This window comes from Aptenodytes patagonicus, chromosome 1 (genome assembly GCF_965638725.1).
Source record: "Aptenodytes patagonicus chromosome 1, bAptPat1.pri.cur, whole genome shotgun sequence".
In the NCBI taxonomy this organism is placed as follows: Eukaryota; Metazoa; Chordata; class Aves; order Sphenisciformes; family Spheniscidae; genus Aptenodytes; species Aptenodytes patagonicus.
The window spans coordinates 29,694,667-29,766,755 of NC_134949.1; the positions used below are offsets into that span (position 1 = coordinate 29,694,667).

Consider the following 72,089-nt stretch of genomic DNA (forward strand, 5'->3'; position numbering starts at 1 on the left):
TTGGTGTGGCCAACTTTAGGGACATAAGATTGAGGGTCAGATGAGGCACAGCAGGCACTGATGGCATGGTGGAGAGTACTGGAGAGCTTCTGCATGTACTGCCCTCAGGAGATGACCATACCATGTTCACGTGTTTCATGTTGTGTTCCTAGGCCAGAACTAGTGACTTTGCCTTCCTATCATGAAGGTGGGCAATTGCAACAGTCTGTTCTCCAGATGAATTCTAGAGACCACTTAAAAGATCCAACTCATCTAAAGCAGTTCTTGCTTTTTATGTGGGAATGGCTGGCATGAACACACACTCTTTGTGCCATGCATCTTTGTTTCGGCATAGTATTTAAAATCAAGTATCTTACTGACCACTTCTGTCAGCTCTTTTCTTTTGGGGAAGAAATAACTGAATATTTCTTATGGAAAGTCCTTGCCATGGGAATTGTCACCTCCTCTGTAGCTCAGATTTGTAGCTTAGATAAAAGTCACATTTACTTACTTTAGGTTTTCCTTAGCCTGGGCAAACAGCCAAAGAAGAAAGAAAGATAGCACTAGGGTGGTTTGGTTTGTGCCAGTTTTTGATAGTGGTTATTCTAGAGTCTTGATAACTGCAAAAGTCATAAATGGCGCAATGGTCAGTGTGATAATAAAAAAACAAAATTGAAAGCCTATTTTTAGAGACTGCTTGGAGTTCACTTCAGGACAAAAAAAAGCTGGAAATCACTCTACAGCAACAAATGTTATGTGATTGCACCCGTTACATAAAAGCTTTTAAGTGTAAATCTCTTTAAAGACTTTCCATATGGGGAAAATGTCAGCTGGGAGGACCTGGGTAAGTATCATGGACCCTGTGGAATGTAGTCATGGACTTTGTTTGGTGAGCTGGACAGCTTCCCAGCTATCAGCAATTCCACTGTGGCCTGAGACAAGAAATGAAAGACAGAAGTCTCTGTATTTGGTATAAGCCAAATGTAACCTGAACCATTGGAGCAATAAGGGGGTCTTTACAGGGGGGATTTCTGTGGCTCCCAGACAAATAACAGGCTTGAGATTCACCCAGAAGTTTTACCTCCGAGGTTCTCACCCTCCAGGTCAGCCAAGCTTTTTTAAATTGATCTGACAGATAGGCTTGAATATCTGCCTCTTCCAACAGCAGATGGGCAGTCAAAGGCTGTTGGGCAACCAGTCCTCTGGCAGCAAAGAAGGATATACAAATTCTGGCTCAGAAATTCTTAGATAAAGTATAGGCTTCAGTAATTATCACTGAAGAGGCTGGAGGAACTAAAAGCCAGGACCATAATTCAGGCCAATTTTAAAGAGATGTCAGATCTCCAAAGAATCAATGATGTGTTTCATTTTTATTCCTTTTCACTGAAGTAATCTGCATATTTTGCACTGTGCCTGCATGCTCCCTTACTAGCATTTTGATATGGTAACCAGGTACAATTCTATCTGATGCTCAAATCTTCTTACCAATGGTCTCTAAGGACCTATGAAGAATGAGGTATTAGGATATAATATATGGGACACTTTTCATAATAAACACAGAAATCCTCCACTTTCAAGGTGGGAAATAACACAGCTAAGAAAACAATTTTATATGCAGTACACACAAAGTTTTGGCTATCATAGATCAGCATATACCAGTGAAGCCAATGGAGCTACTCCAGTTAGCAGTCGTTAAGGAATGTATTGCTCTTAAATTGAATATTTATTTTTTAAGCATTACATGCATTTTACATCATGGTCCAGCAACCTGTGTATCTCCTGCCACTGATATGGCCCCATGTGCCATCTAGTGGAAAAGGTCAACCTTAAAAGATACTCTCAACCTGAGCTAGGAGGGTTTACCGTGGAAAATAAAAAGGAAAAAAAAACCTAAGGAAAAAGGGAGTCTTTCTATCTGAAGAGCAGCACATTGCCAAGTGCAGATATATGATAAGTCAGTGGAGAAGGATAATATTTGACAATTTGGAATTAATAGGAAAATTATTTCCAGTATAAATAAACACCTCTGATTCTTTAACTGCATAGAGAACAATACTGTCTGAGGGACAGAAGAACTTGTTATTCTGATTCTAGTGATTAGTCTTGATTCCATAAATGTAATTTGGAGAAGGACAAGGATGCAAAGATAAAAGATAAAAATAGAAAAGAAAAGTATGGGTGGAACTCAGAATTTGAATGATCTTGAAGGAAGTAGTAAAAGCAGTTCTTAGAAACAATGTCAATTTTCCTATTGTCTGAAATGCAAATGTAAAAGAAAGCAGTGAAATATAAATATAGCAAATTACGCTAACAATTATTTCATGTTTAAAAATAATTGGGTTTCATGTTTTTCATCTTTCTTCCATTTTGTTGTTTCTCTCCAACTAGTCTGCTCCAGAGATCTATTGTCTTTCTTTTTTTCTCATTGTTGTAGAATACAGCTCCTACATCTTCCTTCTTTCTTCAGAGTCTTTCCTCTCTTCTGGAGTTGCTTACAGCTGTTCTTCCCGATCTGCTCTCCCTGTCTTAGTCTCACTTTTTATAGTTTAGAGTAAGACTGTGACTGCAGAACTAGTTTAACTGTATCACCTACCAAGTAATTCCTACAGAAATCATCTTCAGAGACACTTTTCTGAACCAACTTTCTCTCGACACTTAAGTTGTAGCAGCATTTCATACTGTACTAGAAACACGTGGGATACTAGTAAGTACAGGCAAGTCAGGTAAGTCCTCTCCATGGAGCCAGGACATTGCAGCAGTGCCCTTAGCATCGCGCGCTGGGAGGAAAGTTTTACCTCCAGCTAAAGCTTTTGTTCTGAGACCAGGCAGGCAAAAATTTGTTGCTGCTTAAAGCAGAGTGAACTAAGATCCCCCACGAATGAAATGTGTCAAAGTTCAGCACGTTCTCTATGCCCTTGCATGCTTGGGTCTTAGATATAAGCTATTGGCACAGAGGAATATGTTTGTGGAGGTAGTGGAATTTCCCCATAAATGATACATATTTTTCCCCTCCTACTTAACAGTCTCAAGCCATTTGAATGATTCAGAGAAAAAAAGAGAAAAAAGGACTAAGAAACCAAATGTGGGCCCTGATTCTGTTCCCACTTTTAACACGCGTGTGTATTCACTACATGTGTTACTGCTGCAACTTCAGTAGAAAGGTCTGTTTCATTACTTTTAACATGCTACAAAAGTTGACCTGGAGAATGTAGGTAAAGACAGGAAAAAGTGATTGTTAGCAAATTCTATCTTAGCAAACATATAGAGAATTTGGTGAGATAAAGGATGTGTACTCCCCAGTCTAACAGCATATCCCTGTCAAGTAAGTCTCAGCATCACTGACAGCCTCAGAGGCGTGGGAACGTCTCAAAGAAAATATTCCCCAAAATCTTTCACAGTGGAAAGTGTCAGCTGAAAGACGGGACTTGCTGACTTCCCTCCTCTTGTTTCTCTCTTAATGGATCTCTTCTCCGGTTAGATGAAGACATATCTATATGTCTTCATACACTAGCATCAAACAGACATTTGCAGAACAACCTAGTATTACCGTTCTTAGCCTTCTGATCCAAGACAGGGGTTTAATCAACAAAGAGTATCATAACATGAATTATTTTTTCTGGAAGAAATAACACTACTGGAAAGTGTAGAATTTAAATTATTCTAATTGCTTTGCTGAAGCAGTTCTATATATTCTCTGGCCCTGCCACTCACTGCTTTAAAGGCACAGTTCTCTAATGAGTGTACTTCAAATATGTGAAATGTGTATAGATACTGCAAACATAATCCTGAGCTGTGGAGATTCAGTGAGTATCTGTATGCTGGTATCCACTAGAAGAGCTGAATGATGAGGAAGGGGGACTATGCAGTTAACTTCTCCAAGAGCATGTAGCACATTAGCTGGTGCTAATCAGGGAGCTAGACCTTCCTTCTTGCTCTCAATAAACTGTTCATGAGTATGTTTTCCACTTGTGTATATATAGATATCTCGCACTTGTAGAGCTTTTCCAGGTTATTCCAAAAGTGCGTTCCCAAGAAAACATGCCCATAAAATATGGTGTATTCCTTTCCCCTTATAAAATATTGGTACGTCATGCTAATTTCTAATCCTAAAATCAGGGAAAACATAATACTACAACTGCCAATTCTCATGAGAATGGGAAAGATGCTAGCCCACCCTGGGACCAAGAAAAAACATGACATAAATCAGAAATATAACTAGATTAATTTAGGGTAGAGTAATTAAAAGATAAAGTGCATGAATATTAGGTTATAAAATTATTGGCATGAATTTATTAAAACACACTTCAGCAGTCAGAGCAGAATAAAAGCTAATTTGCAACTGGTTGTAATGGGCTTGGAATCAGCTTTAGTATTAGAAGAAAGTTCAAATACAGTGGGAAGGAAATGTAATACAATAAAGCAGTGACTCAGGGGGCTGATTGGGATAATGAAATGCATTTCAATGAATTCTGATGGGCAAAGTATTATTACAGCAGAGCTTCTAAACAAGAGAGGAATAGATGAAATTTGCAACAACGATACTATACTGTCACAGTGACTTTTATTGCTATAGAAATTATTTCAAAGTGTGAAAGGTACTGTACTTCGTGTTCTAATAACGAATTTAAAGTAACTATCTCTATTTTACTGAGCTTTGGTGTTTATCAGCATCCAAAGTATAGACTCTGTGTCTACTCCTTGACAGAACTGCTAATGCTCTATTCATCTTGTCAGCTGTGAGTCTCCTCTGCATGCTAAGACCTCAGAGCAGACATTCTGCACATCTATTAATATGAAATCCAGGGAGGCTGTGGAAGTTTGCTTTTTTGCCTGCTCTGTGGGGGCCTCCTGTGGCCTGAATTAGATGGCTCCTTCTCGTACGGCAAGGCAAAAATAACTCTTGACTTACAATTTGTGAAAACATCATGGCTAATGCCAAGATCAGTGGTTTGCTCCTTGTGTGTTTTGAAACATTGCAAGTCACATTTTATGAACTTCTTATTTACGTATTATTCGCTTTATGCGAATATATGCTTTCTTGTTGAAATGTTCATCATTTTATAACCCCAAAGTTGACTTGCCTCAAAATAGTAACTAAAAACTCCAGATTTTAAACTTGTACAACTTTTTGATAGATTACTTCATCAAACTTCATCAACTGTGTAATCAAAACTTATTAGGAACTGAGGAACATGCAGCAATTATGTAATTTCTTTATTTTCCCAATGCTGCGTTGATAATGTTACAACATTCCCTTTATCTTAGATACTTTTAGTTTGAAAGGAAAACTGTGAATCTTTTCAGTTTTTGGAATATTGGTTAATAATGGCTGTGAATGGTGCTGAAGAAAAGAGGGTAGGTGAGAAGACGATATGTAATGTATCCTTTAAATATATTTGAGATAGCGCTAAAATAATTTTGCATCTAATAAGGCATAAGATTTCGTCAATGGCTTAATTAATAGCAAACAGTATCTCTTTTCCCACCATCTTTTTTTCTCCTTAGACTGTATGTTCTAGATGGGATTATGCATGTCTCTTACAGGGTTATGCTTTGTTAGCACACAATATGTTTCAGGCATTACCACAGTATAAGGATATGTTTCCATATTACTATCCTGGCTGAAGCAGATCTGATTTAAGATGTGTCTTTGCCAGTTTCCCACTCACCGGCAATTATTTCTGGCTGTTCTCCAAGAGGTTATGACACACACACACACACACACACCTTATTTGTGCCAATTACACTGCTTGTGTGATCTGGGAAATTATATAATTTTCAAAAAAATACAGCCTTTTACTATTTTTTGAAAAAGATGCATGCATAGATCTGGTGCATGATGCAGTCACACTGTTGAAGGGGCACAACCAAGGACTAGTGATGTCTTGCAGGAGATGAGGAATGAGCACCTCAAAGGCGAGGGGGAAACTCTTAAATCACATCTGTTGCCGAAAGTGAGTTCTCACTCATTAGTCCTAGTCTGTTTGCAGTTCATAAATGTGTATCTTTCATAGGTTATTAAATATCTTGCCCCACAACATGATTAATAACACCTAATGACAGCTCATATTTTACCTGGGCAACCTGTGAAACATGCTGAGTTCATGCCCTCTGTAGGATATTTTCATCATATGTCTCCTTATTCTTTCTCACATCTGTTGAGGGCATATAATAGAAAGGGAACATGAGCACTGGAGAAAGAGCACATGAGCTTCACAGCAGGGACCATTCCAACTGCCAACAAAATAAATCATATTACAGGAGGTAAACGTGAAGCCAATGAAAATACCACTTGGGATGCTACTATGAGTAAAGAGCTGTTTGCATGCATCCTGTTCACAGGCATTTCCATGTTGGGCAACCACATCGAGGGAAAAACAAGCAGCATAATAACAGATGTGACAGACCACAAAATGCTACACGCTATATCAAACTAGCCCAGAGCCCATAACTGAGGTTAGTCAATAATAGGCAGTGCCTTCCCCATGTGGAGTGAAGAAGACGACGAAAAAAAAAACCATCTTGTTCCTGCCCAAGAAATATCATTCGTATTGTGTGTGGATGTGTGAGAGCAAGGGTCATCCATTTCTCAGCTACAATCAGCCTTTGGAAAGTAGCAGACACACAGCAGGTAGCAGGTTTCAGCAATCACCATGCATCATGTGGGACTGGCTGTCAGTGGAGCGCAGGAAAGCAGAAGAAACAAGCATACAGGAGGGTCAGTTTGCTGCCTCACTGTCTTTAGTTTCCCTCTCCCACCCCCAAAGCCTTCTGTCCTGCCTGTTCAAGCACTACACAGTGAATGTGCGAGAGCAAACCAGTGCAGTTCAAACGAATTCAATAAACACAACTGGCCTAACAAATGGTGGATGTTGAGCAATCTAACAGTCCTCTAAGGCAAAGCTTCACAACCAAAATAGGCTTTTGTCTTGTACGTGTACTTGATATATACTCTAAGCAAGTAGGAGCTTGCTGTGTATTGGAAGGCAGTGTCTCTAGTGCTCACAAAAGCAGAATTGTCTGGATTCAGTCTTTCATCTGTGATAAACAGGTCTGCATTCTGTACTGTGCTCTGGGTTAATATATTTCTCTATGCTAACTGCAGAGGAGCGATAGTTGTGAATGCAGGCTACCAATAACTCAGATAAAGCAGTTCTGCAGACGTACAGATGGAGAAGTCACAGCAAGAAGCTCCACTGATATTACCTTAGTGCCCACCGGTGCCAACCATGGGCCGGGGACCCCCTCTGCCAGAAGTCATCCCAGCTAGTGTTGGGTACCACCAGTTGCATAATACTGCTGTGTATTTGTCTCTATACACTCTCCAGTAGTATACGGACAGGGGCCAAAGGGATTTTAAGGGGGCTAATGTGGGGATCTCTCCCCTCACTAACTCCTCCACAATGTAGGATGTCACGATCTCTCCCTAGCAATCTCCCCATGGGAGATCTGCCTCTTCACACCTCCCTGCCTTGTTCTTTACCCTGTGGGACTCCATGATGCCCCTTTACCCCACATCTGATCCAGCATTTACTGAAGAAAAGTTTCACCAGAGGTGGAACCTAATCTTTCTTCCTCCCCGCTCTTTTCCCACTATTAGAGATGCCCTCTAGATACCATCACCTCACTCTAAGACGAGGAATAGGGAGTAGAAGATGTAGGAGCATGAGAGAGTGAGGTGAAGAGGGACAGAGCAGTCCACAGAGTGTTGCGGATACGGTAGTGCTATTGGCACCTTTAATTTCAGTATTGTCGGTGTCACTGTCATTTAGAGCTGCAGCAATACCATAATAACAGTATATTGCCTGTCATTAGTACAAACAGGGCAAAAACCAGCTTTGCAATACAAAACCTAAGTTTGGGTTATGAGTAACACTCCACACTAAGTAACACTCCACAGCCATAGAGACATGTGGTCTGTTCCTTATAAATCAAGTTGTACTTTATGTAAGATTCACGCTTGATTCTTTCTAAGAACGCACAGAGGTAGAGCCTTTCCAATAAGAAGGAAATGCATTCTGTCAACAGAGAGAGATGTAAACTAGGGGAAATTTTTTTAATAGTTGAGTTACTAAAAGCATTCAGCATCACCTATTCTATGGACGCTTGGGGAAACACTTCTAAAACTTTTAGAGCACCCTGTAAGTTCATCTTTTTCTCAGGCCGTGAAGAAGAGCCCTCTTGCCCGACTACTGCTAAATCCTGGCAGGCTTACACTGCAGCTGAATGTCTGTCCCTGTGAAAGAGCGTGGAGTTCCTACGAGTCACCGGATTCTCAAGGTACTTAACCCGCAGCCCCTGCCGGCGCCCGGCTGTCGGAGGAGCCCGTTTGCAGGCGCCGTCGGTGCGGCTCCGCGCCGGCTCCTGCAGAGGGCGCCGGAAGACAGCCGCAGAGGCGGCGCAGGGCGGCGGGGCGCGGCGGATCCCCCGCGGCGGCTCCCCCCGCCCCGGCGGCTCCCTCCCCCGCCTCGGCGGCTCCCCCCCGCCCCGGCGGCTCCCCCCCGCTCCGGGCAGCTCTCCCTCCCGGCGGCTGCCCCCCGGCAGCTCCCCGCCGCCGCTCGGGTCTCGGGGTGCCGGCACCTCCCGCTTACGTGATGCTGTGCGGGACCGACATGGTGATGTAAGCTGTCGGGCTTGAGGTAGCAGCAGCTGTGAACGCCTCGGGTGAAATTCCAGCGAGGACTACAATGCGGCCTCCCTGGCTGCTTCCTACGCTTCAGAAAAGTGTAAGAATGTGTTAAATGGGTGGTGAAAGTCACCCTGCACACAGCTGAATCTTTCTCTAGCTAAAAAGGCAGACATACAATTGTGGTGTCAATCACTGGGAGTGCTTTTCTTGAAAGTTGAAAGCCGCATGTTAAAGGAAACAAAAGAGTGATGCACTTGTAAAATGATGTAATAGAACATCATGCGATTTTTTTTTTTTTTACTTTAAGCTTCTGAAAACCTTCAAAACTAATTACTTTCTGCAAAGGCACAGGCCGAACAGTAACTATATGCACTCAGCAAAGACCCCTTCATATATGTCAGAACTATTTATATATACAAATACATGTCAGAACAATACTGACTATATGACTACTGCCAGAACTTCATATATGTCAGAACTATGACTCAACCTGTCAGAACTATTACCAAAAAACCACCCAACACCAGAGAAAAACGCCACCATAGCAAGCACATGCCTCCCAAATCCTATTACCTTCTTTTTTTTTTTTTTTTTAATGACATGGACTGTTCTTCTTTCCCAGCTGCTGGTCAAAGAAACCAGGCAGAAGGGGTTTCAATTTAACATCTCAGCCAAAAGCTGGCACCTAACCAACAGTCTGATTCAGCAAAGTGCTAAAGTGAAAGCTTCAATGCTTTCCAAAAACAGGAGGAGCTTAAGCAAATGCCTAAAGTTAAATATGTCTGTAAGGGCTTTGCTGCATTTGAGACCACGGATGCACAGAAATGTCAGCCCTGGGCTTGCACCTCCATCTTGACAAGAGGGTTTTGGTCTGAGAAGAGCAGTACCGACTGAGCTCGGTACTTTACAGACCAGATCTGATAGGAATACTGCACGCTTGCATAAATGAACATCCTGTAGGTTTCTTGTCAGGGGTATGACAGTAACACCACAAGTGAAAGAAGTTTTCCTCCTACGTATTAAAAATTTTAAAGGAACAGTTTTGAATATGAGAAAGGACACCAGGAGAACCTGAGATTCCCTACTTCATCTTTGAGAGTCAAAATGTGTCTTTAATATCATAGAATCGTAGAATCATAGAATAGTTTGGGTTGGAAGGGCCCTTTAAAGCTCATCTAGTCCAACCCTCTCTGCAATGAGCAGGGACATCTTCAACTAGAGCAGGTTGCTCAGAGCCCCATCCAGCCTGACCTTGAATGTTTCCAGGGATGGGGCATCTACCACCTCTCTGGGCAACTTGTTTCAGTGCTTCACCACCCTCAGCGTAAAAACTTTCTTCCTTATATCTAGTCTAAATCTACCCTCTTTTAGTTTAGAACCATTACTCCTTGGTAATTACAACAGGCCCTGCTAAAAAGTTTGCCGCCATCTTTCTTACAAGCCCCCTTTAAGTATTGAAAGGCTGCAATAAGATCTCCCTTGGAGCCTTCTCTCCAGGCTGAATAACCCCAACTTTCTCAGCCTGTCTTCATAGGAGAGGTGTTCCAGCCCCCTGATCATTTTTGTGACCCTCTTCTGGACCTGCTCCAACAGGTCCGTGTCTTTCCTGTGCTGAGGGCTCCAGAGCTGGATGCAGTACTCCAGGTAGGGTCTCACCAGAGCAGAGTGGAGGGGCAGAATCACCTCCCTTGACCTGCTGGCCACGCTTCTTTTGATGCAGCCCAGGATACGATTGGCCTTCTGGGCTGCGAGCACACATTGCTGGCTCATGTCCAGCTTTTCATCCACCAGTACCCCCAAGTTCTTCTCGGCAGGGCTGTTCTCAATCCCTTCATCCCCCAGCCTGTATTGATACCAGGGGTTGCCCTGACCCAGGTGCAGGACCTTGCACTTGGCCTTGTTAAACCTCATGAGGTTCACATGGGCCCCCTCCTTGAGCTTGTCCAGGTCCCTCTGGATGGCATCCCATCCTTCAGGTGTGTCAACCACACCACTCAGCTTGGTGTCATCTGCAAACTTGCTGAGGGTTTGCACTCGATCCCACTGTCTATGTCATTGATGAAGATATTAAACAGTACTGGTCCCAGTACGGACCCCTGCGGGACGCCACTCATCACCAATCTCCATCTGGACATTGAGCCATTGACCACTACCCTCTGGATGTGACCAACCAACCAGTTCCTCATCCACTGGACAGTCCACCCATCAAATCCATACCTCTCCAATTTAGAGAGAAGGATGTTGTGGGGGACCGTGTCAAAGGCCTTACAGAGGTCCAGATAGATGACATCCATAGCTCTTCCCTTGTCCACTGATGCAGTCACTCCATCATAGAAGGCCACTAGGTTGGTCAGGCAGGACTTGCCCTTGGTGAAGCCATGCTGGCTGTCTCAAATCACCTCCCTGTCCTCCATGTGCCTTAGCATAGCTTCCAGGAGGATCTGTTCCATGATCTTCCCAGGCACAGAGGTGAGACTGACTGGCCTGTAGTTCCCCGGGTCTTCCTTTTTTCCCTTTTTAAAAATGGGGATTATTTTTCCCCTTTTCCAGTCAGTGGGAACTTCACTGGACTGCCATGACTTATCAAATACGATGGACAGTGGCTTAGCAACTTCATTCGCCACTTCCCTCAGGACCCGTGGATGGATCTCATCAGGTCCCATGGACTTGCGCACGTTCCTTAGATGGTCTTGAATATGTTTTGGTGTTGTCCTTGATCATTATGTGATTATGTAGTTTGCTTACTATAGAGGCAGGATGAAAAACTGGCAGCTTTCTGAAATGAATTTTCTATGAAAAATTGTTGTTAGACACAATTCTGACAGGTTTTCAGCATCATCCCATTTTTCTGAAACAAGAAAAAGAATTCTCTGCTTTAAAAGGTGTGCATCAGATTCAGGGAAGGAGAACTAGAGAATGAACCAGACATTCATTTGATGCAGGTCAACAGATATGAACTACACAGATATAAACATTCAGTGGAATTGCACAAGCTAAGGATGGAGCTTGGCCTCTTCAGGAAAGATGAACAAGTACTGTTAGGTGTACCACGGTCACCGCCCTAGCCCATCATTCTTCCTCTAAAATTGAAACCACTAAATGCTTTGTGTATGAGAGAGGGATTTGCTGGGGGAGGAAACATTTCTTTCTCTCTAGCAGCAAATGACACCCTTGAAAAACTGGGTAATTAATCAAGCCTGTATAGCTCTGATACTGTATCATAGTAAAATTGATCGATCGCAGGGCGTACTCCGATGGAGACTGGTAGGAGAAATTAATTACTGACCTGCACATATTAGGAAGTTTCGGTGTAGTGTGTTTGGCGGTGTATTGGGGAAGCCTGTCACACATCACCTAGTGAAAAATGAAAAAAAATAGCCCCATAGGACAAAAAACATTATATCTATAGACAAATAAATTGAATTATAGAGAGGATCAAGATCTAAAATAAGACCTTTTTTCTTGGCTGTAGAGAGTGATGTAGGATATAGCAATTTGTTTAAATAAGGCGTGACACTTCTTCGGACCTAGCTCTTAATAACTGAGAAGCATAAATCATCAATATTTCCTCATCTTCCAGTAATTAATGGCATTCTAGAAAGCAGGTCTCGGAGAAACATTTCCTGGAAAAATGTAGTGATTTTTTTTTATTAAAAATTTGGTGGGCTGAGAATAGAGATTTGAAAAACTGTTATGAAGAACGAAAGTGAGTAGCAACAGGGTGAAGAAAATTTTTAGCACCATAATTGTCCTAAAATTAAGAGAGGTAAGATATAAAGAAAAACAGAGACAATACTGTAGACATAAGATGAACTGCAAGAGATTCACCACGAAGAAAAAGGAGCTTTTCAGGTAACAAGCATCAAAAACATATACAGGTTTAGCAATCAGCATCAACAGCGTGAATTTGTACTGTGGGAACATACAGTAAAAATAACACTAGCATAAGGTATTCTCCTACTGCCAGATCTGCTAAGCAAATAGGAACTTCATTTTGCACCAGCTGCAGCTTCCAAGTGGTCTACAAATGTGACATATGGTCTACAATACATAGATTGGTGCTCTAATACTATGGCTGCCCCCCACTGTACCTAAGCATGTAGGACATATGTTAGACTGCATTACTTAATTGTGCATTATCTTGCATCTGTAGGCATTAATTTACAAAACTCCGATACATTTTTTTAATTTAAAGCATGAAATTTTCTGAATTTTCTGGGCAATCACATTTGGATTCCAATTTAACATCGTGCTGAGTCAAATCTTAGTTGCAGGCCTTATGTTGTTTTTAATGCACTGAGCATGCAAACCCATATGCAGGTTTCTTTGCTTTGGCTACTGTGTTATACTGGGATCTGTTCTGGGATGAGGTGGCAATGTCTCACTGAAATTAATAGAGGATTTCTAGGGGACTATACATACTCATACTAAGGTCTAGACAAGAAGGAGAAACAATATAACAGTGAAGAAGTCATGTCAACATGCACCACCAATAGGCAATACTAAGGTTAGGGTGGCTCATACATCAGACTAATGTTTAGTGGGATACATTGATAGTTACATAATAAATACAGATTTGGTGAAAAGTTCTTTAAATCGGCAAAATTAGAAAGGAAGAATTGTTTTCTGACTATAGCATTCCACAGTTCTATATATTGCTCATAGTTTTGCTGTTTGGTGAACTCTTCATACTGAGATTTTTTTAGGGTAGTAGGATAATTGCAGTCATGCCTGTATTTATTGATTCTGTCTTTTAAAATATTAGTGGATTATTCATCATTATGTAATTGTCCCTTCTGCTATAACATGTACTGGCAAAATGTTTGATTGTGTTTTCAGTGTACTTTTGTCCCAAAGATTTAAAATTTCCTGGGATATTGGATATTAATTTGTTCCACATACTGAAAAATTTGACTATTTAAATTTTTTAAAGGCGTCTTCATTGTACTCCACAGAGTTAAAGTGTTCAAGGCTACATACTCCTTATTTTTTTGTATTTTGGATCCAGGGAAAGTTAGTCTGTGTCCCAGTGAGTTCCATAAATTCCTGATGGACAATCACATTCAGCAGGGGCCTCTTTGAGTCTCGGTGACTTCATAGTTCCCACTGTGATCACATAATCTCCTAGTAGGCAAAGGATCGGACTCAACAGAGGAAAACTTCTTGAAAAATAGCTTATCTTTTAAACTTCTTTACTATAGAAAAGTAATGGCTATATTAGCATTCTCTAACATGTCTTTAAATGTGAGATTATTAGTATAATAATGTAAAAGTCCTCAGAATAGCTCCATCTTGTTTGGCTATTCCTGCTGCAGAAAATCCAGTCTATGTTGGATGAACCCTGAAAGAAAAGTCCATCTCTCCTCTCTCTCATTCACATTTTTACAGGGTTCATGAATTTCTCTTCCATTTTTATGCTGAAGCTCATCTGTTATTTGAAGAGAAAAAGGGGAATAGCGAATCTCAAAGCACTGAACAAGAAAGTATATTTCCATTTACTCAGGTTATGTGATGTTTAGATTGCTATGGGGTATTGGGAGAGCCAGGTTATCTGTTCTAAAAAAAAATCCAATCGTCCTTAAAATTTTAATTGCCGTGAGATTAGGTTTTGACAAAACTTTATGTCCATTTTTCATTGTAACATGCTATTGTGCAACATGACAACACTGGAATAATCTAGCACATAAGAACTAAAAATGGACAACAGTTTGTATGAATTTGCATCTAAACCTGCTACCTCTTCACATATTGATCTTAATTAATGGAGCCTGATAGGGTATTTTTATCTTCACAGCTAGTTGTCTCTTGAATTGATAGGAAGTAACACCTTAACCCATAGGTTTGCAGGAGTTTAGATGTAGCCTGAAGGAAATTTCACTGCCTTCTTTTTATAGTCTATCCTAAACTGAAGCTGTTGTTTGGGAATGCATGTGGGGAGGAAACTGCTGGCAGAGACAGAGCACCAGCCTGTGCTTTAATCTGATCCAGTAAACAAGTGCTTATAAACCTATGAAATTATATTTGGTCATCTAATAGCATGACATGAGCAAAAGTCAAAAAAAGGAGAGTTTTCATTTTTGACACAGAAATTATTTTGGCCTACAATAAAGTAATTTGTCTAAGGCCATCTAGACAATCAGGAGCAGAAGGAAGGAGGTCTAGCTTGTTCTTCCATTATTAGACTTCTTTTTAGCCTTGTATAACTTCCCAAGATTCAACAGGACTCTCATTTTCTAGTTGGCTGTTGAAGAAAATGGGGAGCAGCTAAATAGTAATTTAGCAACATTTTGTAGTGCATGGAGCCATATGGAGACAATGTAATTCATACCTAAGAAAGCATGTACTTTCTGGTCATCAATATGAGAACTTCATTTGGTTCATGACTTGTGGGTCATGAGGTTGGACAGTTGGACAGTACACTGTCAAAAAGCATTTTTATCTTTAACCCCTTAGTGTGATTTTTGTCTCGTTCTTAATGAAAGCTTTTGTATTTGTGTATTTATCTGCCTGTCTGTCTCAGGCCACAGTTGAGTAAGTTGAAATACAGCTCTTGGACTGGTGTTTCCAGTTGGAAGTTTTACAGGAGCAATGACAGAAGGCTTAGTTCTTGTTAGGAAGTACAGTGGCTCAGCAGCACAGGTCATTTGAGGATGCTGATGCAGAAACACGGGATTAAATCGAGTTGATATTTCCCCTTAATATCTTATCAGAATAATCTTCTTATCCCATATCATTAAATCACATAAGAACTTAAGATGACAGCTAAACACAATTAGAATTTCCTAAAGGATACAGCAGGGCATCAGAGTATGGCTTTAAATACATGTACAGGAATCATGTTCCTGTTCAAAAGGATTCTTTTCTCCAAGCGTCCTGCAGGGATTAAGCAATTCATACTAGAAAGCCATTGGTCTAACTCTCCCCTGTGCAACCAGGAGTCTTACTCAATGGTCTAGGACAACTCAAAGTCACTACAGTTGAGGCCACAACATTGAAATATTGTGGACATAACATACAAAATTTAAAACTGGGAAAGAGAGATAATTTTCTAACACAAGTAAAACTGACTGACTTCATGTAAAATGTGTGACTAAGGGAAGGGAGGGGAACTGCTTGGCTTTTCCAGCCTTCTCCTTTAATAAGTGTGCACTACTCTTTACTATATTTGCATTAGCCATTTTTGGAAAGAAGGGGACTGAAACTTTCTCCTATCCATTAAAATAAACAATATTATTATCCTGGATAGGGTACAAAGTTCTGTTAAAAAGGAGATCCTCAAGGACATTCATAGGCTTAACAAGGTAATTTCCATGTTTAATTGTAAAGGTTGTTCAATTAGCAGCCAGGGATATGCCTAGGCCACCAGCAGCAGTGTAACAGGTATTTTAGTGTTTCGTTTCTCATTTTTCAAACTGTGACTGTGTTTCTTTATATTAATGGGTTTGGACCAGACACAATAGTGTTGCATTGCTTTCTCAGTTTGCCAGATAATGCCAAACGTTATACATGAACATCAGTCTAAATGAAACACATATATTTGCTGTGTGCATGTTGGTGATGATACCTATTTCATGTCTTAAAACTTGGGATATATTGATTCTTCTTGTTATAATTTTAGCAGTTTTAATTCTGCTGATGGTTACCTGAATAAAAATGATAAAAATATTTTAAACTTTTGAAGCAATCTTCAATAATGGGAAATGATTTCCAGAGAAAAGTAAAGGACAAATAATTGGAGTAAAAAGCAGAAATTCCTCTATTGATTTTTTACTAGTTTAGGTTTATCACAATCTTAATCCCTTTGGTGTTCTGCTAATTTATTTCTAATCTCTCCTGCCACTTCACTCTCCTTCTCTCTGAGAGTCAGATCCAATAAAAAACCCTGCATCTCTAAAGAAGTATTTAGGTAGGATGGAGGTATCTAAGGCCAAAAGTTCAATCTAAAATCCCCCTTTACTCAGCTGCCACCTAATGATGGAGGCACACCATCTCACTCAAGGTCTCACTGGAAAACTTTCCAGGAAAACCCTATTTTATGCAGTACTTACATATTTCAGAACCCACCAGCTAATGAGGATTCATTCAGTTGCCTCTTCAATCCCACTTCACCCAGGAGAGTACCAAAGCATCAGGCAATATCTTAATTTGGGTAGTGGCAAAGGAGCAGAAAAGAGAGCAAGGAGGAGTGTGACTTGGTATCGCAGGGCTCCGAGCATTCTGCAGGGATCCTGGGTTCTGTTCAGGGACCACAGCTGCATTTTATGCAATGCCTGTTTAAAGGAATTTCTCAGTAAGTCTTCTGCTGATTTGAATTTATTCTGCTTTTATTTTTTTCCCCATCCTGGGGAAGTAGGAGCTTAGCATTGGCTAAGCAGAAATTATGGCAGCCTTGGAGCTCATGAGAACAGTTTTCAGGAGTCTTTAATTGAGAATTAACATTTTTTATTTTTAAAATCTTCATTTCTATTTTTTCACAATAAATTTCAAAAAGAAAAAGGAAAGGGAAGTGTGCTTATTTAGATTTAATTGCTTCTGAGGCCTGGTCTACAGACCGGCTTGATCTTCTGTGGTGGATATTTTCTGCAGATCGTGATCCATATGTGTGAACACAGAAGAATTAGCTAGCCAACAAAATAGGTACCAGCGGGAAGATGTGGGATGTGAAATTATGGGGAGCTGATTGAATAGTCTAGCCATAGAAATGTCCCCATCACTGAGATCTGCCAGGGACTTGGGGTCCATATGGAGCTCTTCAGCCACTGATCCTGGACCACCCCAGGGTCCACACCTAGCGTCTCTTATGGTGACAGAGCCTGCATTTGCAGCCTGTTTTTACCGTGGAAAGCTCTCTCCATAGTACACAGAGATTGTGCCATTAGCAGATTACTCATTCCCTCAAAGGTAGAAACCACTTTTCCCTCCAAGCCTCCCGCAGCTCTGAGTTAGGGGAGCGAGGATGAGGTTTATTTATAATGAACCTCTCTCCTGGTGCAGCTCTGACGCTCATCCGTCAAACACTCATGACAACTTGTTAGTGCTCTGTCCACCCAGAAGGTAAATTCATCCTCATCAGCAAGCCCTAAATGCCTGCCCCGGCCTAGTGGGTGTTGCCCAGACACTCTATCAGCTTCTGCTGCCTTTTCCTCTGGTTTATCAAGAGGTGGCAGCAAAAAGCCATTTAACCTTTGATCTCAGTCTTCGGGGCCTCTATCTGTCACAGAATCATGGCAGCCTCTACCCACCCACCCAACTCATCCCGCCAGTGCTGTGTTAACAGAGCCGTCTGCTACAAACAGCGAACAGCCCGGTGCTTCGCCTGCCACGTCACTTAGGAGGGCGGTGGGAATGACAGTCAGGACCAGGCACCATCAGCCATGTCCCATGCGCAGCAGTAACCAATGCGGTGCAGCATAACCGTGCAGGTGCATGGCGGGTGCTGCTGCACCAGGAGGCTTCCCCACCGCGCCTCTCTGCAGCCCTGCCTGCACCCTGCCTGCAGGAAGGCTGGTCAGGCAGCTCAGGGTCAGGCTCAGCAAGAGCCATGTCCAGCTGTGGCTGACATGAAATCCAACGATAGAAGAAACCAGAGTTGCCTGGTGCCATCAATTAAGTATCGATGGGGCTTCCCCTGAGGCAGAAAACAAGGTGCTATAAGGGTCAGGCATTAGGTGAAGGCGAATATTTCTGAAAATGAGCAGAAACAAAACTAATGGCTTGAAGCATCCAAAAAAAAAAAAAAGGCATATAGAGAGTAAGCTCTTTTGGGGGATCTAGCCCTTGGCTTTGTGTTCATGGTGGTGGGAATTCCCATTTTAGAAAGGGCCACAAAATATTCAGACTGTGTGTTGCTATCATGATGCTGTGTCCAAGGTGAGGGACACAGGATGGAAGTTTCTGATTCACTGTGACAAGCTGACAATTTGTTTCCTACAGTGACATTTGTGAGAGGGGAAAAATTGGTAACATAACACGTCAATAAAGACAGCTAGAAAAACGTATTTTAAAATTAGACATGATTAGAAATATAGCACCTAGCTCTATTTCAAATATTCTTTAGTTTTCTTGCTAAGGAAAGAAATAATTGTCAAAATAATTGGACTTAAACTGGATTTTTTAAAAGTTTACAGTAGTCATTAACGAATAGCAAGAGACCTCATTATTATAAGTGTCGCAGGATGCTTTACAAAACTGGTTTTAGATAAAGAAGCTAGAGTCAGCTGCAGTTAAAGTCAAGACAAGCTCTGGGGTTTTCAGTGTCACTACTTATTCTTAAATGTCACTGAGGAGCTGTCAACAGGTATGAAAAGGCATCCAGCTGCTCAAGCCACCCAGCTACTCAAGCCTCTTTCAGTTGGAGACAGAGAAAGAATGAAATATATGTGGAGGGAAACTTGGGTTTCTAGGGATGCAAATAGCAATGTACCACATGAGATGGATCCCTCTTCCTTTAACCTTCCTGGTTTTCTGTTGCATTCTAATTGCATCTTAACCAAAAAGGGCCCAATTCCATTTTCATCTTCATGAATGTGAATGGGGATTGTTTCTGCTGGCAAAACAGAGTCCCTCCATAGTGGTTAGTTTCAGTTTACCTGAGATTAGAATTTGGTCTCGGTAGAAATAGCAAGCAACAGCAAAATGAGTTCTTTTGTTACCATGAAGTCTTATGTGGAAATCTTATGTTGTTATTAATAGTTTTATCAAATGTTCATGTGGGTAATTTTCTATTATGCTATAAAGACTTATTCTGGATCAATAAAACTTGATATAATATAATCAAAGTATTGTTTCTAAATGAGTGGATTTGTCATTTGTCAAAAATTAACAAATCATGAAATGTGATGCAGTTTCCTTGATTATTTTCCATTTCTTATATTTGCTCTCACTTTTTAATTTCTTAAATCAGCTCTAATATCAATCAACAAGGTTAGATTGAGAAGATCTAATGAAAAACCAAATCAGATTAGTAACTGGAGAGGTGAATAAACATACCAAAAAAAGGATAGGCTCCATAAGAGGATTGTTTCCTGAGGTATGTCTGACATTTAGTGAAAATTACATTATCCTTTTTATTTAATAAATGACAGAACTTTCTCTCTTCCTGCCTGGCTGCTAGAAATCTAACAGACGTCTGTAGAAGATGTATGTGTGAGCTCTGCTGCTTTGGGTCTGTCTCCGTGTTTGTCTCAAAGCATCCACCAATGACACATTTAACTAGTTGCAGCAGTCTTAAATGCTTTATGTCATGACATCACTAATGAAATCACCTCTGGAGGAAACATAAGCTTGGCATCCTAGAAAATTATCTTCAGATCTCAAATGACTGACCTCATAGGGATTTGGCCATCAACAGGTTTCTAAAGCTTATAGTGACAACAAATATAAGCATTAAAATAAATCATTTTGTGAAAAAGACGTCACAGGAAAATTAGCTTTCCTTCCCACCCTTTGTCAGTGTCGTGGTTTAACCCCAGCCAGCAACTAAGCACCACACAGCCGCTCGCTCACTCCTCCCGCAGTGGGATGAGGGAGAGAATCGGAAGGGTAAAAGTAAAAGAACTCATGGGATGAGATAAGAACAGTTTAATAGGTAAAGAAAAAGCCATGCATGCAAGTAAAGCAAAACAAGGAATTCATTCACTCCTTCCCTTCAGCAGGCAGGTGTTCAGCCATCTCCAGGAAAACAGGGCTCCATCACGCCTAACGGTTACTTGGAAGACAAATGCCATCACTCTGAATGTCCCCGCCTTCCTTCTTTTTCCCCCAGCTTTATATGCTGAGCATGACGTCATATGGTGTGGGATATCCCTTTGGTCAGTGGGGGTCAGCTGTCTCAGCCGTGTCCCCTCCCAACTCCTTGTGCACCCCCAGCCTACTCGCTGGTGGGGCGGTGTGAGAGGCAGAAAAGGCCTTGACTGTGTGTAAGCACTGCTCAGCAGTAACTAAAACATCCCTGTGTTATCAACACTGTTTCCAGCACAAATCCAAAACACAGCCCCATACTAGCTACTATGAAGAAAATTAATTCTACCCCAGCCAAAACCAGCACAGTCAGTCTGGGTTTATTATAGCACTCACCATGGAATGGCAACCAGCTGAACAATGCTAAATCACTGCATTAAAATTCTGGCCACCACACCACAATCCTACTATCTATGCGTGGAGACTATATAAAATCTCTCTCATCATTCAGATGCCCCTCAACTGAAATGTAGTGGACAACTATTAATAGGTCAACAACTTCACCTAGCAAAATTATGCACATCATTGAAGGATATTGGTGCATAGCATTTGGCAGCTCATATGTAATTTCATTAACTTGCCAGACAAATTAAAAAAAATTAGCAATTCAAGTTATATTGCAGGTATAATATTACAGAATGACAGAACATAAGTGTATAAGATGATTCCTGGGTTGTAACTCTGGCAGTGCTGAACTTCCCTGTCTTTGTCCCCTGGAGTTCCAGTGAGTTTTCCCAAAAGTCAGTTTTCTTTACTCCACATACGAATTTCCCCACACTTAAATGTTATGGAATAACACAAACCTGTGTGTGACATATGGGTCGGCTTAGTCATTGCAAGGTAGCATGGTATATTTGGTGTTATGTTTTTCAGAATAACAATTACATTTTTCAGAATAACAGTTTGAAAGATCATATCTACAGTTTAGGCTGCCATGGGTCAAATACTGAGAACCTGTATTGAAGTGAGTCTGCTGAGGACATTGCTATGGGTAGAGCACTTCATTCTTCTCTCAAACAGCTATCACCTTTCTCTACTGCTGTTGAGCTCTAACTGCAAAGTAGATTTAGTGACTGCACTTATATGTGAAAAGCTGCCATATCAAGCATCATTTGGAATTCAAACCATTCAGCTGCTATTGTGCTTGCAAATAGATCCGTCTTAAAAAAAAAGATGTAACGGTGATTCATAGGAAAGTTAGGTGTTAGTTCTTGAGATAAAAATTCAGGTACAGAAAATATTTGTTTTTAGTAAGATGGTAAGCCCTACGGTTTAATGAAAATACTGTTAATTTGTATATTTTTAGGTTTCTATGTGTTCTGTGTGACTTTACAAGTTGTGAAATATACTACATGGGTGGCAGAATGTGAGAGGAAATTTCCACATGTGCACGTAATCATATATTTCATACTATACTATCAATACTGAATCAAGAGCAAATACTTGAATAGTTAATCATATGGGAATATATACTATGCTTGCCTATGTGGTAGATAGAGAATACACCAGTGCAGGCATGGTTTTAAGATAAAAAGTCAGTATATTGTTACAAATTTTCAAAATCACCTCAGATTTCTCTGAATTCATCCAATGAATTTACTTACCTTACTTTATTTATTGAACAAACTATTTTTCTAGACTAGTAACTTTACTTCATTTCAAGTAGCAATGCTGTGTGGTACCATCAAATAATTGCAGTGCTCCTGTGGTACTACTGCCTTGTGATTCTGTGGACACTACTGTAGCTCCCGGTTTCTTCCTCATCTGCCACCAATACAAATCAGGACTGATAAGAGACTTTAGCTTAGTTTCCATAGCATAGGGCAGTGCAGTGCCAGGTTTGCACGTCTCTGAAGTTAGGTATTTTTCAGTGTCCCTGTGGATGAGCTGTGCAATTCCCACTGGAGCTTTACCAAATTGGGAATTACAGCAGCAGCAGATTTTTTTATCACACGTCTGGACTTGGAGGAGTTCTTTCTTTTCCAAGAATAGCAGCAGCTCCCATCAGATATAAGTTTTGTGCAGTTTCCTCCCTTGCTGAAGAGATTTGATTCCCAGTGCTCTGGAGTGTGCATCAGCTGCCAGTTTATTGTGTGTTTTGTTGAGGGAGAAGAGAAGATAATTTCCACTCTTCCAGCCAAGATCTTGCTGTCAGGCAGAAAAGCATTCAGGATTCATTAGGTCAGAAGAGGAAAAGAAAATTCTCTTGCCTGGTGACTTAGGACATTTGAAACTCTTTCATTCCATGTTCTAAGGGCTGGATAAAATACTTAATGCTTGACTATTGGGACCTTGGTTTGTTTTGCACTGTGAAAAAATGTCGAGAGGTAGACGTGAGAGCACTTTCCTGTGCCCTCAGATGCCTCTATAAACAGGTGGGTAAGACTCATTGCTTGGAGATATGGATCTGAAAGCCCTCAAACAGAGAAAGAAACTGAAAACAAGATTTTCTGACAGAAGAACCCCAAAGGTGACAGCAGATGGTAGGAGGCTGCCTGTTTCCTGTGACATAATCTGGCATGTAACTATTTCTTATTTGTTGGTAGTCTTCCAGAAGTCATCTATGGAGGCTGTAGTTGATCTCTATGGTAATACCTAAAGCCCAGTGTGCTCAGTGGCCCACCCTCTACCATGTCACCTGCAGGACCTGCGTGGCCACGGGACTCCACACAAAGCTCATCCAGTCTGGTCTGCTTGCATTCCAGCTGCTTTTGTGACAGGCAATGTTTGGGTCCTTTTAGTAAGAACCCTAATGACACTAAGTCAAATTGTCTTAGCTTTGGTCCCAAAACATTGCTTCTGGGACAATGAGTATCCAGTTTGGAGAGTGACTGGTTGTGATGAGTTAACCTTGGCCAGCTGCCAGACACCCACCCAGCTGCTCTCTCATTCTTCTCAGGGGAGAAAATAAGATGAAAAGCTTGTGGGTCGAGATAAGGACAAGGAGATCACTCACCAGTTACCACCATGGGCAAAACAGACTCAACTTGGGGAAGATTAATTTACTTTATTGCCTAGGATAGTGAAAAAGAAAAAAAAAACAACCTAAAAATACCTTCCCCCTATCCCCTTCTTCCCAGGCTCAACTTCAATCTCAACTTCTACCTTCTCCTCCTCACCCGAGTGGTGCAGGGAAAATGGGGAATGGGCATTGTGGTCAGTTCATAACACTTAATCTCTGCTGCTCCTTCCTCCTCATGCTGTTCTGCTCTAGCGTGGGGTCCCTCCCACAGGATACAGTCCTTCACAAACTGCTCCAGCATGGGTCCTTCCCACAGGCTTCCCACAGGCTGCAGTTCTTCAAGAACTACAACACGGCAGAGAGGAAGCAGTCTAGGAGGTTCCTGGAGTGTGTGGAAGACAACTTCCTGACACAGCTGGTAAGTGAGCCTACCAGGGGAGGTGCCTCGCTCGACCTGCTGTTTACTAACAGAGAAGGACTGGTGGGAGATGTGGTGGTCGGAGGCCGTCTTGGGCTTAGCGACCATGAAATGATAGAATTCTCGCTTCTTGGTGAAGTAAGGAGGGGGGGCAGCAAAACTGCAACCATGGACTTCCGGAGGGCGGACTTTGGCCTGTTCAGGACGCTGGTTGAGAGAGTCCCGTGGGAGACGGTCCTGAAGGGCAAAGGGGTCCAGGAAGGCTGGACGATCTTCAAGAAGGAAGTCTTAAAGGCGCAGGAGCAGGCTGTCCCTGTACGCCGTAAGAAGAACGGGTGGGGAAGACGACCGGCCTGGCTGAACGGGGAGCTCTTGCTGGGACTCAGGAAAAAAAGGAGAGTTTACCGCTTGTGGAAGAAGGGGCAGGCGACTCAAGAAGAGTACAGGGATCTCGTTAGGTTGTACAGAGAGGAAATGAGAAAGGCAAAAGCCCAGCTAGAACGCAATCTGGCCGCTGTCGTTAAAGACAACAAAAAAAGTTTTTACAAATATATTAATGACAAGAAGAGAGCCAAGGAGAATCTCCATCCTTTATTGGATGCAAGGGGGAACATTGTCACTGAGGATGAGGAAAAGGCTGAGGTACTCAATGCCTTCTTTGCCTCAGTCTTTAACAGGCAGACCAGTTATCCTCAGGGTACTCGGCCCCCCGAGCTGGAAGACGGGGACGGCGAGCAGGATGAACCCCCCGTAATCCAGGAGGAAGCAGTCAATGACCTGCTACGCCACCTGGACACTCACAAGTCTATGGGGCCGGATGGGATCCACCCGAGAGTGCTGAGGGAGCTGGCGGAGGTGCTCGCCAAGCCGCTCTCCATCATTTATCAGCAGTCCTGGTTAACGGGGGAGGTCCCGGAAGACTGGAGGCTTGCCAATGTGACGCCCATCCACAAGAAGGGCCGGAAGGAGGATCCGGGGAACTACAGGCCTGTCAGCCTGACCTCGGTGCCGGGGAAGATTATGGAGCGGCTCATCTTGAGGGCGCTCACAAGGCATGAGCGGGACAACCAGGGGATCCGGCCTAGCCAGCACGGGTTCATGAGAGGCAGGTCCTGCTTGACCAACCTGATCTCCTTCTATGACCAGGTGACCCGCCTAGTGGATGAGGGAAAGGCTGTGGATGTGGTCTACCTGGACTTCAGCAAGGCCTTTGACACTGTCTCCCACAGCATTCTCCTCGAGAAGCTGGCGGCTCACGGCTTAGACAGGTGGACTCTGCGCTGGGTCAAAAACTGGCTGGATGGCCGGGCCCAGAGAGTTGTGGTGAATGGAGTTCAATCCAGTTGGCAGCCGGTCACGAGCGGTGTTCCCCAGGGCTCAGTACTGGGGCCGGTCTTGTTTAATATCTTTATTGATGATCTGGATGAGGGGATTGAGTGCACCCTCAGTAAGTTTGCAGACGACACCAAGTTGGGTGGGAGTGTTGATCTGCTCGAGGGTAGGAAGGCTCTGCAGAGGGACCTGGACAGGCTGGATGGATGGGCCCAGGCCAACTGTATGAGGTTCAACAAGGCCAAGTGCCGGGTCCTGCACTTCGGCCACAACAACCCCATGCAGCGCTACAGGCTTGGGGAAGAGTGGCTGGAAAGCTGCCTGGCGGAAAAGGACCTGGGGGTGTTGGTCGACAGCCGGCTGAACATGAGCCGGCAGTGTGCCCAGGCGGCCAAGAAGGCCAATGGCATCCTGGCCTGTATCAGAAATAGTGTGGCCAGTAGGAGTAGGGAAGTGATCATGCCCCTGTACTCGGCCCTGGTGAGGCCGCACCTCGAATACTGTGTTCAGTTTTGGGCCCCTCACTACAAGAAGGACGTTGAGGTGCTGGAGCGTGTCCAGAGAAGGGCAACGAGGCTGGTGAGGGGTCTGGAGCACAAGTCTTATGAGGAGCGGCTGAGGGAACTGGGACTGTTCAGCCTGGAGAAAAGGAGGCTGAGGGGAGACCTCATCGCTCTCTACAACTACCTGAAAGGAGGTTGTAGCGAGGTGGGTGTTGGTCTTTTCTCCGAAGTAACAAGCGATAGGACGAGAGGAAATGGCCTCAAGTTGCGGCAGGGGAGGTTTAGATTGGATGTAAGGAAAAATTTCTTTACTGAAAGAGTGGTGAAACATTGGAACAGGCTGCCCAGGGAAGTGGTGGAGTCCCCATCCCTGGAGGTATTTAAAAGACGTGTAGATGAGGCGCTTAGGGACATGGTTTAGTGGGCCTGGTGGTGTTGGGTTGACGGTTGGACTCGATGATCTTAGAGGTCTTTTCCAACCTCAATGATTCTATAACTGCTCCAGCATAGGTCCTCTCCATGGGGTACTTCAGGAACAGACTGCTCCAGCGGGGGTCACCCATGGACCGCAGCTCCTGCCAGGACTATGCCATGGCATGGGCTCCTCTCCACAGGCTGTAGCTTCCTTCAGGGCATGTCCGCCTGCTCCAGTATGCACTCCTCCACAGCCTGCAGTGCGGATACCTGCTCCACCGTGGTCCTCCATGGGCTGCAGAGAGACAACCAACTTCACCACGGTCTTCTCCATGGGCTGCAGGGGAATCTCTGGTCTGGAGCCTGGAGCACCTCCCCCACTCCTTCTTCACTGACCTGGTTGTCTGCAGGGCTGTTTCTCTCACATTTTTCTCATTCCTCTGTCCTAGCTACTGTGCAGCATTTTTACCCTTTCTTAAATATGTTATCACAGAGGTGCTACCAATGTTGCCAATTGGCTCAGCTTTGGCCAGCAGCGGGTCCGTCTTGGAACTGGCTGAAACTGTTTGTGTCTGACATGGGGGCAGTTCCTGATCTCTTCTTACAGAAGCCGCCCCTGCAATTCCTCCCTGCTACCAAAACCTTGCCATGTAAACCCAATACATTGGCCCAAACACACTACAAGTGCATGACTGGGTTCTTGCTTAAGAACAGCAAAGGATCAAGCTTGCTTTCACAACATGCCACTCTTCTTGCCTGAACCCTCTCATGAGAGCTGTCCCTTTCACAAAAGTCCAGGATCTTCTTCATGTGTGTATACAGGCTCTCCTGTGTCTTTATCCATTTCTCTTTCCTGCACCGTCAGTTTGCTTCTTTCTTCAGAAAGTCCCCAAACCACAGATTGTTCAATCTGAGGAAATATTCTGGGAAAGCACCACCATCACGTGGCTGCCATCTTCCGATGCATTTCTCTAAGAATCTCGGTTGCTGTAGGGGATTTTGGAATAGACATACTTTGAAACCACCCAGCATGGATGTTTTTGTGTTCTGTTTTCTATTGTTCCTCGGTTAGAAAGGACCTTTTGCTACAAAAATCTGTAGGTCTGTTTTATCTGATCTATTTTTCCTTTTATGACTTCAGCTCACAGAGATACACATGATGTAATTTTAGGCTAGCTAGCTTGGATACCACTAGCCGTATAGATGTAATATCAGTATATCTCAAAGAACTGAGTAAATTTGTGAGTGGTTGACCCAAGCTGAACTGTTTTCCACTGTGCTTACACTGTTAGTTCTCTTGTTATCAGTCATCAGCTTGCACATGTCTGTGTGAGCTGCTGTCTGTTTAAAGTTAACCAACCTCACTATGTTTTTCAGATCCTGCATTTTCTAAAACACCTGTTCTCTTCTTCAAACTTCAGCTCCTTGCAGGGTGAAAATAGGCTTTAGCTTGGAGGTAAGATGCTCGCCCTACAGTCAGATCTTTTCAGCTGTTAATAGTTTTTAATATCAGCCTGTGATAGCACTGTCTTGCCTTCTTAGTGCAAGATGAATGAGGCATAAAACAGGAAAAGAGAGTTATATGACTTAAGGGAACAGCACTTGAGCTCAAACTGGCACTCACAAACCACATAGTGACAGATTCTGAATTCTCATAGTACCTCTTTAAGATTAAACATAATCTGATTTCTCTATTATTGGAAGTTATATATTCAGGAACAATATTTCAAGAGAATAACTCAAATTATTCCTTATATTGAAGAAGCTTTATGTTAAAGAATCTCTCCTAGCAGAAGTCATTGGAAAAATAAGTTGTGCTAAAGATTGTATCTTTTTAATAATCTATGCAAAATTTATGAGAAAGTACATATTTTAAACCTTGAAGCTGCCACCGATTTTTTTCAGTTTTCCATTCATATGTGTATTGTGAAAAACTTACTTTAAGAAATCAAGGAAAACTAACATTTTTAGTTAGTTTTAAAACTAACAATTTTAAAACTAAAACATTAATTGAAAACAGAAAAATACTTCTTTACAAGTGTAAGTGCTGCAGGTCCTTCCAAATAGAAGGTTCTATATGAGATTTTGGGAAGGCACCTTTTGTTTCTTTAAACTGATCAATGTTAAAACTGCACTAGAGGCAAAAGGCAGTTTTCAATATTGGTTTTTCTTAGTGAATAGAGAGTGAATTAGGTACCAGAGGGACCTTATAAAATACTTCATGCTCTTCCTTTATGTCATCAAAAACTTGTCAGCCTGGAAGAAAGCTGAGATTATATTAAAAGTGAAACACAAACACCCCTACTGTGTATGAAATAAAGTGAATTAATGAGATAAAATTGACAAAAGATGTAACAGCTCTTAGTTTCTGTTTTTATTTATAACTACATACCACTGAAGCCCCATTTTGAGGATTTAAATGAGAATTTGAATGATGAATTTTCTTGAAGAATTTATGGAATAAGTATAACCCTAAGTGAAATATTTTAAGGAAGATTAACTTTTTGTTGATCTGACAGAATTGACTTAGTTCTCAGAGGGAGTCATTTATAAAATTGCTGTTGTACTGCGTGGTTGAGTGAAAGAGTGATGGAATATGAAAGATGACCTTCTCCTTTTTCTTTACCCCCTTTCTTTTATTCTGCACCACTTTTTGTTCAAGATGCTTTCTCGTTTCTCTGAGAGAGTGGCTGGGTTACCCTGGCAGGGGCTGGCTGCCCCAGGTTGCTCCTGAAAGGGCTTGTGAGCACTGCGAGGGAGGCAGAACCCCTTCAATCAGGCAAAACCAAAAACCTAGTCACTTTGGCGTGAAGCAGCTCTCCTTAAAGTAGGACAAAGCTGTCCAGGTCACTTGACCGAGCAATTTTTCTTCCTGGCCTTCTTCAGAATATGCTGAAATCAGTCATTTGCAGGGAATCAGATTCATTACCTGGGCCTTTGGATGCAAACCTGTGTGCAAAACAAGGAGAAACCTCGCCAGCTGTGACCATTCAAAGACACTGTTCTCTTCCTTCTCCCCTTCCTCACCCCCAGCAAATTTTGCCTTTGAGTCAACAGGGTTTGAATACAGGATGAGAAGCAAAGTCCGCTAGCCTGCTAGGAACACTAACTAGTTAAAACGTAGGGGGTAAGGGGAAGGGATAACTTGGAAAAAGTAGGGGAAAATGTAGGATAGTTTGACAGTGGAAAGATTCAGCTGTCTGTGTTGCAAGGCCTAGTTTGGTGCAGCAGAGCTCTGTAACCTTGGCTTGGTTTTACTGAGAAAATTGTCCCGAAGGTGTGAGCTAAAGCTGTGCAACATAGGAAAAGAAACACATAGAAGTAAAATTTTTGATACTGCAGTAGTTAACAGGAAAGGATTCAATGGTAAAAAAACTGCCTTAAAGTGTATAAAATCCCAAGAATAAAGCTGAAAATTAGGTGAAAACTCAGCAACCCTAATGATCAGCCTGTTCCAAGGAGCAACAGAGACGAGCCTTATCTGACGTGACTGATGACTGCCTGGCCAGCAAAGACGCATTGAATGTCTCATTAAGGTTGGTGAGAATATTAATACCTAGTTCAGTAACTCATTAATCCTAAATATATATCAAGTGTATTAGCCAATAAATAATTGCACTGTACTCTTAAATCGGCTATATTCTGCTTGAAAAGTCTCCTTGCACAAAGTAAAAAGTGGCCACAAGTGCCTAATGAGGAAGGGTTATGCCATTTTTTCCCTGAGCTTGGTGCTGCTCCCCCAGGTGAAGCCCATCCCTGCTCCTGGCACCGGCAATTGCAGCCTACTCCCATCTCCACAGAAGATTCCCTTCCATCCACACACCACGGCTGTGCAGAAGGAGGCTGTGGAGCCACAGTGGACTCCACTTTCATCCCTGTGCTACCATACTAGGCTAATTCATTCCTGGGTCCCTGGATTAAAACACTATGCAAAAATTATCTTCAGCATAAGCATCTACTTTCATTAGCTAATTGTATGAGCTTATGTTTATTTGTAAACAAATGGCTCCTCCACAGCTTGTGAGGCTTCTGCTCAACATTACCGTCTAGTTTGCTACCTCTCATGTCCTGTTAGTCCTCTAAACTACAGCAAGATCAATTACTGGGTAATTTATCTGACCCAGGTGGGGTGAGTTTGATCAGTTCCCTGAAGATGGAGGTCATACCTCACAACAGAGGTGTAACAGGGATTGTGAAATTCCCTTTCCTTATGTGTCTGAGAGATGCTCCACCTTTCGCTGCAATTGTCCTCTCCTGTCATCGCCCACAGTGTTTTTTCTCTTAGTATTTCTCCAAAGACTTGCTCCAGGTGGGGAAATGCTGTTCTCCATTGAAATTTTTGGGCTCTGCAGATAAAAGATTCTAAAACTGTGTGAGAAAGGGACACGTCTGAAAGTCAAAGTTGGTAGGAAAAGAGCTGGATTTGAATGGAAGAAACATGAAGAGGGTTCTAACCTCTAAAAAGAAAAAAGTTACATTCATTTCTAAATATGTTTATTTGGTGCCAGCTAGGCACAAATTGCACACAGTGACTATCTATGGCCAACTAATTGTCCCTTAGCAATAACTACCCAGCAGTACTTATTTTTAAATACAAAGTATTTTTCTAAATATGTATGTTATATATAAGCTTTATGTCTCACTGATTTCTATTAATCAAATGGAGCATTGTAAAAATGACCATCTATCTTTCCATGCATCCCAAAAATTATAGTATGTGGTAGATATTTGATATATAAAGGCATCCCTGCCATTGATCTTATAAATAAGTCCAAGGAATAACCCATAATATGAGAGAAAACCAAGCCCAAGAAAAGAAAACAAGGAAATGGGCAAAGCTATAATAGTTCATTCCTCACACTTCAGTTCAGTCTGCACAGAACTGATGTTAGTGCTTTTCTGCAGATGTTTCTGGAAAAAAAAAAATGAAGCTTTCTTAGATGTGATGACCCATGTTTTGCTCTTAATTACACCACTGCTAAACTTCAGTACCTTCATCAGTTTCAATTACATGTTGTTTACCCTAGGTCTTGAGAACAAAAGGAGCAATTTATCACAATTCACATTTTCTCAAACTTCTGCTTGCCCCTCACTAGTCTGAAAAAACATAGACAAATCATTGTATGAAAGAGAGTAAACATTTTTAAAAATAGAAAACCATTCAGTTTTTTGAGAGTGTACAAATTAGTTTCATAGAGACCAAAGGCTTTTTCCTTAAAGTGTACATATTCCCCCTTCATAAAGTAACTTCAAGCCCAAGTGAGGGACCCAAGTTCCCCACAAAACACAAGGAGCAAGTTAGATGCCTATCAAGGAGTTTCATAAACATGATGTTGAGCATAGAGCCTGTTCTAGTAACCGATAGGGAAAGTCAGGTAAAAGACGGAGGAATTAAGTACTGAATCAAGGTCAGCTCTTCCTTAAGGAAAAAGCAAACCAGACATTTGTCCATAATACCTAGTAGCCTATGTGGGTTGTCAGCTGGACTGGAAGAAAGTTGTTTTGAGGAGCACGGTTGGATTTGGAGCAATGTCTTGAATGCAAGTTTCCTACATGCTTGTTGTTGCAGTAACATGCATAATAGTTGCTGTCACAGGCAGCAGATCCTAAGCCTTTGTCCTTCCACTGTATTCACATTTTGAATACTTGGAAAACAACTCATGGAGTGAGCCCTGTAGATAAGTCTGGTGGGACATATATTGTCTGTGAATGCCACCACAGACTATGTGTGAACTGGGGCTCTGAACAACTCAACAGCATCAGGATTTGTTGCATTCTTTACAGGAAATAACTATCTCTGCAGCTCTTTAGATGCTGGAAGCTCCATGTGCCCAGGTCTTCTATTAGATCCAACTTATATTAAGCTGTTGTTCTGTAGGAAGAAGCACTCAACACTGTTTCTCTCGCAAAGAAAAATTAGCTTGGAGAGTAAACATCTTAATTTTACTTGGAAATAAATTGCATGGAATTGTTACCTTAATTACCTCTATCATTATTTCCAAAATTAAGAACTAAATAAAATGTTTTCTCTATAATAAAATTAAGTTTCCTTGAGGATTAATCTTTTCCATTTGCAAAGAAAACCCTCTTGATATAAGTACTTTATATAAAGTACAGTATGTAAATGCTTTTCTCAATGACTTTTTTTTTTCCTCCAAAAGAGCTGCCAGAAGGATTGTCAATCCTTGAGCATAGTGAAATCCTCTTTTCTTTTCCCTGATGGAAAATGACTCTGTGCACTTTGTTTTACATCTGTGTTTCTGGAGCTTTGATGGACCAGGCACACTGAGAATAATGCTCTTACATTAGAGTTTTGCTTATTACGATTATCTGATCAGATCTTAGCAATATTGGTAAGGAAATGGTTAGAAAAGTCTCTCTGGACAATGGAAAAGATACAAATATCTATTCTTACAGCAGAAGAGCTTCCCTGGGGAATATGTGATGAGCTCTCAGCCGTGAGCTCACTAGAGCCAAGAATAATAATAAGACTATTGGAAAAAACCCTCTTTTATTGGAAAGAGAAACTGCTGGAGTTACTAGATTATCGCTAATGTAGGAGAGGATTACAGCTCAGCTACAGAAACCTGCATGCCCTTACATCACATACACAAATAAAACTCCTAGTAAGGGCAGTGCAAATGAGTTGATGTACTGTCAGTCTGAAGTAAGAGTTGTGAAGACAGGCACAGACAGACGAGAGAGACGCTGCTGAGGAGCCTCCTGGAGAGCTCTGTGTCCTGGAGTGTGAGAGGTCTCAGGCTGAGCTATTTATTCATATAACTAAGGAAAGTTCTGTCTCTTCTGCACACAGATCTAACTCCAAATCACTTAGTAAAATACTGCATATTTCAGGAATGACCTCAGCATAGCACACCCCGTTTCTGTTTTTTGTTTGAAACTGGTAACAGTGGAAGGCTTAGATTTATCTTATGGACACAGTTTACATAATATGTCAGTGACTTCCTATGAAGAGCTGATAGATGTATTGTTTTACACATTTACCATGCATAGAAATAACTTGGTTTTTCTACCAAAATATGAGTAGGGTCCTGACATGTTACAGGGAACTACGAAAAAGGAATATTATATTTAAAGAAATCATGAACTGAAGCCTGAAAAAGAAGATAGTGTATTAATTCTGGTTATTAGATGTAGAAATTGTTAACAGTCATGTACCAGGATGAAAAGGTTTTTATGACATATTCTTAATTTTTAAGTTTTATTTTAAAAATTAGCTTCCCCCCCCCCAAGTTATTAGCTTTGCCAGTGTATTTTCAGGTCAAGCAAAAACTGATTGCCATAATAAAATAAATCTTTGACCCATGATGAAGATTTTGTAACCTCCCTATCATAGAATTAAAGAATGTTCTTTATGCAACTATTACACAACAGTTTTATGGTTAAAACAAAATTAACAAATACCTATTAAAAATATGAACTGAAAATTAAAATTTTAACTTGAGATACTGTTACAAAATCATTCAAAGTGCAAGAAAGTAATTTTTTTGGCTCTCATATGTGGGAATTCAGTGCTTTGTTCAGAACAACTATATATATTTCATGCCTTAAGACTTTCCACACCTATGATTAAATATATACAGTTGTCTAAATGCATGACTTAAATGTTTAGTATATAACTTTTAGTTGTCCTCTGCCCATCAGAAATACAGTAGCAAAGTCAAGTACGCTATTCTATATTCATATATCACTCTTTTACCTCCAAACCCATAAACATGTAATAATATTTCTCTGCTATTCCAATAGCCAAGCTAGCCCTCTGGCACCACAGAGACAGCCCTCTGTAGTACATCTCTGCAACACTACAAAGGGGAGAAAACCCACAGTTACTGTTACTTTGTTTCAGTTTGACCAAGATTCACTTTTTGGCACTTTATTTGGTCTGCAGGTAGGTCATACAGTCTATGCCTTTTTTGGCTCCAGAAAAGTAGACTCAAGCTACAGCTTTTCACTGCTCGCGTCGTTATGGAGAGGTGTGTGACTGTAGTCGGCATATGGTTTGGGAATCAGCAAAAGAAGGAAGGGATAAGATTGATTTTCAAAAGGCAATCTGTCTGAGACCTCAGAGACAGACACATTGGTTTCCCCAAAGTCTGACCTCTGTGAAATGTTAAAATAAAAATGTTGGAAAGTACAAGAGCATAAATGATCTTCTGATCTTAGGCTGTATAGTCAAGATCCAGGCCATCTGCTGGGGGCCTTACATCTATCACTTTCATTGCTTCATATAAAAAAAAAAAAATTCAAAGAGCCGTGAATTTTTCAGGTATCATTTTAAAGATAGATATTAATAATCTTTTATTTTGCATAGTTGAAAAGCTAGTTGATAGTAAGTAATGACCAACTGGTGAGGCATTGTACACTAATGAGACATAGGGAGTGTCCAGTATTTGAGACAGTGAGTTACACTTTAATTGTTGATTGGCAAAAATCACTTCTGGCTAAATTTGTACCCTACCTCTTCAGTGCATTGCATTGCTTCAGGACATCACTGAGTCACTGTCATTTTAAAATTTTTAGTTTCAAAACCATCAATATTTGAATCTAGTTGCTAGCACAGGCTTTGACCTGCCTGATATTAATTCAGGAGACTGACAAAGCATTCATGCATGGTAACTTTGCATTTAAATGTTACCATAAATTAGGGTGTCACTGAGAAGAATTTTGTATAGTGGTTCTCAAGATGATGCTAGGTTCAAAAGGCCAATGCATACAGCACATCGGCTTACTTGCTTTAATTGTAATAGTTTTATGGTAATATCCAAATAATTATACATTAATGCTTAGCTACCTGTAGCTTAATCCAGTAAAGGACTTTGAAGCCAACACATTAGATGCTTCAGTGTCTACTGTTTAAACTCTAATACCTGCAGAAGAAACCTGAGTTAGGTTCCCTCCTCTGGGGACATAGAGAGGAAGGAGCCTTATTACCCAATCCAAAAGACCACATGTGTCTAGAATCCCTCTCCTAGGAGACACAAAGCACCAGGGGAATGACTACAACTGTCCTTTTTCTGGCATCTGATGACCTCTGTCTACATATGGACCTTGAGCATCCTTTTTCTGAAATAGGGGTTTCAAACTATTTCATCTTATTTCATGTCACAACCTCATGTCTGTGAGGTTGTTTCGGAAATGAGTCCCTTTGTCTGACTCAATTCTTTCTGGGGCGCCTTGTGTTTACAATGGTGGAGGCAACCATCGGATGGCTGGAAACATATCCCGTGCCCCATGCCACTGCCCGGAACACTATCCTGGGCCTTGAAAAGCAAGTCTTATGGCGACATGGCACCCCAGAAAGAATTGAGTCAGACAACAGGACTCATTTCTGAAACAACCTCATAGACACCTGGGCCAAAGAGCACGGCATTGAGTGGGTATATCACATGCCCTATCATGCACCAGCCTCTGGGAAAATTGAACGATACAATGGAATATTAAAGACTACACTGAGAGCAATGGGTGGCATTGCCACCCACAGACAATCTTATTTCATAGATTTCAAACTATTCATAGTTTGAAAGGAATTTCTGGTTCTAGTTCTTTTGGAGTAGGAGCATTATAGAAGAGCCTAGAGGTTTTTTTAAAAGAATGTAACCAAATGTTTGTTTTATAGGAAGCCTGATCTCATTGGTGTGTAATGAGCATGTTCCAAAAACACTGATAAGAATTCTGGCCTCAGGGATTGAAGAGGGGGGCTTGGGGCAAGCAAAGTAGAATGAAGTTTAATAACAGTGATTGGATTTATAGGTCACAATTTGGGACTTAGGTGCTTTGATTCCATCTGACCTCTTGTCGGAAGGACCAAGTTCCTTACTGAATCTTTAGCCTGTAATCTGTAAAATGAACTTTTCAACATCTTCTACTCAAGTAGTCTTTCTAGTTCAGAAGTGAATTTGTGATTAGCATGAATTCTGATTCTGTTGAATCAAATATTAAGTTTTTAAAAAATCTTAGTTAAATTTGAGACTCCTTTGAAGAATTATTTTTAAGATGCTCCTGTATCTTTTACCCCAGTTTCCTTTGATTTTTGCTTCCCAGTTAGAGTTTCAAATTACTTAAAATAAATGCAGGTCAGAAATTTGCTAAGCCGTCATTATATTGCAGCATTGATTGCTGGTCATAATCTCACTGGTTTTACAGTAACTTCTAATTCATGCAGTACCTAAGTCTGTTTTGATTAGATGCTTTATGACAATACAGGATAAAGGAGAAAACTAAATATGGAATGACAGCTTAAAAAACACAGTCCTTTTAAATGCAGGTCCACCAAAATGAGCATCACTTTTTCATGTTGCAATTACTCTCTGCTGTGCATTGGAGTCTCCATTCAGTAAACCCTTGTTGAAGAACTGTGAAAGGTTTGACAGATGAGTTGCTGGGTAATTACTTAGTTCCTTTCCATCTCGCTAGCTTTTTGTCTGATAAATGAAGGCTTAAATTCTGATTTCAACAATTCTAATCTCAGTACCACAATCAATTACAGTAAAATGCCAATATATATTTTTTCCAGAGTCTGGCCAATTTAAGACTCCTTCCTTGCAGTTGTTTATTGTTTAGTTCAAGGGATAGCATGTGTATGATAAATTTATCTAGTCAGAGATGAAAGAGAAACGTAACTTTAAGTGACAGGTGCATTTTTAGCTGATGCTGTTACCATCTACCAAACAATACCGTAATTCTCTTTTTAAGCAACAGCTAAGTATAAAATGAAACTAAGAGGGCAAATTATTGCTTTGTATAAATATCTCACAAACAACAATAAGAAGAGAGAAAAGCCTCTTCCATGAGAGAAAGCTAACGGACAGTGTTGCCACAAGAACATGTGTTTTTAGAAATTAAAAAAAAAAATTTCCAAGATGTTAAAATAGTGAGATGACTGAATGTTTTTCAATGGAGATAGGGGGTCAAAAGAACTAGAATGAAAACTGTTATATTTGTAAAAGGTTCTATATGATGCTGTCACTTGCAGTAGTGGAAGACTTGGTTGTGCTTGGTTATCTGGACTCTCGTCTTATATTCTTTCTGTACAAACATGTTCCTATAAATAAAGGGTCTGAGGCCAAATGGGTGATTTTTTGGGCTATATACTATAGCTGAGTGTGAATGTTCAGACGATTCATGCAGATATCTGACTTTTACATTCAGATTTAGGTCTGTTTTACTTCTTACTGACTTATACTTGAGCATAAACAAGGAACACCTTCAGAGCTGAAGTCCAACACACACACTGTTTTAAATTTAAGGTTTTTCACTAGCAAGCAAAATTGAACATTGTTGGTCTAGTAAGATGATATAATCAATTAAATAATACCGAAAAGTTTCTTGATATTTTATTCAGAACTAATCATATTACTCTAGACTGCCAGGTATTAATGGTATTAATCAAAATTTGAGTCTCCTGTAAATTAAGCCAATGGATAGGACTGTGGTTCATACTTCATACATATCTGCAACTAAGTAACTGATCAATGTCTATGCAGGTAAAGCAGAAATATCGACCAAGTGTAATACGAGAAAAAGGCAACAGGCTGAAAAGAGGAAGTCAGAGGATGTCACATTTTTCAAAATGTCGTGCATTCTTACTTTCCTCAGTTTATGGTATTTTATTGGAGGCTTGAAGGCATTACTTCTGAAAGGGAATTTAGTGGCTTGTATCCTGTAAACAACTTTGAAAATGTTTTTTGTTGTTGTTGTTAAGAAATGCTTTCTGGAGAAAGCAAGGGGGTTCAAGGAGAAACTGTGAGTCGGTGGCATCTTCAAAGGGACGGAGCAAGGAGCAGCTTTTCTGTCAAGGTGACAAAATGACCAGTGGATTTCTTTCAAGCAGGCATCTGTCTCAGGATACCTGTTGCAACTTATAACAAGTTTCTATAGCTTTTTTTATTACTTGTTGATGCTTAAATGTGTGGCAGAGTCCTCATGCATCTGCACTTGCTCAGAAGCTCTCCACGGGGATTTCTCTGGCTATCCCCGGGTTTGCTGACATGGGCACGGAGGAACTGGGGCTAAGCACAAAGGAGGGGGTACTGGAGAAAGTTACAAAGTCCTTTACAAGTAATGAATATTTTTGCTTTCCAGCATATAACAACTAAATGTTCACATCTTGTTAATATTATTTTGATAGTGAATGACCTACAGTTTTTATATTTTGCACAATATTGTTCCCTGAAACTCTGTTGTATTACATGCCTGTGTGTCTGTCTGTGCACACAGACTTGCCCTACAGAATTTTCTCTTAAGGTCCCAGCCTGCTAAAAAGCTTTAGAGCTGCCATGGGTTTCCAGAGACTTATCTACCATCAGTGCTGGAACTGCTGGACATATGCCTCATATGGATGAGGGGACGATACACACACTTGAGTGGATACTCTATTTTTCTCATCTCTCAGCCAGCTGATGGCTTGCTTTTACCCACTTCTATGTCCCACCACGTGGAGAGCTCTTATGTTAATCAGGGAAATACGTTCAGCTCTGTTGGTAACATCTGGATAACAAAAATACCTGAAGGAACCCGGTGTTGAAGGGATCGGTTGGGTTTGCCCAACCGGCTTTATTTCTGGTATTCTTTCAAGAAGCATACCCGTGAGACTCAAACATAACCATGACAAGAAGTTCTCAAACTGCTAATGAGTTTACTATTAACCGTCTATAATCCATGAATATTTATTCCTGATTTTTTTTTAAGTTCTTACTGAACAATTATTTTCATCTTCTGCAACAAGGAAAATGTTCCATATTCACATTTCATCTTTTTGTTGACAATTTAATTATTTCACTATCTTCAGCTCAGTTGTTGTTTGGTTTGGGTTTTTTTTTATAGGGCTTTTTCTAGGGTTAAAATTGTGCACTACTTGTATTCTAGATTAACATACATACTTAGTAAGTAATTTTAAATATGAAAATGAACCATTACAACTCACTTAAGGGCTCCCACTGAGTATGTATGTTTATTTTTTTTATGATCTTTTTTTTTTTCTTTTTCAAATTCCTTATTGATTAAAGGAAAGGCTTAAAAGAAAGGTGACAGCAAAAATAGGCATAGTTGCTCAGAATTAATATAATAATGTAATTTCTTAAATGGCACACATTTGAACTATTAATACTTTGGTTTAAAAAATCCATTTAGCTTAGTCCTTGAGATTACTGAACAATTTTCTCTTGCAGAAGTGGCTTGTACTAGAGTCTGAAATAAACAAAAGAGGAGTGTAGGTGTGTTCCATCACATACTGTGGGCCACAGTGGGTCAAATTCATTACCTACTTTTAAATGCCTTTTATTGAAGGATGAAGAGAGTTTGATTTATATGTATTAAAATATTATTCTTTTCTTCATACCAGTAAGCACTGTTAAAAGTGGCTTTTGATTTTCCATACAGGCTGCCAAACACTGGAGAGATTTTTCTGAAAAGGGTTAGATATTTTTGTTGTTGTTGAAGGATGAATCGGAAAAGGGCATCTTCTCCTGTCCTTTTCTGCCTGTTCCTGCACTCATCTGGCAGAGGGCAGGATTCAGGCTGCTGTCAGACAGGGAACACAGAAGGGCTGCACCAATCCGTGTTCAATGAGGGGCTCAAACACCAACACCAAACTCACTGGGAATATGTTTTCCAAGTAGGCTTTGGGTAGTTTCCTACCTTTGAGGAAGTGGAGAAGGGATTCCTGAACCAAGGTAGTGCACCAAGGTAGTCATTGCATCGCCAATATTACCTGCCTTCAACACAGTGATGTCATCCAGTACTTCTGAAGGAGCTAACTTCAGTTGCTTGTAAGATAAGCTGAAACTAAAATAAAAAAGAGAGAGGTAGTCACTTCTAAAGACCTCCAGACAGTGGTCTTCATCTAAATCAGGTGTCTATCCATCCTGAGTCTAGGATTCTCAAATGTGTAGAATAATTCAGTATTAATAGGTGGTACGGCAGGTTCCTTGGCAGTGAGTATTAGGGAGGTGGACTGGTAGAAGGCAGTGAGAATCTCCACTAAAACAGGAGAGGAGAGAGACCTAACATGGAAACAATTTTTGCTGTATATATAGCAATAAACATAAAGATCGTCCATGTGATACACTGTAACTAACCATACTGTAAATAGTCAGAATACAGAAAACCTTCAGAAGGCTGCATATGCATTGATAATGCTTTAGACTAGCATAAATGTTTGTTTGCTGTCTCTAGCTGCTGAAAATAGATTTAAATATAACTAGATTTAGGGAAAACAAATATCTTGATACTTGCCAAATTCTAGCTTTAGTCACTACAGTGAGCCCATTTGAAATTAATTCTGCAATTTTTGTTTGATGAAGGGTATTGCTTTCTTTCAAATCTCCACTTATGACTGATGCTAGCCAGAAAATAATTTTAAAGGGTTAGAAAATCGATTGGCTAGATTTACAGTGTTTTAAAACTTGACACTAGTTCTTTCTTGTTGAGAGTCATTCTCAACTCCCTCAGTCACTCACCAGTCTTCCTTTTGGGAACAATGTCTGCAATGGCTATGGGGGACAGCACCAGATATGAGCATGCTGAGCTCTGGTGGTATCACTGGCAGCTTTGAGTAACCAATCTGCAAACCTTGGGAATTATTAGAGCTGGACTACAGCCTGACTTGGGCCATCTCTAGCTACTGATCAGTGCAAAGATTTCTCTAGGTTTTATACCAATGACATTTGATACAGAACCATTTGTCATCAGAAAGCATTGGGTTAACCTCCAAACTGATGAAATGCATGCACATAGAGTTAGCACAAGTCCTCCTTCCCCCCCAAATCTGTCCCCACAATTTCATGACAATCTGAATTTTATCCATTGCTTTATGACAGCCCATGTGACGCTGCTGGGTGACAATCCATTGCTCTGCTGTAAGCTACTGTACTTCACTGCTTCCCGGGATTGCCCGTGAAGTTTAACTTCTATCTTCTGAGCATGTCTTCATGTGCTGAATATATTGCTGTCATGTAGACTGTAGTAATACCAAGACAAACTTCTAAGGATGTGATTACACCCCATATCTTGTGTTAGATGTTTATGGTACCTAAACCAAAAGCTTAGCCTCCCAGAGTCATCTTCTATTCAGTGCAGAGGGAAAGGCTTTTATGGATATCAGTTCAGGGCAGAATCCCAATTTAGGAGGAACTTGTCTTTTGCTCTGACTGTCATCTCATCATTGTCCTTAGGGTTAGGTGGTGTTAATAATGCTTTTTTCTTTCCTGTCTTGCATAGAAAACTGAAAGCTTTGTCGGCAATTTAGAGATAATAAATAAAAATTGCGTAAGTCGTGGTCATTAATGATACATGTTGTAACAGCACACGAGTCTCCATATTTCTATAGAACGGCAAGGGGTCTAAATATGCCTCAATAACTACAGTATACATGCAAATCTAATCTAATGTTTTCTGAGTACTTCATATCATTTTTTTGCCAGAGTAGCTTTCATAATTGCAATAGTCACAGTCTTCTATTTTCTAACATCACAATTTTTGACACTAATATATTATGATCTCCTTTTCCTGGTTAACTAACACAGTGGAGTCAGTATTCATTCTGTATGAGGTAATGCTACATTACAGTCTCATATAGTATGAATTTTACTGTCAGATACTGATGAATGCTGATTGTCAAACATTTCATTAAATTCAATACATATCTCATGTAACTTGAATATAAATGCCATATCTAAATCTAAACTTTTCAGAACTGTTTTATAACTCTCAGCAGTGCTTTTAATATCAGGTATCAGAATACTTGATATATAAAGGAGTTAACAAATATATACTTTTCCTGCACATTTTGTTTCAGTGAAAGGCTTTCTTTTCTTCAGTTGGTTACTTTAGAAGTTAAAGCTCCATGAAGGCCCAGTCTAGTACATTAGCTAGTTCCCTGAAGTTTGATTATGAATCAGTTTCTATCTTTACAGGGAGGACATTCTTTATGTCAGGCAAAGTACACATTTCAGTGTCAAGCTTGACATTCTTCTTTTAGCCCTTTGACATGTTAAATAACATAGAAGTCAGACTGCAATGTGTAGAACATCTTTTAAATTTCAATAGCAGAACTGTCTTATATCTTTTAGTCAAAACGATCCTGTCAAATCCACGTGGCCTTCTGAAGCTCAGCTGTGATTGTCACAAACGAAAATTCAAAACTAATGCAGAATCATAAAGAGATACCCAGTGAGATCACTGTTAATGTTCACCTTTCATTTCATTTGTAACCTTAAATGTGAAACAAAAAGTCAGCCCGCATATGTCAAACAAGACACATTTATCATACAATCAGTTAGAAAATATGTATTTCTGGAGGGACTTGGTCCTTGATCCACCTCATTTATTAAAAGGAAGAAAAGATTCCTGTCCCAATGTAATTAAAGTAACGGGCATGCCATGTGCATGTCATACATGGAGTAGTCTGTGTTAGGATTTGAGAGCAGAGAAGGTAAAGGAAAAAGTGAGAGATCTTCTCACACGCCCTTTCACAGGTTTAGTATAAGCTGAGTATTCAAAATTTTAGACATTAATTGATTGCTCTTTTCCTAAGGGCTTTTATGCCCTTTCTATTACTGCATTGTCTCTGTCTGACTTATTTGAGGCTAACGCACTAATGTAGGGAAAACAATAACTCTTCTGAACTCTTCCAGCTTCTCAGAATGACGATTTTGAGGAACTTTGCTGTCCATTGTGTCTATCCTTTTGCAGGTAGGTGTTGTTCTCTACCGGAAGCGTTTCTGTGCTCTTGTAGAAACCGTCTGTAGATAAAAATGAAAATAAAACAAAAAAAGTAACAATTTGCTAGTGTTTCCAATGAAACAGAGGGGTACCCACAGGGAAGTTGCTATCATTTCACTAAAGTTTTACCATCAGTTAAGACAACTGTGTCCTCTGTTGTTTCCTTAAGAAGGTGGTTATTTTTCACTATTTACCATTGTATTTCTTAACTTTCGAAACTGGTACTGTGTGACACAAGAAATTGCACTCCTCATTACAATTTCAGCATCAGTACATATTAAGTGTTGGCATACACAGTTAAACATATGGCATGCTTTTTCAATTGGATATATGAGGTCTTAATTCATGTTGAGTGTTATGTTAGACTAGGCTATTATATAGCATGTCTTTTCTTATACCAGGGAACAAAAGGAAGGTCGTTAGAGTGAAGTGAAGTCTGCTGCTGTTAATAGAGAACTACCTTGTCATGAAGCTCACCTAAAAAGTGTCTCCTAACCTTACAACATATCCAACAACAATCTTTCTATGTGCTCAGGTAAATATTATGTTAAATTGGAGGGCGTTTGAGAGTGTGTATTTGAAAGTACAAAGCACTCCACCTTTCAGTGAATGAAACTTTGCAAACTCGGGAAGCCTTGAGATTACTCATATACCTAGATATGTTAATGTAAGAGATGCATTAACGTTAAAGCATGAAAGACACTATTAGTTCTGTCTACCACTGGGCTACATTATAACTGAAGTGTTAACTTTTGAAATCTCAGAATAGATAGATCAAATGATTTTTTGAAGAAGTATATTTATACTTATAAAATAATTTTAATTCAGTATCATCAAATATTTTGGGTAATCTAGTTTTATGATGGACATACACATATACAATTTTAAGATTAAATATGCAAGAGGTCCTGTTACAAAAATCCAACTATATTTAAAAGAACATAATGATATTAACATATAGGCAGATTCCAGGATATACAAGAAGATAATAACAGAAAACGCAGAAGAAACAGTGAGAGTCATCTGATCCATCTTCACATCCCAAGAAAAGATTAACTCACTGTTAATAGATGTTGCTGAAATTACACTGCAAGTCCTCTGGTTTTCAGGGTTGGCTATATCTGACTTCTTTCTTTTGGTCATCTTCATTATTGTCCTTGGTCAAGGAAAGGATGAGAGACAAGGAGTGATCATGGGGCTAGAAACCGCTGAATTTTTGCAGCATAGTTTTTCAGGTTTGCAATTTTCTATGTTAGTTTGGAGGACACTAAACAAAATCACTATACCAGTGTCATATTCATGCTGTATTAATTCTCCATGGTCCAACCTTGACATCTAAAAAGGGAAGATACCATTCTGAAGACCCTCCTTTGTCTGTATTTCCCCCACTGTCTCAGAGGCAACCTCTGTGTTTGGCAGAGAACTACGACTTTTGCCAAATGGGAATTTGTGGAGTCGGGGAAAGGAAGAACAGGTTGTGCTGTGGTTACAGCTGCCCACCAGAAAAGGGGAAGCAAGATACTTGCTGAGAACAATCTCTTACTAACTCCTGGGCGAAGAGCAGGCTCTTTTGTTGGTCTGTGGACCACCATACAAGAAGCCATTTACCTGGTTGATCTGATTTTGCTGCTTGACCAGTTTTTCTTCTTTTTTTTTCTTGAGAAAAGGTGACTAGCTGTATGGAAACCTCCTACAGTCCAAATGCATCCTGTAGCCTGGACAGCATTGCTTTATCATGACATATAAAAGTCTCCCTTTGCATCGCAGCAGACCAATGTTGAAGCTCGTGCTTCTCTTCTACAGGTATTCTTAAATTAGGACCATACCAGTAAAGCAACAATAAAGATAAATGAAAGAAGATACACCATTTTAATGGAGTTTTAGTTAGAGTAACAAATAATTTCTGTGGGTTTGCTAATGCTTCTTTAATTAGAAGTATAGGATGCGTGAACAAAAAATACAAACATAAACATGTATATACATGCACACACACACACTGAGATTCATTCTGGAAAAATCACTGTTATGGGACCAAGTTTTCTTCTTCTCCTTTGTAGAATTATTGTTTTCTTTTATTCTATTTTCAGATTTCAGTTGTTTGAAAGGATTGGCTTTTATTTTAATTGGAATTTTCACTTTGTTATCTGAAACCTATTTTTGTTAGTGATGAGGCTACTTTTTAAAAAAAAACATATTTACAAGAGAAATGTGGAAAGAATTTTACTCCAAAAAATCCCATTGTTAATCTCTTTATTTTATATATTATGAAAGTATCTGAGCTTTGTGTTTGTCATATTTTAAGTCCAGAAGGGAAAAGATAAAGGTTTGATACATAAAATTGTGAGACGGTTTAATGCAGTGGAGGTAGCCATGAAATGCTTAAAGGAATCTAAATGTGGGAGAACTTCAGTTTTCAATTACAGCTATAGAGCTTGCCAATTTTTTGCTGTCATTTTGCATTGACGTGTGGAGAGTGTGAAAGATGTCCCAAAGGTTTCTCCTTAAATGGGAAAAGTGAAAATGCCACCCCAGATTTTTTCGCTCTCTGTATAAACAGAAAGTCACTTTCCTTTTATTGCTGCTTGCATTTGAGATCAGGACTGAGTACCATAAGAGACAGAGAGAACTAACTGAGAGTAAGAAAAGGTATCTTGCAGATGTGGAATAATTCTGGAAATGTTTTAGACTGCTGCATTTCAGGGTTTTAGCTTTGAAATCGTTACATATGTATGTAACTACACCCATACTTTTTTCCACTGGCTTATGTCAGGTTTCACAGGAGTTTTTTACCCCTTACTAGAGCCATAGCATTCAGTTATTAGATTCTGACACTTGCAAACTTGACTTCTGTGTAACTGTTTGGGTGAAAAACATTAAGCCTGCTCAGAAGCTTTTGCAGTCTGTAAGAATTAGTGACAGATTTCTGATCTTTGACTATTCTTGACATTTTGTCTGAGAACAAATTTCAGACATTTTCAGTGTCCAGAACTCATTTTACTTGGTGAAACCTGATTTTGAAAGCTATAAGAAGAAATATTGCTGGTCCATTTCAGGCTAGTAAAAAGTTAAAATTTAGGACTCTGAAGGTTATTTCAGTGTTTCTAAATTTGAAAAAAAAAAAAAAAGAAGAAGAAAAAGAATCATTCAGGTACCTCTGATACAATTCTATGGATTTGTGAATGGAAAAATAAATCTCTCTTTTTATGTTCTTAAGCTTCGGGGTAATCAGACAAATAAAGGCAGTTTCTCTATTCACAACACAAATATTTTCAATGAGCACTCAAACTGAGAGCCCTCCGTCTAGATTTCCCTGTGAGTCAAATGTTAGTGCTTGGTCAGACTGTACTGAGGTTTCCTGGTCTTTTATAGTAGATCATCACAGCATAATTCTGTGCTCAATAACTAAATACAGGTAACTAAAGAGGAGAGCGAGGTGCTCAGAACAGTTTGGCATGGGTACTTTTCTGGAGCTGAAGAGCAGCAGTACCTCCACGTGGCATTGCGTTGTGCTCTGCGGATGTAGCCCTTCATTTCTGTACGCCCTTTTCCATGCCCTCTGACTGTGCTGTTTATGTCCCTTCTCAAACAGTACCTGCACAGAGCCATTTTTCTGAAAGCACTGAAGAGCTTTGTACTGTGTAAAAATATGCCAACCTATCAGTCTCAGGGAGGTTTGATCCAGCCTCAAACATTATCTCCTAAATTGCACATTTCATTTCAACATTTTAACATTTAACATTTTAACCAAAGCATCAAAAATACAGGGAAAAATTAATGTTGCATTTCTACTGATGTAGTTTACAACTTTAAAATTTCACCAACATGAGCCTTACTAAGACTAACAAATTAGTTTGAGTAGCAAGTAGTTTAGTTGGAGCTCCGTAAAAACTTGCTGAGGCTAAATGTGAAATGCTCAAATGGCTGATAGCAACATCTTTACCACCTGAAGTCAGTATCTCATTACCCAAAAAATCTCATGTTTGGGTCACAGGTGGCCGTACTAGCAACATTTGGATCCTCAGGGACTTTTACTTTTTTGAAGGTGGGATATGAAAATGCACTGAAGCCTAAAAAGAGATTCAGCAAAAATATAAAGCAAAACGTCCAGATATAACAGGTTGGCATTACTTTATATTACTTTATATTTAACTTTGAGAAACCCTCTAACTGCTAAAGAATAGAAAAGTTGATTAAGGAAGAGATTTCAGAAAATTACTGAAAGGCTGTAAGATCTGATTCCCCTACAGTGCCCATGAACATTTCCAGGATAATAAATCCTTAAACACAGTGAAGGTGATGCATTAGAGAGTGTCAAAATTGTCATTTGTCCCAGACAAGCTGGTAGTGAGTATGCATATGTTATTAGTATGTGGTCTGATACAATCTGTGAAAAATGACTTTGTGAGCACAGAGTCACTCCAGTAAAACATTTTTAAATGCTTTTTTCTGTGCTGTGGATGAAAAGGGCAAATTTTGGATCATTAAAAAAATTCAAGAAAGAAAACAGTTGAGCAAAAGGGAGTAATATGGTGTTCATACTAGAAATAGTCCTAAGTGAAGATTCTCTTTTATTATTAAGAAAGTTTTACTATACTCAACAGTGCTGTATGAAAATATTGAGCACCTAGCCAAATTCATCCCAAATTTAATAATGTAATATAATAATTACAATATACAGAGCCAGCTGAGAAAGCACAGGCTTGTTTGACAGTAGGTTAAATCTCTTGGTTTTTTTTTTAATTTTACAGAAATATAAATATAAAATTAGCACAAGCCTTTTGTTATGGTTTTTTTCCCTTTTCTTATACAGACATAGAGAAAGGACATTTCTTATACAAGCTCCAAGCAATGTCCCAGTTTAGCAGGGCATTCAGTTGGAACACAATAAGGTTTGTTTTTAAGACCATCTATTTTATAGGTCCACCAAGGGAAAAGGAAGGAGGGAAAATGGTTAATGACAGACTTGGGCAAAGTTGTTATTGTGAATGGTTTAATTTCTGAAAACTGTGCTTTAGAGAGTACCAAAATGATTAGATTATGAACAGCTTTGATAGATCCAGAAAAGAAAGATCAAAAACTTTTGAAAATACAAAAATGGAACCATTTAAATAAATTTTGTTTTGAATTTAGCCAAATACATTTAAAAGGATTACACAGCAAAAAGAAATGAAAACTTTGCTTTGGACTGAATTAAGCATTTAATTGAAACCTTTTTTATTTTCCCCTTTATTTTCATTCCAGTGAGATAAAGCTAACATTTTCTGTTTCAGATTGACCAGAAATTCACTTTCTCAAATTATTTTTTTAGTTTATTTATATAAAAATATACTTTTTCCCCCCATTCTTTTCATGAGGGAAATCACTTTGCCTGAGCTGATAACACCCAGCTCTCCAGCTCTATCGTGTCCACTCTTGAAGCAGCAGGTTTAGGGCTGTTGATCTATGAGGGAGGGTTGCAGCGGAGACGAGTCACAGTGAAAACCAGGATTGACGCTGGACTCCTAAGCTCTGCTGGGCTTGTTGGCACAGACCTCTGTGTTAACATCACAGCATTAAATATCAGAGGAGAGGGAGGGAGGAAGAGCCGCTGGGGGGGAGACCCGAGCAGCAGCAGCAGTCTGGAGCATGGCAAGGCAAGGCTGCAGCAGGGTTTCAGCATCGGGGGAAGGGAGGAGGCTGCAGGGATGAAGGGAGCAGCATCCAGCCTTGGTGAAAGCCAGCGAGGACGCAGTTCTTGGTCAGAAGGGCAAGGCAAGGCAGGCAGCAGTAAGGCTGGCTCCAAAAAGCTTGGGAGCTGCTGATCTGCAAGAAGCAGTTGGAGGTGAGATAACAGCTGCTCCATGGCAGAGGGCAGATATCCATCAAAACTAACAAGTTACAGAACTAATTAAATTCCCAGCTGCTTTTAGGCAAACGAGTAACAACATTAATCAGGATGGCTTTTTCCCATCTTCACTGGTCAGAGGGCACTGGCCTTTTGTTTTGCATTCAGATTGCACTATTTGAAACCACCTCTGCTATCTCAGTAGGAAATCATTGAAAATAAACACTTTCAGAAAAGGAGTCTGGAAATGTCTGATGATACAGACATTATTTATAATAATAATGACACACCATTATTTATATTAGGAGAGGGTTCAGAATTTCCTATGCCCAAAGGATCCTGGTCTCGGCAATCCCCCCCAAATCTCTCTGTGCCTTTGCTTTCCCCTCCCTCTCCCCCCCAAAAAAGCCCCACAACCAAAAAAGCAAGTTGAACTGGAGTTAATGGGAGGGTTACTTTCTATCTAATCTTGAGTTACTGTGTACCACATAGGCAAACAATGACAGGAACAAGGTCACGATCTCACAGAGCAAAGCATCATAACTCTTAGGTTAGGGAGTCCAGTTGCTATTTGTTTGCTTAATTTGGCTCAAGGATACTTGTATTTTTAGCTTCATAGTAGCACAGCTTCATGAGGAGAGCACTCACTGTGTGCATTAGTGAACAGCCTAGTTATTCAAGCAGGAATCTGTGAACAGGTTTGGAAAGTGCTCCCCTCTAACTTTATTGGCAGGGTAAGATGGAAACAAAACCCAGCTCTTCAGCTTATAGCTCTGGAAAGATTTATCACAAGAAGAGCCCAGGCATTGATCCTCAGCTAGGCTTTTGGTGAAAGAAACCATGACTCCTGTGCATTGCGCTGTTTCACTGTTCCTAGTGCGAGTTAGCCATGAGCACGCCTGGACAAGGCTCTCCCAGGCAGGCAGACAGGCATCATGGCAGCCTGTGGCTGGTGACCGGCTGTCCAGAATGTGCAGTTTGTGCACTGGGTCATAGCAGAAACCTTCATGTTGTGAAAGAAGGTACTTGATGAGTTTTGACAGGTACTTTACTGGTTGGACAGCGCCGGAGAAAAAAATTTTTTGATTGCTCTTATAGATGTAGAGACTTAAATTCCTCCCAGTTTTGGTTGGGTTTACACAATCTATGTCTTCATCTGGATGCTCCCTCCAGCCAATGCATTGGGATAGGGTTTGTTCAAGATTTAGAATCCCTTGTCTCACTTTAAATTACTGTACATTTTGGTTTTGTTACTTTTTGATCTGTGGGCTCTAAAGAATTCATTTCAAACTTTGGTATTAATTTTCCAGTGTATTTTGCTTTTCGATTGAGATAGCGACTATTGCCTGCGCGCTACTCAGGGGATACACACTGTATCCCTGTATACCAAGCTATGTTTAAATATTTAATGCTGCATTAAATGGCATAACTGTGTTAATGTCTTTCTCTCAGGGGGTTATTCCATGAAAATTAACAAATATAATTAATTTATGCAGGATACTTCATTTTCCTATGCCAGAAATGTCCAACATTTTTTGCATGAACCATTTTTACATTTCAGACTAGTGATCTATAGCTGGTTTCTGTTCAGGATTCAGTTCATGACAACAAATGATTTATTTTTCATAGATAATACTAATAGTACATCCATTGATTTTATACAGAATATAATGCACATAATAGGCATAAGCCATGCTGAAGGTTATCTGATATTCACTTTGGAGCTGATGAGTCAGTATTAACCATGAATTCAGTCTGTGTCTTAATTAATCTTAATTTCTTGAGCTCCATCACACCTCCACTTTACAAGTCACATATGGACTGTCAGCTCTTGAACGGCTCTTCAGCCATGTGCTCATGATCAGTCACAACCTGGCGATATAGCTGAACCAGAGGTTTAGAACAGAGGCAGCATGCTTCAGGGATTGACTGACTCCTGAATTTTTTTTTTTCTTGGATATAAAATAATTTGAATTTAGTGCATGAAGGACATACCACAAAGCCCATCTTTTGTGGTGGGAATAAAATATAGGACTTTGAGAATTGTGTAACATATTTTTCATTTATTATGTTCTTCCTCACTGAGCTATTTTATTAAAGAAGAACTAAAAAATCTTTGTTTGTATGTATTGCAGTTTGAAAAGATGGCAGGATATCTAACCTGTACAATGCAATTCACAGATATTAGAAGCATGAAGACACTAAAGATATGAAACCAATTCATCTAGAGCAGCTTTAGTTCTATAATACTAATCAGGTGGATTCAATTTAGGTAAAAGTGTAATACCAAATTCAGTTTCTGTTAAAAATAAAATGCAATTTAATTAATTATTCTGTTCTATCAGTTTATCTTCATGATGCATAGACATTAAAGATGCCATGAAATTATAACATCTTAATGTCAGTGTGAAGCTATTTACATCCACCCTGTGCTTTGGTTGCAGTATAAGATAAACAAATATAGCATGCTCAGGATTTGATGAGTAACACCTTTATTATGCCTGTTGTCTAGCGCTAAATTAGAACATAACACTCCTGGCAGTACACATGACAGCTGCATCAACATAAAATGAATTTCTTTCATCAGTATATTACAATTAATGGCATATGAATTCATAATGATCAAACATGTCTTATGCCCAAGATATTTATCAACTGTTCAGAATACAAAAGGTACCAGCTCATCTAGGTACCCTTGGAATGGTAATTTTGGATTGGCTGGTAAGTTGCTGTAAGAAGAAGAGGTGACAAAATCAATATCTTATATGTATTTCATCTTATGTGACACCTCCATAATGGCGAAGGTTTTACAATTACATTTAAAGTTAGTGTCTGAGATGTTCCAGAGTCCCAGGAACCTCCAGTGCCTTTTGTTTACTGCTGACCCTTTAACTGTCCTGACCTATTCAGTCAGACCAAAAGACCAAGCACAACGTTTCTCTAGGCTTTTTAAATAGGGCTTGGAGGTTGATTGTATTTTTGTCTCATATTGCCACGCTTCAAGATACATAGTTCTAAGCATTTGTGTAGCATCCGTTTTGGTGGCAGCTGAGGACATCATAGATATTAATGACAGTTATCCAAAAGTCACCTCTCTGAAGAAGAGAACTTTTTCCCTTTCAACTGAGATATGCCTTTTAGGTCCTGATTTATGAGGGAAGATCCACATTGCTAAGCCCTTAACAAGTGTCATGTTATCCTTGTCTCAAAGGCCATATACAACACACAACATCTACGATTACCTCTGCAGAGTTAAGTCCAAGAGTGCTCTCCATTTGCACTCAAAAGCCAGCCTTCTCTATCATCTTAGTTCTGATGGCGAAAAAAAACCCAGACACATGTCCAAACAGGAGTCTGACAGGTAAGTATAAGTGAAGTAGCAGGAGTTGTGGAAATAACAGAAACAGGAAGATAACCCAGGTCTGGTAGGGCCTACTGAACCACATTCCCCATCTGATTGCATGATCTAAGAATAACTCTCATCACCCACTGCCATTTTTGGCATTTACTTTCTGACAGCTTTATTTCATCAAGCAGAATTATGAAGTACTTACAAATAGGAGCATACACTCTTTGGGACACATAATCTTTGTTTCATCTGTATTGCGAGATGGTTTATGAAGTTCTACTAATTGCACTGTCCACATGCACATTGACTAAGGCAAATCACTGGCTTCTAATGTCTTTGGTATTAGGCAAACACAGTAAGAAATAGCTTTAATTCCAAAGAATGTGCAGGCCAACCCTCTATTTAAACTGAAATTGTCTATCCTCTGCAGAGAACTTACAGGCTTGAAATGAACATTTCTATGTCTGAAAAACAGATTAACTTCTTGTCACGTCCCACCTACGGGAAGGGGAGAGTGACTAAGGTCCGCAAATCCCCTCGGTGTGGATTAAGGTGAGATAACACTCAAGGTCTATACATGAACATCAACTTTAATGGAACGAACACTCTATAAGCATCAACCCTCTGTGTATTAATATGTCACATAAGCTAAGTGGCTTTATGAGAAGTTGAAGTAGGCCTTGTGTTTCTTAGCAGCATCAAGGGCAAAGAGCGAGAAGGAGGGGAGAGAGAGAGAGCTAGGAAGCGAGCGAGAGAGAGAGAGAGAGATCACCAATCCTGGATCAAGTGTCAGACCTGCCAACGGGGGGTGTCAGTGTGGAGAATGCCCCAAGGAGGCTCGTGTGCACCCCTATTTATTGGCCCCAGTCCAAGGTCTCTAGAATCTTCTCTCACCCCAGCTTCAGGAGTGGTTGAGATATTAGTCAGTCAAGGAGAGTGACACTGGGCCCCTCCCCGTGGCTGGCTTCTGGAGCTTTCTCTTGGGGCGTTGTCTGTCCTCACAGCACAGTCACCTGGGCCTCGTCCCTTACACTTCTATATAGCAAATTGTTCTTGCTTTTGACTTCCGCTAAAAAAGGGATGTCAAATAGAAGATTTAGCAAGAAGGATGATGAAACTTAATGATAACCTAGTCGCAAGGCAATAATGGCTGTTCTGCAGTGCCTTTCCGTTTACTTAATGACTGCCTCCAGCCTGATATTTAATAAAAAGTAATCATTTTTATATTCAACACTATATTTAAAATCTATTTTAGTGTAATCAATGTTTTCCAGTTTGTAATATTATATCACTTTAATTCAGCAATAATAAGAAAGACAAATTTGAACCCATGCACAAGTAAACTTTTAAAAAAACAAAGAATGATGAATGCTCCTGATGTTTGCTCATCTTGCATAAAATTGTTGCTCCTGAATAATATGGAATGATCCCAATCTAATCAACTGAATCTTGTTTAAAAATTCAGCACCTATTTTTATTTGTATTTGATTAGCTGTGACTTATCAAAGTGCTTTGACTTGCATCTAACTAGTTCCATTTCATCCTTCAATGAATTTACATATTGTGCTTGTGTTATGGAAGGTCTTGCCAAGAACTTGTTCATATTAAATACTCTGAATTCTTTTTTATGCAGCCTCAGAAATATACTTTCAAAGCCTCAAAGATGCATTAAGAGATCTGCTTCAAGATCACCTGTTTCACAAATAGCCAAAAGAATGAAATCTTACTATGACTACCTTAAAATCTTTTAGGCTATCACTCAGTATGCCAGTAAGGAGAATATCATGGCTCTGAAGACCATAAATAAACTTTTATTTCTTCTTAAGGAAAAGTAATTGCCTTGTTTAGAATTCAGAGAAGTGGTAGAAAATCAGCTGGTAATCTCTCACTAAGGAGCACTCATTTTAATGTCATCGGGCATAGAAAACAAAGAGTTTCTTTTTGGTTGTGAAATATATACACTTGCAGCAGCACCGCATGTGACTATACAAGCAATCCCATTTAAGGTATAAAAATGGTAAAATAAATCAAGCTTTAGGTCCCCTTAAAATATTGCAGTTGCAGCTGTAATTGGTTTGATGGCTCTAAAATAGATTGATTTCTTTCTGAATCTCTGATCTTCATAATCCAATGAATCACTGCTTAACAAGACTATATCATTTATTACTATGTACAGCTAAATGTCTTGACAAGTTTAAGATTAATAAAGTTTGCACCTTTGCATCCTCATTACTGTACTCTGGAGCTTATTCTCTAAGCTTTCATTCATGTATTATTCCTCAGCCTTCTATGTAATGCTAGGGTCTGCATAAGCCCATGAAAGCTGTAGAAACTGAATTTCAATCAAGCATGCAGAATCAGCAAATAATAAGCTGACTTCTGGAAATGTTGGAGAACAGAGTGGACTGGAAGGTGACAGGTTCATATTCTCCTGCCTCAGCTCAGCAGTACATGATGGAGTACTTCACACTTTAAATGCTGTTTCTCTAGAAACTGAAAACCATAGAAGATGGTAGATGTTAATCTCACTTCTGGTTAAGAAGACCACTGTTTTTGGTAGGGGTTCCTTCAAAAACAAATGAGGAAGACTTTTATTTTTATGAAATTACTGAAGGACAACTGAAAAAGAAATACCTAGAGCAGGTGAGTTACGTGAAGTACTGATGATGATTGCAACATCCTTTTTGTTTGAAAATTTGAACTCAAGATTCTCCAAAAGTAGCAGAGGAGGGAGACCTATGTCACCTCAGACTCTATATTATAATATATTATATTATATTATGTTATGTTATATTATATATTAAAATAAATAATATATAATATTATAATATAATATATTATTATATCCGGGGAACTACAGGCCTGTCAGTCTGACCTCGGTGCCGGGGAAGGTTATGGAGCAGATCATCTTGAGTGCCATCACACAGCACGTACAGGGCAACCAGGCGACCAGGCCCAGTCAGCATGGGTTCATGAAAGGCAGGTCCTGCTTGACCAACCTGATCACCTTCTATGACAAGGTGACCTGCTTTGCATATGAGGGAAAGGCTGTGGATGTTGTCTACCTAGACTTTAGTAAAGCCTTTGACACTGTTTCCCACAGCATTCTCCTGGAGAAACTGGCTGCTCATGGCTAGGATGGGCGTACTCTTCACTGGGTAAAAAACTGGCTGGACAGCCGGGCCCAGAGAGTTGTGGTGAATGGAGTTAAATCCAGTTGGCGGCCGGTCACAAGTGGTGTTGCCCAGGGCTCAGTTTTGGGGCCGGTCTTGTTCAATATCTTTATCAATGATCTGGACGAGGGGATCGAGTGCACCCTCAGTAAGTTTGCAGATGACACCAAGTTGGGCAGTAGCGTTGATCTGCTTGAGGGTAGGAAGGTTCTACAGAGGGACCTGGACAGGCTGGATTGATGGGCCCAGACCAGTTGTATGAGGTTCAACAAGGCCAAGTGCCGGGTCCTGCACTTGGGTCTCAACAACCCCATGCAGTGCTACAGGCTTGGGAAAGAGTGGCTGGAAAGCTGCCTGTCAGAAAAGGACCTGGGGGTGTTGGTCGACAGCCGGCTGAACATGAGCTGGCAGTGTGCCCAGGTGGCCAAGAAGGCCAATAGCATCCTGGCCTGTATCAGAAATAGTGTGGCCAGCAGGAGTAGGGAAGTGATGGTGCCCCTGTACTCGGCCCTGGTGAGGCTGCACCTCGAATGCTGTGTTCAGTTTTGGTCCCCTCACTACAAGAAGGACGTTGAGGTGCTGGAGTGTGTCCAAAGAAGGGCAATGTCACAACCCAGACTGGGTACCTCAGGGGGTCACAGTAGTTTCGTGATCCCCTTGGGCTAAATTAAGGTGAAATGACACCAGACGATCGATCAAACGTTTTATTTATGGTAGAAGCAATCTGAACTTGGAAAGCGTAATGACAGGTGGCGTGGGTTCTATTGAGACATTTATAAGAAAAAAAAAAGGAAAGAGAGGAAAAGGAAAAGGAAGAAAAGCTCAAGACTGTGCTTCAAAAGAGGTTGTAGCAAGGTGGGTGTCGTCTTCTTCTCCCAAGTAACAAGCGATAGGACAAGAGGAAATGGCCTCAAGTTGCACCAGGGGAGGTTTAGATTGAATATTAGGAAAAATTTCTTCACCAAAAGGGTTATCAAGCATTGGAACAGGCTGCCCAGGGAAGTGGTTGAGTCACCATCCCTAGAGGTATTTAAAAGACGTGTAGATGTGGTGCTTAGGGCCATGGTTTAGTGGTGGAATTGGCAGTGCTAGGTTAATGGTTGGATTTGATCTTAAAGGTCCTTTCCAACCTAAACGATTCTATGATTCTATGATTATTATATAACGGGATATGATACTATATATAAATATATAATGTATTATAAAAGATTATGTTATATTATAAACTGCAGACTCTAACAATTAATAATTAGGATCTGAACAGATTATTAAGGGCTAATCTATAGGTACTTCATTATATTTCAAGGTGGATGAAGACAAAGTGCTGATATTCAGGACTATTTCTTGCTCACTGAAACCACTGTAAGCTACTGGTGTCGAGCCTCTCTGACAAGGAAGTGAAAATTGTTGATTAGATACTAATAAGTATTATGTTTCCAAACCTTCCTCCAGTGTGTGAGGATGTTAACCCGGAAACCTCTGTACCGGCTAAGGAATTCGTGACTAATTTGCTGCAAGTGTTCTTTCAGAAATCAATGCACAGGATCTACTGTATTTTACAAGCTCAAGACTGTGCTTCAAAAGACCCTTTAACAGAGCTCTGTCCAGTCAGAAGCTGTAACTCATGTTCCCTGACCACTGATAAAAAATAGCCCCGGTGCTGTAGCACTGGGATTTGGAAGAATGACCTGTCGAGCAGTGCTTCCAGAAGAGGAACAAAAATCAATACTACAAGAGTAAGAGAGGGCAAGAGCATGTGAAGACCATATCAGGGAAATGTTTCACAGTGGATATTGTCTGGTTGATAAACCTATGTCAAAGGTGAGATAAAAGGTGCAAAGACAGAATACAATCAATCATCTCCGTTTTCAATTTGCATTAATATGTTGTGCTTTGTATAATGCCACAGAAACAGTACAAATATATGAGATGCCACACAGTAAAAGAAGTCTTCATCAAGAAGTCTTTATTCAGACATAAATCTTATTGGTTGAGAGACTGTCTGTGAACAGACCTAAATCCGATAGGACAAATATGATCATACATCACCTGGGCGAACAGGAGGCTAATAGGTCAAAACAGGGTGAGGATATAGCTACTTCCAGCTCTTAGGAAGTATTTTTTTCCTTCCTGCCAGTAATTTTGCAGTATTGTGTAATTCTTTGCTCTAACTTCAGTCTCATCACTGCAATATTGTCACTTTGCTCACATCTGGTAGTAGCTTTGGCTCCATGCACACGCCAAAAAAAAATCTTTTGATGTTTGTGGCTAAAAGAAGCATTTTTCCCCAAAAGAATCAGAAATCCTCTTTACTGTGGAATACAAAAATAGATCTCCCCAGCATCTCTGCCACAAGAAAGAGAGTGTCTTTGCAGATATATCTAAATTGCTGCTTCATTTCCTCAGGTCTTCATAGTAGATAAACTTTCATATTTATTGAGGTAAGCAATATTGATAGAAGAGACCTAAGTGCTTGAAATATATGTGCGTTTCACAAGAAATAGAATGTAAAATGAAGAAATCAAATTCTAACATTGGGAAATACTCCTTTTCTTACTTTGTCTGTATCACCACTGGGAGGTTCAGTTAAAAACCAGTTTTTTCTATTTTTTATTTCCAGCATGATTCTTTCAAGATAAAAAAAAAAGGGGGAGAGAGAGAAATTTCTAGGTAAAATAATCTTAATTTCACAAGATATTATTCTTTATTCTTTTCTGGAGCAAATTCCCACTGTTTCATTGATTTTAACTGTCTAGATGAAAAATTGGCCCTATATCAAATAATATCAAAGTTTGCCTTTTTTCATGCGGTGAGAAATGACCTTCAATAGTGTAGGCAGGGAATGGCATACCCACCCACACATCCAGTCACACATGCACTCGCTCAGCTATTAAAACATGACCTAGCTTCAGTTTAGTTCCAGCACCACACCAGGGAACCCAGGTTTTCTTCTGGCAGAGGACTGACGGGCTCTGTGTAAAACCTGTGTAAAAAGAAGGAAATAATTTTGCAGTATGGGATTTTCAAGGGTAATGTCAGAATGCAAACGTGTAGCAGACTATGTAACAAAATACAGAACCAAGCAAAGAAAAAGAGAGTCTGGGCTGACACTGGAAAAAAATACAAATACTGGAATTAATTACCATTCTGAAGTTGACAGATTTATGGTTAGTGCAATCACAAAGGATATGCTTTTAGCTGGCTAAATATTTGAATTACTGGTGCAATTGGGCTGTTAGAAATTCATTAAAACATTATTATTTGTACCTCAATTAATTGCATTTATAAATGGTGATGGGTTCAGAATTATCACGAGTAATGTATTTTTAGTGTGTACCATGAAAACAAACTTCATGTATCAGTGATCCCCGTTTGATTAAATGTTATCAATTATTGGTGTGCACGTGCTTGATGTGAGTAAGAGCTACATGTATCAATCACGCACAGATATGTATTCAAAGGTAAGCATAGTTTACTATGCTACTGCTATTCTAAATTGTTGTACAGTCATTATACTCTAGTCTCTTCCTCTATGACTCAGATCATGTCTTGGTCAGCCCACATATTCTTCTTATGGGAACATTTTCTTTCTATATCTGGGCTATGCTAAACTAAACTGGATTTTGTTGGTATGAAATATCACCCTTAGTTAGGTTTCTATAAACAGTTATCACCTAGCAGCACCTGCAGAACCTCTTCAGATTTTGGGAGGTGTAAAAATATTTAGATTAGAGGGAATTTCTCTTAGACAACAAAATGGTTTGAAGAGCGTAGCACTGAAATTGTTCAGCCATTCTGTTTTGCTTGTTACTGAAGTCTTTCCTTCTCCAGCTGGGGACAACAGAAATGCATACAGGCCACAGGGGCAAGCTGACACTGTCCCTTAAAACCACAAAACTGCTCTGAAGGCAGGAATATGAAGAACATGAAAAGGGCCATGTCCCAGAGGAAGTCCCAGGGAACGTTCTGGCTAGTTGAATTCTGCAATCGTGTTAATAATCATAAGTATAAGCCATAATACAACGTGTTATACATGCTATGAAGGCAGACAAGTCCCAGAGGCTGCCTCTTCCCTTTCTTCACCCGTCTGAAATGAACTACAGTCTGTCCTTTGCTTTGATCCAAATCCATCTCTGAACTATGCCATATATTAAAAGCATGGCTGAAAAGCACATTCTGCTTTAGAGACTGTGGTTGAAAAAAATACCAGATTCTTAGTTTTATCAATTTTAATGAAAAAGGTTCCAATTTGGAAGAGTAAAATGCTTACTCTCTTCACTTGGCAGACAGCTCAGAAAAAGCCTCCACTTACCTGGCCACTAATGATCCTCACAGAGACTTCATTGTCCAACCCAGCAGGCTAATCAAAGATGCTTTTTTCAGCCAGTTCTGATAACAGAAGGGAATATATTCATCATCATTCTGAGACTTACATAAATGTTCATTATTCCAGAAGAGAGAAGACTAAAAAGCCAGAAGATCCTGTAATCAGTGAAAGTTTCTATCATTGGACTAAATATAAAATATTATACAAAGCAGTATGAGGGCTGCTCTAACTTTAGCCCACTGTCTGACCCCTTGTGCTCTTCTGAAAATTTCCTGATCCATCATCTTTTCTTCTGACTGCTCTCTTCTCCATCAGCCTCAAGGATGGGGATATTACAGGAGAGGCTCCGTTGACTCTGTGCAAGCTGAGGATTCTTTTACATACCTATATATACATGTAGATAGATATGCTGCTGCATATTGTGATTTAAATGATCATGTGCTTGAAGGTGAGTGATTTAGGTTAAAATGAGTGTCTTAGCATGAGTTTTCAAAGTGTTTAAAGTATTCTGAGAAGCTGCTTTAGAATATTCTAGTTATCTATGGGGCTTTAGAAAAAAAACATAAAACCTTATTTATAATTAAGGAGGACATTGAGTCCTTTTCTGCAAGTCCATACTGATATTCAATAATGCAGATTATGTTAGAACAAAAAGTATTGATTTGAATAGTTGAGGTTTTTCCATTTTCTTATTGACTACCAACCACTATTCTGTTTTTCATTTTTTATTTTCTTAGGTCTGTACTTCCAGATGTTTGGACAGATGCTGTTGTCAAGGAACACGCAGTTACATACCTGGAACTCTACACTGTTAATTTATACTAATACAGAGAAGATTAATGCCATGTCCTGGGTAGATGTAGATTGTTTATAGTACCAATTTGGGTGTGAAAAGTTGTTCGCTACTGTTTGCTCATTAATGTTAGCTAGGTTGTCAGTTAAATCATAGATCTTCACAAAATGTGTTCCTTTGGTCCTGGCAGGTATTGTGATTAAAATTTAACTAATTGTCACGGATTAACCCCAGCGGCAACTAAGCACCACACAGCTGCTTGCTCACTCCTCCCGCAGTGGGATGAGGGAGAGAATCGGAAGGGTAAAAGTGAGAAAACCCGTGGGTTGAGATAAAGACAGTTTAACAGGTAAAGCAAAAGCCGCGCACGCAAGCAAAGCAAAACAAGGAATTCATTCACAACTTCCCATCAGCAGGCAGGTGTTCAGCCATCTCCAGGAAAGCAGGGCTCCACCACGCCTAACGGTTACTTGGGAAGACAAACGCCATCACTCCGAACGTCCCTCCCCTCCTCCCTTCTTCTTCCCCCAGCTTTATATGCTGAGCATGACGTCATATGGTGTGGGATATCCCTTTGGTCAGTTGGGGCCAGCTGTCCCAGCCGTGTCCCCTCTCAACTCCTTGTGCACCCCCAGCCTACTCGCTGGTGGGGCGGTGTGAGGAGCAGAAAAGGCCTTGACTCTGTGTAAGCACTGCTCAGCAGTAACTAAAACATCCCTGTGTTATCAACACTGTTTCCAGCACAGATCTAAAATACAGCCCCACACTAGCTGCTATAAAGAAAATTAACTCTATCCCAGCCAAAACCAGCACACTAATGCAACATGTGTGCCATTTCAGTGAAGCCACCGAGGCGAAGGGCTCCGGAGCGGAGGATCGCGCCAGGGGACCCTTCCTGAAGCGGCAAAACCGCGGCCAAACCCGCGAAAAGCAAAAGCGCAGGGAGCGAGAGGGAGCCCCAGCCCCCCCATTCCCCGAGCCGGAGGAGGGAGTTCCTGACGAGCGGCAGCTCTGACTCAGCGTGGGCGGGGACAAGAGGGGCAGCGGCCAAACCCCCTCACTCACAAGAGCAGCCCCCAGGGAGCGCGAGTGACCCGGAGCGCGGCGAACAGGGCGGGCAAACAGGGCGTGGCGCGTCAGAAGGGCGTGGCGCGTCTGAAGGGCGTGGCGCGTCAGAAGGGCGTGGCGCGTCAGTTTGCGCGGCAGTTCGCGCAGGCAGGGCATGCAGGGAAGGCGAGCGGGCAAGGCGCAGCCCCACTCCCGGCTCTAGAGGCCAACTCAATTGATAATCGTCGGCTTCCGAGAAGAGTACCGGCTATGGTTTCCACTCGGCCGAAAGCCGTCGCCAGAAGGAATGTGGTGACCCAGACGGAGCCCTCATGCAAGCATACAGCTGTCCAGGTCTCTGGCTGCAGGGAGTGCCTGAGCCTGTCAGCTGTACCGGAGGGCAGCAGAGACACCACCTGTGTGCGGTGTGACCAGGTGGATGATCTGCTCGGCCTGGTGGCAGAGCTGAAGGAGGAAGTGGAAAGGTTGAGGAGTATCCGGGAGTGTGAGAGGGAGATAGATTGGTGGAGCCGCACCCTACCGTCCCTGAGGCAGAGGCAGCAGAAGGAGGCTCCGCGAGAAGCAGAGGATCCCCTGCCTTCTTGCCACCAGGTAGAAAGAGGGGACCTAGGCGACGGGGGGGAATGGAAACGGGTCCCTGCTCGGCGTGCCAGGCGAACCCCTGCCCAGCCTCCCTCACCTTCCCGGTTGCCTTTACACAACAGATATGGGGCCCTGGAACTTGAGGGCGAGGCAAACGAGGATGTAGACGAAGGTCCATCCGGGGGGTCGCCTAGGGTGAGGCAGTCAGCCCCACGCATTATGACTGCCTCTGCTAAGAAAAAAAGGAGGGTAATTGTCATAGGCGATTCCCTTCTGAGGGGAACAGAGGGCCCAATATGCCGACCGGCCCCGTCCCACAGGGAAGTCTGCTGCCTCCCTGGGGCCCGGGTCAGAGACATCACTAGGAAGCTCCCTGGTTTGGTACGGCCTTCTGATTACTACCCGCTGCTGGTTATACAGGCTGGCAGTGATGAGGTTGCAGAGAGAAGTCCTGCAGTGATCAAAAGGGACTTCAGGGCACTGGGGCGACTGGTTGAAGGACCGAGAGCACAGGTAGTGTTTTCCTCTATCCCTACAGTGGCAGGGAAGGATACCGAAAGGAGCAGGAAAACACACCTGATCAACACATGGCTCAGGGGCTGGTGCCATCGGAAGAATTTTCTTTTTTTTGATCATGGGGAGGTTTACACGGCACCGGGCCTGCTGGTGACAGACGGAGTTCAGCTGTCTCACAGGGGAAAAAGAATCATGGCTCATGAATTGGCAGGGCTCATTGAGAGGGCTTTAAACTAGGTTTGAAGGGGGAAGGGGATAAAACCAGGCTCACTAGAAATGGGCCTAGGGGTGGCGTGCTGATGCCGGGGGCGAAATCGATAGCCCAGCTCAAGTGCATCTACCCCAATGCACGCAGCATGGGCGGCAAGCAGGAGGAGCTGGAAGCCATTGTGCAGCGGGAGAGATATGACTTAGTCGCCATCACAGAAACATGGTGGGGTGACTCTCATGACTGGAGTGCTGCAATGGATGGCTATAGACTCTTCAGAAGGGACAGGCGAGGAAGGAGAGGCGGTGGGGTGGCCCTGTATGTTAGGGAGTGTTTCGATTGTCTAGAGCTCAATGATTGTGATGATGATACGGTCGAGTGTTTATGGGTAAGGATGAGGGGGAAGGCCAGCGAGGCAGATATCCTGCTGGGAGTCTGTTATAGACCACCCAACCAGGATGAAGGGGCGGATGAAGTGTTCTGTAAGCGGCTGGCAGAAGTCTCTCAATCGCTAGCCCTTGTTCTCGTGGGGGACTTCAACTTCCCGGATGTCTGCTGGAAATACAACACGGCAGAGAGGAAGCAGTCTAGGAGGTTCCTGGAGTGTGTGGAAGACAACTTCCTGACACAGCTGGTAAGTGAGCCTACCAGGGGAGGTGCCTCGCTCGACCTGCTGTTTACAAACAGAGAAGGACTGGTGGGAGATGTGGTGGTCGGAGGCCGTCTTGGGCTTAGCGACCATGAAATGATAGAATTCTCCATTCTTGGTGAAGTAAGGAGGGGGGCCAGCAAAACCGCAACCATGGACTTCCGGAGGGCAGACTTTGGCCTGTTCAGGACGTTGGTTGAGAGAGTCCCGTGGGAGATGGTCCTGAAGGGCAAAGGGGTCCAGGAAGGCTGGACGATCTTCAAGAAGGAAGTCTTAAAGGCATAGGAGCAGGCTGTCCCTGTACGCTGTAAGAAGAACGGGTGGGGAAGACGACCGGCCTGGCTGAACGGGGAGCTCTTGCTGGGACTCAGGAAAAAAAGGAGAGTTTACCACTTGTGGAAGAAGGGGCAGGCGACTCAAGAAGAGTACAGGGATCTCGTTAGGTTGTGCAGAGAGGAAATGAGAAAAGCAAAAGCCCAGCTAGAACGCAATCTGGCCGCTGTCGTTAAAGACAACAAAAAAAGCTTTTACAAATCTATTAATGACAAGAAGAGAGCCAAGGAGAATCTCCATCCTTTATTGGATGCAGGGGGGAACATTGTCACTGAGGATGAGGAAAAGGTTGAGGTACTCAATGCCTTCTTTGCCTCAGTCTTTAACAGGCAGACCAGTTCTCCTCAGGGTACTCGGCCCCCTGAGCTGCAAGACAGGGACGGCAAGCAGGATGAACCCCCCATAATCCAAGAGGAAGCAGTCAATGACCTGCTACGCCACCTGGACGCTCACAAGTCTATGGGGCCGGATGGGATCCACCCGAGAGTGCTGAGGGAGCTGGCAGAGGTGCTCGCCAAGCCGCTCTCCATCATTTATCAGCAGTCCTGGTTAACGGGGGAGGTCCCGGACGACTGGAGGCTTGCCAATGTGATGCCCATCTACAAGAAGTGCCGGAAGGAGGATCCGGGGAACTACAGGCCTGTCAGCCTGACCTCGGTGCCGGGGAAGATTATGGAGCGGTTCATCTTGAGGGCGCTCACAAGGCATGAGCGGGACAACCAGGGGATCCGGCCTAGCCAGCACGGATTCATGAGAGGCAGGTCCTGCTTGACCAACCTGATCTCCTTCTATGACCAGGTGACCCGCCTAGTGGATGAGGGAAAGGCTGTGGGTGTGGTCTACCTGGACTTCAGCAAGGCCTTTGACACCGTCTCCCACAGCATTCTCCTAGAGAAGCTGGCGGCTCACGGCTTAGACAGGTGTACTCTGCGCTGGGTCAAAAACTGGCTGGACGGCCGGGCCCAGAGAGTTGTGGTGAATGGAGTTCAATCCAGTTGGCGGCCAGTCATGAGCGGTGTTCCCCAGGGCTCAGTACTGGGGCCGGTCTTGTTTAATATTTTATTGATGATCTGGACGAGGGGATTGAGTGCACCCTCAGTAAGTTTGCAGACGACACCAAGTTGGGCGGGAGTGTTGATCTGCTCGAGGGTAGGAAGGCTCTGCAGAGGGACCTGGACAGGCTGGATGGATGGGCCCAGGCCAACTGTATGAGGTTCAACAAGGACAAGTGCCGGGTCCTGCACTTCGGCCACAACAACCCCATGCAGCGCTACAGGCTTGGGGAAGAGTGGCTGGAAAGCTGCCTGGTGGAAAAGGACCTGGGGGTTCTGGTTGACAGCCGGCTGAACATGAGCCGGCAGTGTGCCCAGGTGGCCAAGAAGGCCAATGGCATCCTGGCCTGTATCAGAAATAGTGTGGCCAGCAGGAGTAGGGAAGTGATGGTGCCCCTGTACTCGGCCCTGGTGAGGCCGCACCTCGAATGCTGTGTTCAGTTTTGGGCCCCTCACTACAAGAAAGACATCGAGGTGCTGGAGCGTGTCCAGAGAAGGGCAACGAGGCTGGTGAAGGGTCTGGAGAACAAGTCTTATGAGGAGCGGCTGAGGGAACTGGGACTGTTTAGCCTGGAGAAAAGGAGGCTGAGGGGAGACCTCATCGCTCTCTACAACTCCCTGACAGGAGGTTGTAGCGAGGTGGGTGTCGGTCTCTTCTCCCAAGTAACAAGCGATAGGACGAGAGGAAATGGCCTCAAGTTGCACCAGGGGAGGTTTAGATTGGATGTAAGGAAAAATTTCTTTACTGAAAGAGTGGTGAAACAATGGAACAGGCTGCCCAGGGAAGTGGTGGAGTCCCCATCCCTGGAGGTATTTAAAAGACGTGTAGATGCGGCGCTTAGGGACATGGTTTAGTGGGCATGGTGGTGTTGGGTTGACGGTTGGACTCGATGATCTTAGAGGTCTTTTCCAACCTCAATGATTCTATGATTCTATGATTCTAAGAGTAGCACCCTAGGATGTCCTCCAGGTCTGCGCTGTTGATTGAGTGAGATGCTTCGCCTTGGGCACTCTGACTGAGGTGATTTTTAGTGGCCAAGGAGCCAAGATGTGGCCAGCATCTCTTTTGGCTTTTGACCATTCAACCTTTTCCTTCTGTGACTGTATATCTTTCTTGTACTCTTTGTACAACACCTTGCAGTCTAGACTTCTAGGCATCACAGTGTTGCCATTAACAAGACACAGTGCCCAGAGATCATGGTTTTGACAGAAAAAAAGAGTGTGTGGGTTGAGAAAGGCCCTACCTATATTCAGGCAGAAGGAAAAAAAAAGTTCAGGGACCTACACCTTCTTTTTGGCTCTTCCTTCTGAATACACATATGCTTCAAAACAGTCATGAAACACGGAGTCTTATGACCCATTTTTTTCTAGCATAGTTGCCTGTTATCGCTACCAGTTTTAATGTCTAATCCTACTTTGATTCCTTCTAAATATGTGGATTCCAATAATGCCTCCTGGCACAGATCTTTTGGCTATTGCTGCATATTTTTTGATAAAATGCGCATCCTTCTGTATCCAGCTGAAACAAACTCGAAAAAAAAATTAGTAAATATCAGTACCAGTTTATTAAACCTGTCAGACTTGTAACTTGCTGCTGTCAGCCATAAATAGGATTCAGTACTGATCTGGGGCCATCATTTGCCCTTTTGCTCTCTCTCATGATGATGATTATTAATCATTTATCTTATGACACCAGCAGCATGCTAGGTGCTTCACAGTTAAAAACTAAAGAAAAGATCTCTACTTACAAAGCCTATCATCAAAACAGACAAAGAGTGGGAGGAGTTACAGCATAATCATGACTGAGCAAGGAGGTTTTGCTCAGCTTTTTCTGACTTTTTTCACGTGGATTGTGTTGTTGGGGTAAGCCTGAGGTTTTTGGTACAATTTTTACTTCCTAATATAAAAGCCACATGACAAAATTAAGACTGATCATTATTTTCCAGTAGATGAGCTCAGGTTATCTGATACTGGGTGAGGGCAGACACTCACAACCACAGTGACGTCCTGGCACTCCAAGAGGTGCTTCTAACTAGAGCAATGCATGTGGGGCCATTTATGCGTTAATCTTTCTAATGCCAGAATTGAATGCCTCTTGCTTTGAATATCTGAGAACCCCTGGTGGCTAAGGCAGTCTTTCAGATGAAAGGAGGAGGAAATCAGACTCAGCTTTCCTAGGTCCAACCACAAGGTTATAAACAGTGGATGCCGCCCCCTTCAACAAAACAGGCAGCATGCTTAGGCTTTTTTGAAAGAATAATGCTACGAATGTGCTATTGAAAAATAACATATTTTTGTCTTCTAAATCCCAAATCCGGCTTCTTTCAGCATTGGTTCTCTCCAGAGAACTTAGACTCTGGAGAGAAATGGGTTTTCAAGCACACTTCTACAAATACCATGTAATGCTTTAGGGGCTCCCTGCTGTTTACATCCTTTTCTGAGGTGCCTGATTCCCTTTCTGTAAAGAAAGTCAAGTGCCTCAGCACACAAGTGAGTATTTCACTCTGAGGATCTAAAAATTATACTGCCAGATTTACCTAGTAGAGGCATAACTTGTTGTTCTCTGAGGAATCATATACCTATGCTCCAAGCAAGCACCATTTGAAGAAAACACAATAGTAGCCAAATGAAAATCTATCTGTCTCCCACTGGAATTGCTCCAGCATTGCCCTTTAAGCTGCCTAGATTATCTAGCAGTCATTTGTTAAGTAACGATAATTAATATTCAGTCAGTAGCTGGTATACCTTCAGCTGTGCCCCTTGCATATCCCTAATAATGCAGCCTTGTCTGATGGGATTGCTCTGAAGCAGCTGGTGGCATGAGCCTTTGTGGACATCAAAGCTTGGTCACCATAACCTCACTGTACTTCACAGATAACAAAATAAAGTTATTTTAATGGAAGAGTGCATTTTGGGTAGAATCATAGAATCATAGAATCATTAAGGTTGGAAGAGACCTCTAAAATCATCGAGTCCAACCATCGACCCAACACCACCATGCCCACTAAACCAGGTCCCTAAGCGCCTCATCTACACGTCTTTTAAATACCTCCAGGGATGGGGACTCCACCACTTCCCTGGGCAGCCTGTTCCAATGTTTAACCACTCTTTCAGTAAAGAAATTTTTCCTCATGTCCAATCTAAACCTCCCCTGCCGCAACTTGAGGCCATTTCCTCTTGTCCTATCGCTTGTTACTTGGGAGAAGAGACTGACATCCACCTCGCTACAACCTCCTGTCAGGTAGTTGTAGAGAGTGATGAGGTCTCCCCTCAGCCTCCTGAGGCTGCACTTGGTTGAGTGCGTTTCTGTTCACATGCATGTGTGTGGCCTCGTTGTGTGACAGTGGGTCCTGGAGTGCGGTAAGCACTAAGGATGAGACACAGCTTCCCAGAGCCAGTTTGCCATCTTTCCCAGTCAGGCTCTCTTGTTTTCTTTCCATTTATTTGAGCTGTGGAGTATTTCTTTTTAAAGCATCGTCACTCACAGCCAGGATTTATCCTGCCACAGGACAGTCTGGGAACTGTTTAGCCTTCCAAGGTGCAAGCCCCGTTGCTACAGCAATGTAACTAGGCTTTTAACTTCAATTCTGTGTTAATATTCCCGATGCAGGAACTGATGGGGTCTTTTTCTATTTCTAAAAGATATGAACAAATCACGTGACACAGCCACCTGCAGAAATTAGCCTTGCCTGAATTGGCAGGCTCAAAACCAGTAAGAAATGGAAGTCTTGCATTAGAAAGGTGTCTCAAGCATTATTTTTTCATCTATCTATGTTCCTAAAAGACTGGGGAGAAGTAATTCCTGCAAGAAAGCAAGAAAGCAAGCAAACAAGAAAGAAAAGAGGCATACAGGAAGAACAGGGAACTATATCTTTATTTTTACTGATAGAGGCATGTACTTGTTCTGAAATGGTCAAAAATTAACTGGCATGAAAAGACAAGCATTTACACTAGGAAATTTACTCAATTTGTTATTCCCTCTTCCTATCCAAAATACATAGCATTTGAAAACAAGGCGTTTGTGGTTAATGTGGCCAGAAAGTTATTCCTGAAACTTTATTCTCTAGAAAATACACAGGGAAAAACAGGGAGATTGTTGTTATAGATTCATATTTCCTGATTTAAGCAATGTGGGTTGAAACTTAAGCAAATCCAAATATACTCAGACATGCTCCTTTACTAATCATCTTAATTTACAAATTTAAAAAATAACAGGGGAAAATATATTAAAGATTGCCAAGAATGGTGGGTCAATAAGAAGACAGCTGCTACCTAGCATACACACTTGTTTGCTTTACTTTTGGGTGGTTTTCTTTCTATGAGGTGTGGACAGGGGTTTGACCAATTGGTTTTACCATACCTTAGTTTTCTGAAAAGGATAAAACCAGAGGAATATTCTGACAAAATGATCCAAATTGTCCTCATTCTTCTGAGATAAGAGAGGACACCACAGAATGTCATCAGGAGCATTGATTGTACCAAGTAAAGAACTCCCAGAAAGCTTTATTTGAGTCAAATCCAATCCATCTGACCATCTAAAGAGAGCAGAAAACTTTAAGGTGTTTTTGGGAGGACTGATTGCACGATTGGACTGATATCCGTGCTCTCTGGTCTAACCACACTGTGTATGGACAACATCCGATATTTTTATAGCAATTACTATGAACTAAATACTTATCAATGTGGAGTCAGAACAGCCACTAAAATGTTAGTTTCCACTAACAAAATTGATGTGGTATAAATCCTGAAATCAACACATTCAGAACCTAGACCATTTTTGTAAATATTGACTTTTTTATATTTCACTTTAATTAAAGTTACAATTCTGCAGAGATTGAAAGAACAGAAGCAGACCACAGGAAGTATGCAGCCAGCCTAGGTTTGTGCATCAGAGTGGTAAAAATAATTTAAAATAGGGAATAAACATCAGTGAGAATCAGAAAACAGTAAAGGAAGTACATGATAGAGAAACTGCAAAGAGCACCATGCTATTAGAATGCTTTGCAGGCACTGGGGGAAAAACAGAATTTGTATAATCTTGTTTTTTATCAGAAGGGAGATATACTTATGAATACAAATACAAAACTCCACCAAGCAGAAGGTAATTCTTAAGAGAAATATTTATGTGACATACTGAATGATGCTGACGACTTCATTTCTCAGTATCTGTGCATATATTATATATGTTTCTTTGACCTGCCTATAGTGTGACTGTGCTATAATGAACAGAATATCTATGCAAGTGGCAATGAAATATTCACTAAAGCAGTCAATACTGCTGAGATACAATCCAAGGTTAAGAAACATGTAACCTTGAGACTGAAAAAAAGCAAAGTTAACACAGAAAAGTATTTTTTGTCACCTAGTGAAATATATTGAGAAATCCATAAATCTGAGGTTGTTGCTTGCAATTGTTGTTGAATAAATTATTATATTATTCTGTGACTTTCAAATAGAAAAATTATAACAGTACCCTAGTCTTCTATATTTTAACTAGAGATAAGGGCTAAAAAAACCCCTTCATTTACATTCACCATGGGGTCATGTCAAAATACATTACAAAACACCATACTAGCATTGTGAAAATGACTGTAGAAGCTATCGGGAAAAGAGATGGTTATGACATCTCAAAATGCAGCAGACAGATGAAATAAAAAAGCCACATTATTGATCATAATATTTTCTTCTGGTAGTGCATATAAAACCACAGTCCACTATTTCTTTATGCTCATCTGACTTCATTATTTCATGCCAAATATTCGTGAAGTTGAGATTCTTCTGCCTTCAATTAGGCATCTGAAAGTTGGGCATCTAACTCAAAACAGATTACCATAGATTTACTTTATAATCAATGGAGAGAAATAGGCCTCTCTATCGGGCAATTCATCTCATTGTCAGCAAAAAGCAAGAATCAGTTTCTCCAAAATAGATATCTTGGGCCTTTTGAGATACACATATCTGCATGCGCTGGGCAGATGGGATGCAGGATAGGTAGGACACCCATGCCCCTGTGATATGCAGCCTGGTAACCTGATGTGCCAAAAGTGACAGTAGACACCTGTGTTACGACAAGTGAATCTTTCCCTGAGCATCCAATGTAGGAGTCACTCTCTGGAGGGCTCTGTTCTATTCTCCTAGCTATAAAGGGAGCCTAGGTTGGTGACTTAAATGCATATTTACAACTTTTAGATATTTAAATTGGGTCCCACCTTTTATGCTAACATTCTTCCTACTAATAATCCACGTAATTTTTCACATACACAAAGAAATAGATCCTCTCTGTTTTATATTTGCTGTCATATTGTTGACTTCAAGATAATTCATATCAAGAGAATCTATGCATAAGTAATTTCCTCAGGTGGCTTCCAAAATGAGATTTTTTTTCCGCATCAGAGATTAATTTGGGGGAGGAGGGGCTAAATTTAGTCATTCATGAGACTGTTGCAGTATCTGTTTTTAGATTTAGAAAAAAAGGTGAGAGAAAGACACAATAAATATTATGGGTAAAATTATTCTCTTTAAACATTGCCTGTGGTTTTGCTGCTTTGCTCTCCAAGGTTGTCATACTGCCTAATACTGCCCAGCTAAGGGCAGTATTACTTTATGTGCTTAATTTAGGTTTATACAGCAGGAGGGGAGCAGGTGATTTAGAACAGATCCCTCTGTAAGGTGCTCTGAATTGCCTTCTAGAGTAGCCAAGTCCACGCTTTGACCCTAGACAGCCAAGAGGAACAAGTCTCTCCTCTAAGCCATGTCAGTCCCACTTCATGTCGAACACAGACAGAAGGTTTTACCCGCTCCTTTCTTTTGCCTTTTTTGTTTCTTTCGCTGTATATTTACGTAGGGAGGCTCACATCCTCATTTGCCTGCTTTGGAGAACAGATTAGAATTTGCCTCTTCAGAAAGTCTCCTGAACAATGGAGTACATATATTATAAAGTAAATGTCTGTTGTTCCTGTAGAAGTGGTTTCCTTTTGTATAACTAATTATCACTGGAGTGAGAATCACTCAAATCTAAGATGCCTCCATCTGACATGGGCACTCCATTATGTCAAGTTTTCTATTTGTCTGCCTGGCCCAATGAATGCTTCTTTATTTGAGGTATGAATGGGAGAAAGTAATAGACATGTTTCTCAGCCTCATTTCTTTGAAAGTACAAAACTGGAATTCAAGTGGGTTTTCTTATATCTTAGCCAGAGAAGAAAAATGAACTGGGGTCTCCACAGGCTGTTTTGTTTTATGCCTTATCTAACTACACTGTTTGTGACTTGCTAGCAGGAAACAGGCTGGTACGATGATGATATGACTGGTGCGTATGCAGCTCCAGAGTCAGAAATGTACTTGTTAGAGAAGTTAACTGGTGGAAAATTGGGTGCTGTAGATAAGGCAGCAGATATTTAACAAGGCCCACAGTGTGGGTCCAAAATGTGGAAGCCGGTTTAATGGCGGGTAGACACCTGCATATCACTATGGATCCAAAAATATATGACAGCATTTTG

The 72,089-nt window shown here is 41.2% G+C and overlaps 1 long non-coding RNA gene across 1 annotated transcript; it reads left to right on the plus strand.

Annotated features, from left to right (window-relative positions):
• Positions 1-8,163: 8,163 nt before the first annotated feature.
• Positions 8,164-43,236, plus strand: LOC143155683 (uncharacterized). The gene is made up of 3 exons (XR_012994455.1): positions 8,164-8,259; positions 42,629-42,686; positions 43,118-43,236. It is a non-coding gene; the product is annotated as an uncharacterized LOC143155683 (long non-coding RNA).
• Positions 43,237-72,089: the final 28,853 nt, after the last annotated feature.